This window comes from Lygodium microphyllum, chromosome 9, assembly GCF_053477565.2.
Source record: "Lygodium microphyllum isolate KBCC chromosome 9, Lygodium_microphyllum_v1.1.10, whole genome shotgun sequence".
In the NCBI taxonomy this organism is placed as follows: domain Eukaryota; kingdom Viridiplantae; phylum Streptophyta; class Polypodiopsida; order Schizaeales; family Lygodiaceae; genus Lygodium; species Lygodium microphyllum.
Genome location: NC_141143.1, coordinates 68980943 through 69053031, shown reverse-complemented (window position 1 = coordinate 69053031; position 72089 = coordinate 68980943). Strand labels below are relative to the sequence as shown.

The following is a 72089-nucleotide window of genomic DNA, read 5'->3' as shown; positions in this document are numbered from 1 at the left end:
AATCTCAATCTAGAAGCGGCTCAATTTCTAGATCTCAAAAGTGGAGCTTCTGGTTGGCATGAGAGGCCATGTCTACACATTCAGAACCACTTTGGACCTCCTTTCTAGTTTGACTTGTAGCTAAGCATTCCTTACTTCCAGCCAAGACCTTGAGAGCCCATTTTCAATCCATGATCTTTCAATGTCTTCTAGTCCATCCTGAAGACATGTCTTCTGGAAAAATTATGCAATAAGCTCTTCTATAGCTCCCTTTCTCGTTTAATGCAAGGTGATCTTGAGTATACTCAGTCCATTAGTACAAGTCATTCTAAACTTGTGTTAAGCATTTCTTCTACAACTACAGCTACTAATGTAAGCCTGAACTCAAGGCCAGCGAGGATGTCTTTTTGTCTGGAATCTGAAAACGGAAAAGTCTGATGTGCTGGCATCGCCTACATTCCGAGCAACAGTCTATCATCCAATGATGTATCTCCTCTACCTTCAAATTCGTCAATGATCCTCATAAAACCAGAGGCACAGCAATCGATTCTTTCTTCTGTGTCACGCACACACCATAAATCTCTTGTAGCAAGGTTTTAATTTTGTGATATGCTTCTTTGAATCTCTTTTTTGTGGTTTCCACAACAACTTTGAACTTCATAAACTGATCTAGTTTGCAGAAGTTGATGCGTTTGAGCTCAAAGAAGAGACTCCATCTTCAAAAGACTGGTCGAAGAAAAATTTTGAGAGGTAGGATGCGGTGATTCCATGAGTTCCATATTACCAGGGAGGTCTCCTTGAAGCTATCCAAGAAGATGCTTTTGGAGAATCCAATCAAGATACACAGTTTGTTTCTACCTCAATCCTGAGGGATCCTTTAAGTTAGATTCTTGAGACCCTTGATAGGTAGCTCTGGGGCATCAAGTAAGTCAACTATAGGGTTAGGAATTGCAAAGCAAAGCTCTAGTGAACTGCAATGTGGGATCAAAAGTTCTGCTATCTACAGGCCCACTACCCTTGAGCCCCAATTCTCCTGATTACATCTTGAAACCTCACATTGTCCAAAGAATGGAGCTGCTTGTGCTTAGTACATTGGGATGGCGGATGAGCTCTGTCAGTCCTTTTTTATACACTAATTACTTCATTCAAAGACTAGGGCTAAGCAACAGTGCTCAGTAGGTTCTCCATGCTAGGATTGAAGAAGTGATTCTCGTTCTTTCTTCCGATTGGGAAAATCAAGCGTGTCCAGTCTCACACAGGAGCACCTGTCCAGCGACGCGAAGAAGGCTGCGTAGATGCCTATGCTGAGCTAGCCTGCGACTCTCTCGAGCTTGCACACGATGCCCGATCTACCATTGTTCATGAGCACCATCTGCATGCTGCTTTCATCATGATTGTTGTGGTCAAGTTGCTGGTTGCCAAGAAGAATAGATTCTGCTTTTGGCAGCTGAAGACGACCTTGGCACGAATCTCAGCCTTGGCCAAGAGAGAAGCCTATGCAAGGCTATGGAGGCTTATGCAGCACTGAGAGAGAGGGAAGGGAGAATACGAATCAAGAAGAAGCTTTCCTTGAAAAGTAGTCGTAGTCAAAGTTCCCTCTAAGTCATATGAGCCTCCAACTTGGCCATGGTGAAATTTCCAAGAAAGGCTGTCATCTCTGTGGTCTTTCAATGTTGTACATGTCTTGATGTACCTGTGTAACTAGGGTTCTTGAACTGAAAAGAGAACTAAATCTAAAAGAATGAGAGAGAAAGGAAGGATCTAAAAACTAAGCTCTGATACCAACTGTAATGAAGGAGACCTAACTAATCTAACTAAGAGAGAGAAGAGGGAGAAAGACTGCAGAAGAAGAGGGGGAGGAGAGAGAAAGACAGGGAGAAGAGAGAGAAAGAAAGGAAAGAGAGAAAGAAGAAGAAGAAGCCATGAAAGCTTGTGAAGGTGAAAAGAGAGATTCTTGATAATTTTGTGATACCTCAAAATACCCTCTTACACCTTATATACCATCAGGGTGACTGGTATGTTCCCAAGCCATGTTTCCTGTCCCCCGCTCGTTACAATTCTCCTTTTATTTTTCTTAACTTGTGAGCTATTTATGTTTAATGTTGCCTTCAAATCCTTATTTGGGTACAAATTGCATTAACTTCTCATAGGCTTTTGGAATGGTCCTTTTGCAATTTCTTTAAGCCCATTTTAATTGGCTATTAGTAGGCATCTTATCATAGTGTAACTAGCAAACAATTGGCATTCTTAAATGTAGTTGGATAAATTCTTTTCTCCGATTATTGTACACGAATTTTATGTAATTCAAGAATGCTTGCAAATATACTCATTCTAATCATTTACTTATGATGAATTACTAGTTGTAATCAACTTTTGTTAATGCGTTGCTTAAGTATTACTTGTGCTTTTGACAAAGATTTACTTTGAACTTGGCAATCGACATACATATTTCTTTAAAAAGAACTCAAGTATTGCTAGCCATATGTTGTAGCACATACTCTAATCTTGCTAGTTAAATTTTTTAGAATTGCTAATCATATGCTATGACAAGTTGATATTTAAGATTCTATCATAGCTATCATGCTATGCTACATTTAATCCTTTTGGCCATAAGAAATTTTAAGAAATTATTCCTTTTGGTTGCATGCACTCAATATTTTCTAGTTAATGTTGTGAATATGTAATTGATTATAGTATTATTTTGAGAGTTGAGATAAAAAAGAAAGACCTACACTCGACAAGTGCTATCTTTTTGTTCACTTTCAAAAAATGGGCTGATGTAAATATATGCATGAAGTAAGAAAGTCCGATCTAGAGCCAAAAATGAGGGATAGACACCCAAGCCCAAAGTCAAAATTCTATGTATAAAAGACAAAAAATGAATGGATAAGTTCATTCTTGTGGTGTGAAATCTTGAGATCTCTTTTTTTGCTTCTTGGATTCTACTCCATCTTCTTGTGCATCATCTTGCAAATGAGGGAGAGTGAGAGTGAGGGTGAAAGCAAGGGACATGGGAATTGAAGATTTTCTCTTCACGTTCTTCTCTCTTTCCCCTTCTTGTTAGGTGAGAGGTAGAGTGGAGAAGGGGATGAATTTATTCTTCTCTTCTCTTCATTTCCTCTCAAAGTTGGGGCACACATGGATTGAATCGAAAGCTATGGAGTAGCACAGGTGGATTGAGTAGCACCATTGTGAAGCCACTTGCAAGTCTTCAAATCACCATGTCAATGTGAAGGTAAGCAGGTGAGCTCAGTGCACTCTTTTATCAATTTGCATATTCTTGCTTTCATGGAGACTGAGAAAGGAGTGAGTAGATCAAGATGTGTGAGTTAGATGATAGATAGCCATAGCTAGCATGGTTGACACACTTGAACAAATACGTATTTGGTTAAATTCTATATTGTTAATAAAACTTAGGTAAAAGTGGTGATATTTTGGTTCCGTTGTCGAGACACAACTGGATGGATTGTTTAGGTATTCATCCTCTCCACCATGTGATGGAATAGGAGCATGCTATCCAAAATAGAATAGGGGGTCACGCTCCAAAATGGAGTAGGAACACAAACTCTGAAATGGGACATGGTATAGTTTAGGAAATAATGGATTGTGAAGGGATTGCTTGGTTTTTTTTTTTCCTTATAAAATTGGATTATAAGCTAGTATGTAGGAAGAATAAATTTTTTAAAAATGCATGAAAAGCTTAAAAAAGCATGAAGTTTTTTTTTTTGAACGGTACTTGTCTTTCTCTATGTGGAAGGAATATGGAAAGTTCATAGTGGTGAATATGGAAGCCATAATTGTAAAAGACTTCGGATTTCAAACAAAGCATACCTACTTGGTGTTTTGTGATTGGGTTACCATGATGTCCTCTTGAAAGGGTTCTCACAAGGTGAAAACAAAAAAATGAGAGAATATAAAACCTCACTGGAAGGGACATATCATTGCTTTCAAAATTATGCTTGAAGGGTGGCTTGTCAACATGCAACATGTTTACATAGCCAAGGATATGCACTTGTCTCCAAATGAACGTGTTTTCCAGCAAATACATTGTAAGTCTTTATTTGATCATGTGTGTAATATTTTGTTGATTTAAGCAAGTACTAATAATGAATTCTTGGTTGTAGACATATTTCCATCAGCAAAAGTAACAAATGGCAACCTATGGAAAGCTTAAGTGGAACCTTCCATGCAATTCATAAGGTGTTCGCAGACATTATCTATGCTGATCAAACCATGGGTTCTTTTAGTGAGGGTAGGATTTTTATATATTATGCATAGTATGTGGTTCCCTCTAGAGCAAGTACATATGGACATATCAAGAATTCGTCATTGCCAAGTCTTTCATCTCTAAATTGGGAGATTCGTAGGACAAGGCAATGATGCACATCTTTAAATTCAAAATATGTTAGCATATTCAGAAGTCCATAACAGCTAGAATAATCTCAAGAAGAATACACCTATCGTGGTTTATACCCTTATATATCTTTGTGGCGTGCTTCAAAATAAAGTTAATAACAAAATCTTCAATTGCCTCTTGAAGACAAAGAATCACTGCAAGCTACCATTTCTTTTAAAGGCGAGATTCAATTGACACTCTTGATAATCTATCAGGAATATCCTTGACAAATCTGATAAAAGTTGTATTGGGAATGACATGTTATGTAGCTCTCTAGGCCTTCCTTATCTCACTAAAACACTTTTGCATATAGTAAAACCTAGACCTTCTTTTTCTCCTTGTCTTGGAAGGCTCACTTTCTTGAGCATAAGAGGGTCTAGATTAATCAATTGGCTGGTTAGGTGCTATAGGGGAGGTTAGAACCTTGGTCATTGGGGGAGAGAACTGTCTAGCAAGATCATAGGGTTAGTCATTAACCACATGGGCATTGCCTTGAGTAGGAGAAGAACACACAGTCTCTACACTTGATTGCTTTGATTGCATAGTAGGAGATTGGGGAAGATCAGGGGTAGGAGGGATCTCAGAAGCAATAACATTTAGAACCTCTAATGTCCTTGAATCTTGTCCACTATCCTTACTCTCTATATGAACTTTCCTTGCTGTCTACTTTGTCCTTACCATCAATGCCTTGAAAATGATAGGAATAGCAAACAAAAAATATTTGACTAGGGGCATAGCACTAGATGATACGACATGAGAGCAATAGTTTGGAACCTTTGTAGGAGGCCTCTTCGCGCCATCTTGTGGATGATTGGCACAAGCCAATATGGTGTGAAAGTAACCAATACAACATGAAAGCAACAGTTGGGAAGCTGTATAGGAGGCCTCTTCTCGTTGTTTCGTGGATAATTAATATGGCACATGCCAATATGACATGAGAGAAACAATTGGGAAGCTCAATAGGAGGCCTCTTCATGTCGCTTTGTGGATGAGTAATAGGGCTTAGGCCAATAACGGTGCTAGGGCACTGCATTTTGTTAACAATATGGTGTGAGGGAGATCAGTGTGTTCCTTAGAGGGCTCCCTGTCAGTCGTCCATATGGCCATCCACATAGCGAGGCACCCGATGGTGTATAGATACAAGTGGCAAGGCCCTCATATGCTTTTCTACCCAATCTTGTGCCTTAATTACTTTTATAGCTATTTTTGAGTCTTCTTTCTTCTTCTTCGTGCTTTTTTCTTTCTCTTGTTATTTGGAAGACGATACGAAGTGAGGAGAGTCATTCGTCAGGCACGCAAGTTTATTTTTGCACCATATTGACATTGCACGATACAAAGTAAGGACGCATTTTTAGTGTGGTCGACTTCTTCTCTTCGTGCCATATCATGGACCACCTTGCGATGTCTGCTCTAAAAGATATTCAAGGATCCCTAGATGTGGGCACACCAAAGAGGAAAAGAAGAAGTTTGTCTTCATAGTCAAGGGGTTTATTTTGTGCTCTTTGCTCCTGAAATTCCTTTTGCTTATTGTCCATGCTCACCAGTAAAAGTATGGGAATGCCTAAGAAATCTCTAGGAAAAGGTAAGTCACCATTGAGGGTTCTTGGATTGTCTCAAACCATAGAGGTTTCTCCCTCCAAAAGACTCCTAGACTTTCTTCTTCAAAATGGCATGGAGTTATCTTACTATGCAATTGCAAATGACATTTTCAACCTAATTGGGATATTGATCATGTGGTGAATTTTTGCAAAAAAAATTGTATGGAAGACTTTGCTGAGTTTGAAAGTCTACCATTGCTTGTGGTTAAAAAGGATACAAAGGAATATGTTCATATACCTATTGGAAACTCACCTTCAGAGAAGTCACTGTTCACAAGGAAGTGTGGAGCTTATTCTCTCAACAATTTTTGTGCACCAGATGTGTTTTATTTTGCTCGTTCTAGGAAATGTAGGCTTATGTCAAAAGTAGTTGCATTCATTGTATATACTATTGTTAAATATTCTATTAAATCTAATGAACAATAAATGGAGGCAGCAAAATCTTCTAGCTTCTGCATTTTGGATGAGGTGGAAAATGAGAAGGATACATAGGAATGTTTGGACCCTTAGCAAGAAGCATATATTGTTGACAAACTAGATTTCCCCAAATTCAAAGCTAAGACCATTATTGAAGAAAGCCATGCAAATGTAGATATTGTGTCTAACTCCCCTTCATTTTATATTGTTCCTTCTCTTCCAACTTTTCCTATTAAGAACAAGGAATACATACTACTATCAGACATCCAAAGGCTCTTTAATCTCAAGGAGGATTATTGTTTTGCAATCATTGTAGAGACTTCTGATGCTGCAAATGGCATAGTTGATGTTGAAAATGAATCCAATGAAGAGTTACCTAAACTAGACATTGAAATTGCAGATGAAAAGTTTATTGATACAAGGGAAGCCCTTTCTCTTTATTTCAACAAGGTAAAGGGGATGCTGAGAAAGAGCTGTGGATTACTGATGAGGAGTTTAACCGTCTTCAAGAGACTGACTTGGAGTTTCCAATTTTGAAAGAGAGCAATCAGAGTATGTTAAAGAATTGCAAGATACTAATGAGACATCATCATCAATTAATATATGGAATCCAAGTTAGAGCATGATGAAAACCAATTGGTACTACTATCTTCGATTTTGTAAGATACATTGATATGTTTGATTTCGACTTTCATTTTATATTCATCTTTTTTGTAGTTGAAGATTGAAGATTTAGATAACTTCTTGGAATGGGCAGAGGGTCAAGAGCTAGCGGTAGTTCATTGAAAGATCTACTTGTCCATTACTTGGCAAGATCCTCATATTTTCTTAGTATTTCATAACATCTTCTCAGAGAAAGCAACATGGCCTATACTATGTATTAAGGCACTTACAAGGCTACTTCGTTTCTCTAGGTTACATTATAATGTGCACAAGGTGATGTTTTTGAAAAAGTAATAATTAGGATTTTTTGTTACAATCCTGATTTCTTTGCTTCTAGAATAGTATACTTTTTGGCCCTCTTATCTTATGCTTTGTCTACAAATTGAACTAATATAAAATCCATAGTTGGCTACAAGAGAAGAAAATTTCTACGTTATAGATGAAAGTTCCTTGAGGAGGAAGATGTAAAGGCTCTTGAGAGCTAGCTTTGCACTTTTCTATCTTTCATTGTTATCTTTAGTATTCATTCTTTGAAGCTGTCATCGAAAAAACCAATTGAATAGCTCCTCAAGAGTATTGATTTTTGTAACTTCTCCTCCATTTCTTGTGCTTCAAAAAAAACTTGTGCTACATGCTTGATAGTGAGAGTTTTCCATGCCTTGGCTGCTATAAGTTGCTAGAGGGCCTTGCTCCTCCACAAAGTAAGGACCATGTATATGAAGGATGTGCTGCAAATACTAGAGAGTAGCAATCATTTTACACCATTGAAATTTTTATCAAATAAAATTTGGATTAAATATTTTCTCTTACCAAATAAAATGTGATATCCTTTTCTCCCCGTACCTCCTTTATTGCTTGAACAAGATTTGTAATCAAACATTTGAACTCTTCTGGATATGTGTATGTTGTCTTTTGTTGCTTGAGGAGCTTTAGACAAACATTGAGGTGTCTCCAAACCTCCATCCTTAGAAATGCAAGTGTCGTGGTGTACTTGCAACACTTTTCGTTATCCAACACAACTCTCTCCAATACTCCCAAGTAATGCTCACTTGTTTTCTTGTATGGTTTCCTAAAAAATGTCTAGCTTTTAAGTCTCCCATAGAGACATCAACCAAGATATCTCTTGTTTTTCCTGAAAGTGTTGGTTCTTAAAGTAAACTTCATCTCCATGAAAACCCATTTTGGAGATTAATGCCTCACATTTGTCAATATACTCATCTAACAAAGACAAGGGATTAATCAAGTATGCATAGTCGAGATGCAACCCAAGAAGTTTGTCAATTATTCTAATCTCTACACGCAAAGTACAAATATGAACATTTCTAAGAGGAATTAAAAGAATGGGATCCCATATGTCTCCTATGTTTTTAAATTTACTCAAATCTATAGAGTCTCTAATTGGGGCTCTTCTTGTGGAGCACAGGTTTCTCTAATCTTTAGACCCAACACTTTCCATGCAATAAATATAACGATATTTTGCATTTATCCCATTGCATATTCCAAGCATATATTTGATAGTCTCAAGAATGCTCCAACATTTTTCCAACATGTAATGAATTATATCTTTTGAGAATACTTGGACAACTTTATTGTGATCTATATTGATGACATCTTGATCCTTTCCAAGAACCAAGAGGAGCATGAGCATCATCAAAATAGTCTTTAATAAATTGCAAAAAGTGGGCTTGTATGCAAAGTTGGAAAAGTGTTCTTTCCATCAAACGAAAGTTGAGTTTTTAGGGTACATCATTTACGAGGAGGAAATTTCTATGGACCCTAAGAAGGTACAAACTATTCTAGAATAGGAGACTCCTTCATTTTAAGTCGGTGTTCATATGCCATTCCACATTAAATTACCAACCCCATCAACCACCAACATTTCTCTTTCACTTTGAGACATCATAATGTTTGGAATACCTGCATGAGTGAACAACCATTTCAATGTTTGACGATTCTTAATTGGTACTTGAGTTGCACCAACCCACCAAATCTCCATCTCTCGGATTGGAACTTATGCATTGATGCTTGACCCCTACCATTGTTGTAGTCCAATACCCTATTCATGATGCAAATGTTGACGCTTTCTATGCTTTGTCCTTTTTGAATCTGTGCTTCATCTAACTTCAAGGACAATTTCAAAGCACAATAGCATTCCTCTACTATGAGTTTATACATGTGGACCATTGCAATCTACACACTTCTTAGACCAACCCATATATTGTTAAACTCATTGTATGAATGTATTTCCAAAAAACATGTGGAATCTTACAATTCATAGCAATCCTTGTGCAATCGATACTGCAAGGGGTCGAGGCAACCCAAATGCACTTTTGTATTACATTCAATGTTTTTAAACCATAATCTAGAGATAGCACGATAACCTTTTCAACTAATACCCACAATATCACATGTCTTTAAATTTTCATTTAGTTTTACTATCCTTTAAGTCCTTTACCAATTCTTTCAGAGTTGGGCCTCTCAAATCCGCACTTTGAGGGGACTTAAGAATCCTCAAAATATGTTTTTTATTCATGCTCTCTTTTAAACGATTGATTCTCTCCTCACTCTCTTGGATATTAATGCTCGATATGTTAGAGACATATTTCTTTGCAAGATTTAGTCTTCTTTTCTTTACTCTCTCACACAAGCTAGTTATATTTTTTAATGGTCTCTTCCTCTCTCTTTGAATCCTATTGGAGTTTCCTTCAAGCATGTTAGCTTGTCTTGTAATAACTTATTATCATTTTTCAAAATGTCAATCTTATCCGTTAGCTTGAAAATTCTTGTTTATGCAATTACTAATACTTTTCTCATTTTGTGCATTTTACATGTATGTGCAAGATACATAGCATAGCCTTGTACAATAGCCAAGCATCATGCTATGACCTTCTCCAACGTATATTATGTAGTCATAAATATTGAAAAAGGGAGGAGGTTTACCTATAGAGGGTCCTTGGGATAAATATTTCCACCCACCCACAAATCTATATACTTCTTTCCTTGTATTTCCAATTTATTAGGGGCCTCCATCTCATCTATTAGTCCTCGAGGATGTCTACTTCTCCAAGATGTATAAATCAAATCTAGATAAATGGTAAGTTTGTACTTGCATGTGCTTGCATCTATATTAGTTGAAGAGTTATTGCTTAACATTTTAGCAAATCAACCACAAATGAATCTCACAATGATAAGAAAGTAAGTGCAAAGAATAGAATGGCAAAAGAGCAAAAGAGAATGGTGTGTGAAAAGAAGACACAAGAGCAAACAAATGCACTTTTGGTGCAAATCTCTCAAAAATACAAAATCTCCTAAGTTTCAAGAAAAAAATGGTTGAAATGATGACCCTGACATAAATTAAAAGATGAGGGCAATTAATGGTTGGCCCCTTCAATAAATTAAAAGATGAGGGTAATTAATGGTTGGCTCCTTCAATGAACCAAATATTCTCTCATTAATCACATCTGAGTAAACAAATGTGATGGTTTCATTCTTTCAAAATATCAACTAATTAGCAACTTAATCATTTTCTTACAATTGCCTTTTTTAAAGCTTTTTTTTTTCCTAATGTCAAACCAATAGGACTACATAATCCAAAACCCTAGATATAAATATAGAGTGTTTCTATGCTAGCTAACCGCAAGAATGGAAGAAGGGAGTTGATCAAAAATTTCCACCAAGCACATGACATCCTACATGTAAGACTTGCCTTCACCCTATACCTTAGTGGGTCTAAGGGTGGTGGTACCCAAGGAACCACCACCCATTTGAGTTATGGTCCCAAGTTATCCTCCAAAATTTATTTATCTATGTGATCTGAGATTATGTAAACCCGTCTCTAGAAGGGGTAGATTTGTCCCTAATGCTAGTAGAAAAAGCCTTAAAGCCTTGTCTTCTCAAAGTCAGTATTTCCAAATATTTGTGCAAGTAATTGGATTTGTTTCTAGGCATTATGGGCACAATTATTAGAATAAAGAATAGGTCCCACTTGAGAGAGGATAACCTTGCATGCCCACAATGAGAGCAAATTGCTACTTCTATGGATATATTTGAAGCATTTAATAATGAAGATTTTTCTTTTTATCATAAGTTTGCATAATAAATCTATTAAGAGAGCATGTGTGTGAAATATTTAGAAAATGGTTGGAGAGGGAATAAAATGTCCACTATTCAAAAAATAGATTGATTTTTCTAAGAAATAGAATTGAAGAGGAAAATTAAGATAAATGGTGTATAAAGAAGGATAAATTTGCCTAGAGAAATAGTATGTTTTAATACATTGATCAAGAGGATATCATCATAAAATCAAAAGTAAGAGAATTGTTTAAGGATGTCAAAGCATTGAATCAGTGCCAAATTTTTCCAAAACTTAAACTCAAAAAAGAATAGGTAAAGATTGCACCATAAGTGCAAGCAACCAAATTTCATGGGGATTTCTTTTGAGAACTCCTACTAGTATAATATATGTAGTTTCAATATCCAAGAGTTGAATAACAAGCACTCATTCAAGATGAAAGAGTTATGATCCTTATTACCTTGCTTTGACCAATGAGCATTTTTGTAATTGTTGTAAAGAATAATGTATTTGGAATTTTAAAGCGCAAAATCCAAAGAAATTATTTTTCCAAATAACAGCAATAAGGTCATTTTTTCCTTGATGAGGGATATTTTCGTAACATTTAGACATAACAAAACAACAACTAAAAATAATACAATGAAGATTAATGAAGGCTTCCTTAGCGGAATCAATAGGTCAATAGGATTGAATTTCACATCCAATAATTACGAAAACCTTTTAGTTAAAATTCATCACAATACTGATCATCACTTGCATACAGGAATTGAGAATGTAGGCTAATTTCAATGTATAGTCAAAGTAAAGTTAGTATACAGTATTTATAAGTTATTGAAGCTCATTGTTATGTACCTTAAATGTACCCATTAGAAAGGAGAATCGTTTTTTGGAAGAGGGAAGAGCGACATATTCACTCTTCATGTTCTTGGTGAAGCAAATACAAATCAATTTTAGCAAGCTCTAAATCTTCCCCATTAAATCTTTCTTCAACAAGCATGATTGAAAATTATTTCAATTTAAAAAATAAATTTATACCAGTGACATGCAGATCATTAAGGAGTATACTAAGATCTTGCACATAATCCTCATACACAACATGATCATAAGCAATAGACCACATGTTATTATCTAAATAACATTCAAATGGCTACAAATAAGTTTTCATGAATTTTATGAAGCCTTTAATTATGCAAAATCTTGCTTCCATCTTATAAAAAGACAAAGATAGGATAAGATTCTGTACTTTGGCAAGATGTTTTTTCGAGCAACCATCAAGGAGAATATTGAAGTTGGTAGTACTGACATGCTTATAATTCTAGTAGTAAAAAGACTTAGGGTAATTGTAGCACTTGCATGCACCATGAGAAGCAATAAAGATCTATTATGGTCTATCTATCATGAAAATAAGAAAAGGAAGAAATCCCCATCCAAATACCACTTCATTTAGTATGTGTCAAGGAAGTGGATGCCCAACCAAAAACAAGAAGTCCTTGAAGTGCTTTTTAGAAGGGAGCGTATCCAACAAACCATTACAATACGTAAGACGAATAAGATGGAAGTCGTCCTTTCTTTAACAAACCTCATGAGTCACACAAACATGTGGTTGTAGAATAGTCACCTACATTTAAAAAGTAACTTTGCTACTATAGAGATATTTGTAGATATTTAAACTTACACCTTTCCTCATGAGGTTCTTCAAAATAGATCTAGTTAAGGCTTTTGCTCTGCTAAAAACATTGAAGAATGACTATTACAAGCTTTAGGTCTATAATGCCCTTAGGGACACCTAACACCTCTATTTGGTGTGCTAGGACTCCTATTGAAAGAAGTGTTGTAACACTATGTTGCACATTTGGCTAATTAAAATATGTTTCAATCAATTTCACCCCTCCTTTCTTGCTTCCAAGAATATTAGAGCCTTTTTTAGTAATAATCTTATTGGTAACCATGACCACCATACCCCTATAATTGGAAAATGCAAGAGAGGCTTTGATTGCCTTGCACACTTCATTAGCCACCCATTTAAAAAATAGCAACATTGAATCTCGCAAAGTTTTTGCTTAAAAACAAAGTTTACATTATTTATCATGAACCAAAGTGCATAATCAAACCATAAAATTGTGTTATTTTTACACTCTTTGCAATGACCAACAATGTCGCACCTTCACTTCTTCATAAAGGGCCTAACATAGTTGAAAACTCCGTATAGAATCTAAGCAACATTTTTCCCATCATTTGTTTTACTAGACTTAGTAGGCAAGAAAACTCCATTGGGTGAGGGATATTTGTTTGGCTTAAACGATATCATACTAATAGATCAAATCCATTCAAGATGATTGTGTTAGAAAGAGATTATGTAGCTCAACACTAAGTGCATTCCTTTTAAGGAGTAGATATATTCACTTCTCAAAGAAACAATAATCACATTTTAATGGGGATTGGGGTATCTAAAGTAAAAACAACATATGCCCAAGGTTAATTATTATTAGCTTGCAAACAAATTTTCAACAATCTGTGGAATGAAAGCTTCCACATATAAACTCTAATCCTACTTTTTCACCTCCTTGGGAGTCTCCAAGTAGTATTCAAATATTTAGTGGGGCGGGCCCAAAGACTTTCTTTCAATCCTATCAATAGGGAAAGAAATATCAATATCTATGAGCCTTCCTTGGCCTTGGGTTTTCCTCTTCAAAAGTAATAAATGTGTATTAAATAAGTCCTTGGATGCATGCAACTGTTTGTTGAGATTGATCTCATCTTTTCTAACAAAGCACTCAAATTTTCCATGAGGATTTTGAGCTTAAATAGAGCAAGTTAGATATTGCTCAAGGATATGTGATAAAACTTTTAACTCAAGTTATTGCATCAAGTTGGAGTAGGAGCATGTTTTCCAATTCAAGATATCCAACTCCATTAGAACTCCATGAACTATTAGGAGGCAATATATGCTAGCAACCCTTGAATGAAGACTTGAGGATATGTGGACCCAAATACCCTTGAGCCAACAACCTATTTCAAGAGCTCTTTCAAGAGCCAAGGTATTACAGTATTTATAAAAGACACCTGCTTAGTATCCTTTCATGTAGCACCCGCTAAAAGACAAATCTGTACCGCTTAGACGTTAGCATTATAGCATGCAATGTTGTCAATCTAATGGTCATGCGTGTGCGCGCGCGCGCGTGTGTGTGTGTGTAGCACGCACATGCTCATACATGCAAAGACCAGTTTGAATATAATGTGCATTACCAAAAATGATTAGGAAGTATAAATGCTAAGGTTTATAACTTACACCCAAAGTGAACGTTCACGTGGGAAAAAACCCACCTACACAAGAGGGTAAATCTGTCCATTGATGCAACCAAGCGATACAATGCATTTATATCAAAATGTCAGTTGCATTTCACGATGCAAAGTGATACGTTATTTCATTCACCACAGATTGGTTCAACAATTTTACTTACTATGCACCAGTGAATACAGTGACATCATGTAGATTCCATTCACCATACATTGAACCACTCAAAAATCGACCACCTGTACTGATCACCATATATCATAAATCTTTGCAACAAGCACCAAGACAGCTCCGAACAGCAGAACACACTGGTACAGCAACATTATGTTGAAGAGCCTGCAGGGCCTGTGGTTGAATTGAAAAGCTGGGACCAGTGTAAGGAGTCACACACTGCTACATTTTGAGAAACTTTGGTGCACTGGATTGCACAGATTTGCAGATACATCAAATTGCAGCAGCAAATTTTGACAAGCACACACCACACACAATTACAAAGCAAGATGAAGAGAATTAATATCAGATAAGCCAGGAAATGGGCAAGGCAGCATGCACAGGGCAGCCATGGGTTACAACCACCTTCATCCTCACCCACACACGTACACACAAAAATACACTCCAGCATATATGACCATGCAACTTGTGGTTGCACTATTCAGATGTATTAATTACTAATCGTGAAAAATCTACAACACTAAGGTACAGAAGCCATAATGCAACAAAAGTAGTAATTTCACTCGAGATTCTTGGAGAAACTGAATCAATATGTCCAAGATATATTTGCATCTACTAGGTTACAGCTTATGCACAAACCAATATATTCCGACAGTCCTCATCAATTATGCTACCACCATCCACATACCAAGGCAGAGACTCTCAGACTGGATCAAAATGTTTATCAATAGACAAATATAGCCTTAGCCTATCCTTCTGATAGGACTCGCACACCATGTCCCAACCCAATGACTGGCCCCATCATAGAAAGGTCACCACAATATGAAGCTTCAATACCGACATATCTGGATTTTTATGGGCCTCTAAACCTTAAGAAACAGAAGCACCCTTGTGGCTCATCCAATGGAATCATACCACCACCCTTAGTCGTATCAATCCCCTCGAGCATATGAACCACTTCATCCATGTTTGGTCTCTTCTCTGGATTTGCATCCCAACACTTTTTCATCACTGTAGCCAGAGAATTCGGACAGCACCTTGGAATATCTGGGCGCAAATGCTAACCAGAAAAGAAACAAGGGTGTTATTTACTGTGAGCACTTCAGCCTCGTCAGAGACAGACAAGACAGAAACTGTATCTGCCAATAGCAGAGCAAGGTCGCATAAACAGACAGATTACAAATCACTACCTGTTTGACAACTGCAGAGGTCATTTCAGCAAAGCTTAGATCAGGATAAGGCATGTCACAGCAGTAAGTTTCCCAGAGACATATTGCAAAACTATAGACATCACATTTCCGATTGTAAGGCTTGCCATTGAGTACCTGTATGAAGCACCCACATACAGACATTAGAACCTCCTTGTCATCTACTTTAGAGAGGCATGACATGCAAGGTTGCACACATTTTTATCATAACAAAGAGCACAGAACAGGGCACAAGAAAATCAAAAATGAATAGAAAACCACAACCTGACTCTCCCTCAAGCACTGACCAATTGCTATCAAGGCAATGGTTGCCCCAGGGTACAGGGTGCACGGGCACAAAAAATTTAGGACGAATTGGCCTAAATCTGTTAACTTTGGCGCAGAGCTGCTCCAGATCTGTTGAAGTTAACTTTGAGATGTCGAGGAAACAGCAAAGAGTAGTCGACATGCAATAGCATCTTTCTAGTAGTTCTACCAGACATGGCCCCCATGAGGAAGAACATGCTACACCTGCGTCTTGCTCTTTGCCAACATCTTTTCACAACTATTTTGCAGTCAAGCACCTTGCCTTCATCAAGCAACCTTGCTGCCAGCACTTGCTGCCCCTAGCAACTGCTGCTGTGTCCTGTTTTATGTGTCAAAGCTGCTCTGCGAACTTGTCTTTTGTTGAGTGTTTTCAGTTGCAGCAGTTGGGTTTTGCCACAAGCATCTTGTTGGAAGCTACAGTTACCTCAGCTGAGGCATTTGCCTATTCAGGCATATAAGTAAGCAGGTTTTAGTCAAGATCATTACACAAATGATTGTTTGGTCACACTCAGGGTGAGGGTGATCGCACCAGGTGCTAAAGGAGTGGGAAATACTTTGCACTATTGCTTTTGACTCTAGTTTGATAGAGACCCACAAAGCAACTTTAGAGAGAGAACCGCACACTGACATGTACATAGTGTCTCCGTGTCCTTATCTTTCAGTATATCCATTAGTGTTACACATATCAAGAATGCTAGATTCTATTAGTTGTTCACATAAAGACCTTGGCTCCAACATACACTAGCCACATATGCTTCTTTCTATTATGCTGCCTGAAACCAAACTTTGGTGAGCCAAAGAGCTGTGAGCTTCAGCTTGCAAACACTAGAAATTCAGCAACAGATAAACAAATCAAATAGCTGAGCCAGAATTGTTAGCTTTATCCTCGTGTGTGAACACACATTATTGTGTTTAAAAGTGTGTGTCTAAGTGTGAACACCTTTTACACCACTTAGCATTAAATAAGGGTCAAAGGGTTAGCTACACAACTTAGCCTATATATTCAACACACATATCTCACCTATCATTATCAATCTATCTATTCAATTTGTGTGTACTGCAAGAACACACACACACATACACTCTCTCTCTCTCTCTCTCTCTTGTTGTGCTATGAAATGCACTTAGCCACTTAACCAACCCCAAAACATGCTTATTTTAGGCTTATTTAGCCAAAACCCTAAAATGGGGAGCAGATCCAGAGAGTTAAGTGGGAGAGGATCTAGAACCCTAATTTTCTATAAATAGGCAGCCAGCCCTCCACTCTTGTTCAATCTCGCTTTTGCAGATTTCAGGTGTTTTAGCTTGTTGCCCACGCCCCGTTTGCGGAGGACATCTCAGCCGAAGCTATCCATTGCTGTCTCCATCAGTTGGCGCTTGATTTCCAACCCTCTTCACACAGTTTGGAGCTGATTCCAATCAGGCGATTGTTGTTCCTGTGTAGACCTATTGCCGTACAGCTTGCCACGTCATCACAATCCTGCTACCTGCGTTTTTAGTATTTGTCTCACCTGCTACCTGCGTTTTTAGTCTTTCTCTCTCCTCACTACTGTCTACATCAGATCCAACTTCTCACTGTTGCGTTTGCTGGTGTTCGACATCCGGAGGCTGCCTTGCTGCGATTCAAGATCCGTTCGGAGTACGACACACTCTCCAGCTCATTACCCCTGCCCTGATCCTTGAAATACAAGAGTTCGAGGTTCAGTATTCATTCACTGCATAGTGTATTTGCTGTTTGAGCATCGTATTATTCAGTAGTTATATCACTTTAGTTATTCACTGTGTTCATTGTCTTTGAGTTACCCTAGCCCTAACTGTGTTCTTTTATCAGTCTGTGCTTTGTCGTACAGTTTCTGTTTCTATTTCTATGTTAGAGTATTTCTTTACATGGTATCAAAGATTGGTACTATCTGAGAAACCTAGGCCTTTGATCTGAAAGCTCTACACAAGAAGCAAGAACAACAATAGATTCAAATGACTTCAAACACAACAACACCGATTCAGTCTCTAGAATCAACTATGTTGAGAACCGAGTGAGAGTGTGCCAATTAGCTTGCTCCACAAAGTTCCGACATGGTGGAAGACACTTCTGATTACATGGAAGAAAAGCTAAGCACGCTAACCTCTGAAGAATACAAAGTGATCATAGCTTATCGACAAAAGAAGATTAAGGAGCTTGATTGAAGAATTGCCCTTCAAGAAAAGCTTCTAAATGAATGTATGCATGAATTTCTCTCTTCAGATGTTGTGCATAAATCTAATGATGTTGCAGGGCCATCGAGACCTCCATCAAGGACGGGACCTTCTCTTGGAGAACAAGACCTGGAGTATCTTCCTTTCTTTCATCCTCTTCCGTCCACTCCAGTGCAAGGTACTTTAGATTCATCTTTTGTTCCTTCTTATTTTACCTCTTCTGCTTTGCAATATTCTGGTAGAGATCCTGTGGAAGAAAGAGTCCAATCTATTGACTACGGAAAAGGTCCCCTTGAGGGCCAATTCTTGTATGTTAACACACGTCATGGGGATTATAAGAAAGAGCCAGGTAGCTCTTCTTCTAACCTTCCTTCTTTTCAATCTACTTCACAAAATCAAAATGAATTTTGTGTTCCTTTTTCTTCATTGCATAGTGCATCATCATCTTCACACTTTCATTTCCAATCATTAAATGTTAAAAATGAACAAAATGCATCTGCATCTCACACCCCACATTTTCAACACCCACCCATCCCACCACATTCTTCCGTTGCTTCTCCACTTCCATTCACACCATTTACATTTCCATTTCAAACACCTCATGTCGCACCACACATCACACCAAGGGGTTATGGAAACATAGGCACATTCTTTAAGACCTCATCCTTACCTCTATTTGGTGGTGTTTTACCTACTTCACACACACTTTCGGGATCATTGCAGCCTAGGTATCCCCCCCCCCAGTCTCTCCCAAATGTGGATCAGTTGACTCCACAATTTGCCTCCATGGCTTTACCTAGTGGACCTTCTAGTCATACTCCTATGCCCCAGCCTCACTTTGGACCGGGCTTCCGTGTGCGAGTGCCTCCACAGACACCGGTATCTTATGGAAACATTCATGTTCCAGTGCCTCCGCCTCAATTGGCACTCATTGGACACTCACAGCCTACTTCTGCCTACCCATCTTTTCCCCCTCCTTCTTATCAAACATATCCACCTCCACCATCTTACACTCCACAATCTTATCCCCCACATCCATCTTACCCTACCTACCCGACACCTCATGGTTCTAGCTTATCTTCTACCAAGTATGCATTCAATGACAAAACTCGTTTTAACGGGTCAAATTTTACTACTTGGTTGATCTTAATGAGACATATCATTGACTCCCAGAACCTATGGGATCTTGTGCAGGGGTTGGAACCCCAACCCAATCCCGTACTTGTTCCATACGAGGTTGTCCGCTCATGGAAAGCTAGGAATGCCTCCACTATTGTCAAACTAATGCAGGTCTTAATGCCTGAGTTTCATTCTCAGCACTAGCATTTTGACTTAGCGTCAAAGCGATGGGTATACTTGACTAACCGCCATGCGGCTCGAGATAAAACCCATCGTATTAATCTTGACCATGAGCTTCAACTTTTCAAAATCACTGACCGGGATAACTTGAAAGTCAAGTTGGCTTAGTATCGGTGTCTCCTCACTGAATTCTCCACTACGAGGACTCCTAAGTCCTCTGACAATCAGGTCACATTATTCCTAAACAAACTCCCCATGAAATACTTCAATTTTGTGGAAGGCACAGTTTCAAAACCTACCATGCCTACATTCTATGAGTATCAGCTGTTGCGTTACGCATGGTTGTTCGATCATTTTCATTTGAATTCCTCTTTAGAGAGGGCTCTTGTTGCTCATTCTCAGAAAGAGCAACAAGGGAAGGGCAAACAAAACCAAACCTCCACTCAAAATCAAAATCAAACTCAAAAGCAAAATCAATCCAGAGACTCACAAGGAACATCCCAATCCCTCAAACCTGGGTGGCAGAATATACCTAAAAAGAATAGGTATATGTCAACATTGTCAAAAGGTTGGTCATTTTGATGAGGAGTGTCAATCAAAGGCAAGAGGCACAGCACCAAAACCTAAGTCTCAGACCCCCGCCCCTCAGTCGAGCAACCCCCAGCAGGGGAAGCAAGGTGATAGCAAGGGGCAGTTTAAAGGTCAGACTCACACTGTCACCGCACAGCCATCTCAGTCGACAACGTTCTCAACTCCAGAAGGCTTGTCTGACTGGTCTACAGAGGCCCACATCGTCTCCATAGAGACATCAGATGCGAGTCTCGTCCATATCTGTGAGTTGCCTCCCGATGAGGTTACCACAAAGGCCCACTCAACACAGCCAAGCACTTCAGCTCCTGTTTGGATTGTGGACAGTGGAGCTACACATCACATGACTCCTATAGAGGACATCTTCCGTACCCAAGCCCCTACAACCAAGTGGGTCTGCGTAGGAAACAACTCCTCAGTCAAGATTCAGGCACAAGGTTGAGTTAGTTTTGCCACTGATAAGGGTCCGGATCTGGCTACGTTGGACAATGTATATCATGCCCCTTAGCTTGGGGTGAACTTGTTATCTGTTCAGCAGCTTTGCCGGTTGGAGCGAGCAGTTTTCTTTACAGTCGAGATGCTTGACTCTCTGACTAGTTTAGCGATTGCTCACGATGAGGCACAACCTAATGGCCTATACCACATGACACACTTTCTGACCGAGCCGACAACCGAGGGCTCCGTGTTCCATAGCTTCCAGGCCTTAGCCATATCTCGGGAGCCTACGAACAATGAGCGTCTTTGGCATTTTCCCTTAGGGCATCTTGGTTATGACTTACTTTATGAGTTGTCACGCCGTGAGCTGGTTGAGGGCCTTCCACGCCTAAAGCTCGCTCGAGATATCTGTAAAGCTTGTCAGCTCGGGAAGCAACACCATACCCCATTTCCTTAGCAGACCTCACACAGAGCTAAGGCACCTCTTAAATTGATTCATGTTGATGTTTGTGGGCCGACATCCACTGTTGCCTTGAATGGCGCAGTGTACTTCTTTTTTATAGTGGATGATCATTCTAGATACATATGGGTGTACTTCCTCAAGCATAAGTCCGATGCTTTCATATACTTTTTGGCTTGGGTGCTACTGGTTCATAACCAAACTGATTGTTGTGTTGATTGCATGAGGAGTGATAGCGGTGGTGAGTTATCTCCCACCAGTTCTTCGAGTTTCTACAACAGCATGGCATTTCTCGCCAACTCATCTCTACCAACTCTCCTTCTCAGAATGGAGTCGTAGAGCATAGTAACCGAACAGTCTGAAAATGGCACGCTCTATATTGTTCGCAGCAAAGCTTCCTGAGCATCTTTGGGTCGAGGCTTTTAACACTTCGGTGTACATCCTTAACCGGTGCCCGACTACGGCTCCTCCACAAAAGACCGTATGAGGCATTCTTTGGCTCTCGACTTATTATTTTCCACTTCAAAGTCTTCGGGTGTCATATGTACATACATACGCCTAATAACAAGATAGGAAAGCTCACTCCCCGAGCTGATCTCCTTATTTTTGTGGGATATTCCTCTTTGAGGCGAAAGCCTATCGTTTGTTCAATCCTCGAACAAACAAGGTGATCGTTAGACGGGATGTCGTCTTTGACGAGAGGGATATTGTGCAATTTTCTACACCGGATTCCGATCCAATTGCTTCTTCCACATCATTGGAGATAATGCTTACTGAGCCTAGTCTACTTCCCGCTCTTGACCTTCCCACAGATTCTTCAGTTCCCAAGCCCCTTTCGCGAGACCCGTTACCTTGCTGGTACCAGCAAACCATGGGGGATTCGGGGATCCTACCACCAGATTCCACTCCAAAGAGACCTAGAAGATCTACCCGGCTTGCTCCTCACACATCATTTGCGTCGCTATTTACAACTGATTACATAGAGCATTCTAAGCCAAATAGATGGCAGGAAGCTCTTCAACACCCTCAATGGCAAGCGGCCATGGAGAAGAAGCTCGTGAATATTGACCAAAATGAGACTTGGACATTGCAGGATCGTCCGAGAGACTAAGCTAAAAGCCGATGGAACTTTAGATAAGTACAAGGCTTGCCTTGTAGTGCAAGGGTTTCGACAAAAGCATGGCATTGATTATAAAGAGACCTTTGCCCCTACTGCATGGTTGACCTCCTTTTAGTTGCTACTCGCACTAGCCTCTCACCACGGTTGGCCGATACATCAAATGGATATCAAGAGTGCCTTCCTAAATGGTTTTCTCGAGGAGGAGGTCTATGTGGAGCAGCCACCAGGCTTTCCTTCTGGAAACCCGAGACATAAGGTATTCCGCTTGCATAAAGCTCTTTATGGGCTGAAGCAAGTGCCGCAGTCTTGGTTCCATAGGATGGATGAGTTCTTACAGACTCATGGATACCATTCTACCTCTTATGACCCGAACTTATATGTTCGATCTACTACAGAGAGGGTTAGCTATATCTTGTTATGCGTTGATGGCTTACTCATCACAGGTTCAGATTCTATTGCCATAGCAGAATTAAGGCTAAGCTTAAAGCTACATTTGAAATGACAAACCTTGGTTTATTGTCCTATTTTTTGGAAATGGAGATAGTTCGTTCTAGGTGCCGTATTTTTGTGTCACAATAGAAGTACGCACTTCAGCTCGTGAAACAGTACACTACAAATCAGAAACGACCAGTGGCCACACCTCTTGATCCTACTGTCCACTTGTCAAAGGATACCCTAGGACAGCCCTTCAACGACCATACCTATTCACACTAGGTCGGATTCAGCTTACTCAGTTAGCATACTCAATCAGTATTTCACAGCATCTAGGATGTCACATTGGATTTGGGTGTACTTATTCTTATGGCCTGACATATGGTTCTAGTTTATGTTTGCAAGGATACACTGATTCTGATTGGGCAAGAAATCCTGACACCCGACATTCCCATGGCGGCTACCTCTTTACCTTGGGTACGGCTCCCATTTCTTGGTCCAGCTGTAAGCAGAAGACGGTGGCGGCTTTCACGGCCGAGGCTGAGTACCTGGCTCTCTTCGATGGCACCACCAAGGCCATCTATCTGAGGAGTTTACTAGCAGCACTTCATTTCTCTCCCACAGTTGTCTACTGCGACAACCAAAGTGTCATTGCCCTTGCAGACAATCTGATCATCACACCACGGACGCGGCATGTGAGAGTCCATTTTCACTTTTCCAAAGAGCAAGTTGAGCTAGGCACTATTCGCCTAGAGTTTATGCCTTCATCAGATAATTTTGCAGGCATTTTGACCAAAGCGATCAACCGGCCGATTCTTCATCAGTACCTACTACCCAGGATTGGCATGGGTACACCCTCCCCTACTTCTTCCGCTTGACAGGGAGAGGGTACTTTCCTCTTGCTTTTCCTTCCAATTCGAGAGGGAGCAGCTTCTACTCTTGATAGTGATACTGATGATGCTTACACTTTTTAAACATTACATTCATTTATTCTTTTATATTGTATTATGGACATTTGTAACTTCATCCGCACTGTCAAGATGACATAATTGTAAAAGGGCACTTGGACAAGTGAATAATTTCCCTGCGAGGGCATTGTCCAAGTGGCACCGTTACATAACATATTGCATGAGCATGACATCTTGCATCTCTCTTTTGCATCACCCCATGCATTGGAATTCTATTCATGTAAACATGCATCTGTACGCATTTATTCGTGGCATAATACATGGCAATTATCCTACAGTCAGTTTTCCTACTCTTGCTTGCTTGCTTGCTTTTTTGCCTCTCCACATATTCACCACATGATTGACACACACACACACACTTTTATCATCCTTAGGCACTTATCCTAGTCAGTATGAGGGATTGGCTCACTAGTTTTGTGAATGACTTGGGTTTAAAACTCCCTTTATCTTTTCCTATCTATCACTTAATCAGGCGTTGTCTCTATATTACTTATGTATTTTCAAAACACTTTTCAAACAAAAAAAAACAAAACAAAACAAAACAAAACAAACAAGTCCATTGTTGTCTCCATCCACCTTTGTAGGACTTGGTAGACCCTTGGGTAGCCGATGAGCACCCTTGGTCCAATGCCCTAGCCTCTCTAGGATAATCACTTGGGCTCCCTTGGTAAGATAACAATCGCCTATGTAGTCTTGGTAGGCCATTGGGCAGCCGATGTGTACCCTTTGTCCGATGCCCTGGCTACTTTGGGGTGGAATGCCTTGGGGCAAATCAAATTTCGGTTGGCCTACTTTTCTAGCCCTATTTTGGGCCAGAGAAGGGGTGTTGTGCTAAGAAATGCACTTAGCCACTTAAACAGTCCCAAAATATGCTTATTATAGGCTTATTTTAGCCAAAACCCTAAAATGGGGAGCGGATCCAGAGAGTTAAGTGAAAGAGGATCTAGAACCCTAATTTTCTATAAATAGGCAGCCAGCCCTCCACTCTTGTTCAATCTCGTTTTTGCAGATTTCAGGTGTTTCAGCTTGCTGCCCACACCTCATTCGCAGAGGACATCTCAACGGAAGCTGTCCATTGCTGTCTCTATCAGTTGTTGGCGCCTGATTTTCAGCCCTCTTCACACAATTTGGAGCTGATTCCAGTCAGGCAACTGCTGTTCCTGTGCAAACCTGCTGCCATACAACCTGCCACGTCATCACAGTCCTGCTGCCTACGTTTTTAGTCTTTCTCTCTCCTCACTGCTGTCTGCATCAGATCCAACTTCTCACTATTGCGTTTGCTGATGTTCGACATCTGGAGGCTGCCTTGCTGCGATTCCGAATCCATTCGGAGTACGACACACTCTCCAGCTCATTACCCTTGCCCTGATCCTTGAGATACAGGAGTTCAAGGTTCAGTATTCATTCACTACATAGTGTGTTTGCTGTTTGAGCATCGTATTATTCAATAGTTATATCACTTCATTTATTCACTGTGTTCATTGTCTCTAAGTTACCCTAACCCTAACTGTGTTTTTTTATCAGTCTATGCTTTGTCATACAGTTTCTATTTCTGTTTCTGTTAAGGTATTTCTTTACATCTCTCTCTCTCTCTCTCTCTCTCTCTCTCTCTCTCTCTCCATAGGATTCCATCCTCCATACCCTGCTGGTCACACACAAGCTCCATACTGAACAGTGGTATCAGAGCAGGTTCGATTGAATTATGCTACCATCGCCATCTCCATATTCTGTGCATGTCATTGCTGCAGCTCCTTTGATGCTGACAAGGAACGTGTTGTCATCTACCTGTTTGCCTGAAGTCTAGTGTCACCACCCTTCAATGCCAGCAGCGTGACAGCTGCATGCACTGCCAATACTGTTGTTTACACACCAGCAGCAATAATAGAAGAAGAAGAAGAAGAAAGAGGAGGAAGAGGTGTATGCCCTGTCCAGCACAACCATCTGCTCATACAGACCATCACCCAATCGTTGCACCATCAACTTGACATTTGCTTGGCTTGTGCACCGTGCAGCCCGTCCAGCACTGTGACAGCCTGGTCACCTGTATGCCCTGACACACCAGCAGCCCTGTTGAATCTGTCGCCACGCCAGCTGTCTCCACCTGCTCATGCAGACCATCACCCAATCGTTCCACCATCAACTTGACATTTGCTTGGCTTGTGCACCGTGCAGCCCATCCAGCACTGTGACAACCTGGCCACCTGTATGCCCTGACACACCAGCAGCCCTGTTGAATCTGTCGCCACGCCAGCTGTCTCCACGAGCTGCCTCAAAATCGCATTGACCTGCCCTATCATGTTTGCCAAGTGCCACATCATAAAGGCCTTCATCAGTCACGCCTTATTTTCCAGCTCTCAACCTATCAAGATAAGGTTTTTATTTATTAAACCTTAGCTAATAAAAACTATTTTTGTCATAAAAGGAGGCAGTTCACACACACTTTCGGGATTTTTAATTCCAATCAAAAATTCTCAAAATGTCATTGCTGAACTTTGGGCATTCTAATTTAATTCAAAATTTCTTCCCCAAAATTTGGGGCTTTTCATGCTAGAGTCCTTTGCCATTGAGTTGAGGCCTTCAACAACACATTAACGGCTATTCAAGCACTCGCCTTATACATTGTGTGAAAAATGGCCCGCCACAAGTGGCGAGTGCTTGGCAACGCCACCACAAGCAATCAACATCCATTGCATCGCCCTCAACATCAACATTGAGGGGGGGATTTTATCCCTACAAAATTTTTAAAAAGTAAAAATAATCTTTAAACATTTATATATTTATATAGGTGAGTGAAATTAGACAATAGCCATGTACATGCATGCACTAAAACCTTTCCATCACTTATTAAATAATTGTGTGGGGTTCTCTACCTGGATTTTAATCCAAAATGAGTTGTATTTTTTTTATTTTTCTTCTTTCTGACTCACAAAGGAGCTATATTTCAAGGGGGATTGTAACCACTTCCCACATGACCTCTGACTTGATTCCAAAAGCTATACCCATGTATTTGGCCTCTGATCATCTACCCAATGCCTCTAAGCCACATTGGTTTTTTATCAGCCTTTGAGCCATGCATGTGCACCTCTACACCATGCCTTACCTTGGGTCCTTGAGCTTCTCAATAGACCATGTCATCCTCACATTGCACCTCTCTCACTTATGTATCTCCTTTTCCAAAATTATTGTATGGGAGATAAGACCTCTCTTTTTCTTTTTCATATGTTTCGTATTACAAGTTCAATCACCCATGACCCCAAGGGGGGTTGTTCGCTTTATCCTTATGTGTGAACACACATTATTATGTATTAAAGTGTGTTCAAGTGTGACCACCGTTTATACCACTTAGCATTAAATAAGGGTCAAAGGGTTAGCTACACAGATTAGCCTATATATTCATGCCCTATCACTTGTACTTCCTACACGCATATCTCACCTATCATTATCAATCTATCTATTCAATTTGTGTGCACTTGCAAGAGCGCTCTCTCTCTCTCTCTCTCTCTCTCTCTCTCTCTCTCTCTCTCTCATGGAGTTCTATCCACCATAGCCTACTACTCACACATGAGCTCCATACCCAACAAGAATATTCCTAGACTTGGATGCAAAGAAAGATTGGCCTCACAATCTAGTATCCCTTGTGGTATTTCTTTATTAATATTGAATTGCCAATGCAATGTTACTATTGGAAAAAATTTGATCTTTGGCTTTCCAAACTCAGCCCTCAACATGTCAAGCTCAAAACGGCCCAAAACAGCATGGCTTAGTCTCTGACCACTCCACCCTAACTAACACACCCATTGCCCAACTCTAAGAAGCCATCACCAAGCTTCACACTACTTCGCCCCGTCTCTAGACAACTTCATTATACTCTAAACAACTCCGCCAACTTAAAAGCTACCACGTCTTGCTTTCCAATGAAGACAAAAGCCCACGTCTACGAGGGCAGCAAATTAAAAATCAAGCTAAAAACCTAAAATTAGAAAACGTCAAAAAAGACAAGGATGCTTTCTTGCTTGCTTAAGAGGGATCATGTCAACAAGAATTGCAAGTTTGTTAATTAATTTGGCATCTATCTAAAGCTTTTATTTTTTCAGAAAATATTATTTTAAAGACCCCATGTTGATCTAGTTTTTAACAGCATAGAACGTATCATGAGAGAGGTGAAGGGAGGCTGGTTGCTTTGTTATACATGCGTGAATGGGGAGACAGCTCTGCCCTCTCTAAAGCAGCACGACCAGTAGAGGAAGATCAACCCACAATCAACAACAGCAGGTGATGTTCTTTTCTTGGCAGCTGAAACCTAACCAAATAAAGGCCTCCAAAATGAAGGAAAGTTGTATTTCACACCTTTTTATGGTGTTTTCCAGCTTTTACCTATGTTTAATCAACTTTTCACATGCATTATTTATTTATTTATTAAATTTAAGTGATTTACTAGGAAACTTTGGCATGTGCCAAAGTTTAAATTAAATGGAACTTTCATTAATGTTCATTCAAATTAAATCAACTAATGTGCACACAAACTTAATGAATTATTGATCTGGTGCTTTTACTCATAGAACATTAATTATCGAACAAATTAAGCTAATTAATGCATGCACAAACTCACAAACTCATTAATTTTGGTTTTTACTAACGAACCTACCCATGTCCCCCAACCAGCTCATGCAACATCTTGGGCCTAGCAAGAGAGTTACTAAAGATAAATCATGTGCCCCATGACATATACCCACCCACATACCACGGTGTGCACCCACCCCCCCCGGGCCAAAACACCCCCGCCGCGCGGGGAAAATGGCAAGAGGCCTCAATTGCATCCAAGTGTAATTAAAACATGGTAGCATATACTGCCAATACATATGATGTCACCGAGTGGTGATACTTTTTGCAATTGCTTTCCTTATTTACTTATATAAATATTTTATTTTTCTTTTCTTTAGTTGCTCTTGCTTTTTACCCCTTGAGTTCTCTTGGATTAAGCTGGGATCTTTGCATGGCCAGAAGAGGCAACCATTGGGACAAATTGAACTAATGGTTTGTCTGAGCCTTGGGACCGGATTGAATGGGAACTAAAGAATAGAATGCAAGTGGTTTGGGACTGTGTGCTTAGCCGCTGGGGATGGTGCAGGACAATGAACCTGGCCAAGACAGAAGAATGTGAGAATGCCCATGGAATAAAAGTCACGATAACTGAGCCACATTACACTTTTTGATGTGGTTGTAATGATAAAAGTGCTCAGAACAACTCGAGGAATGCAAGGGTCACCATCCCTAAAATTTAGGGAGTTACTATTTTTGAACCCCAAAATCTGTTTGCGTCACTATCTTCGTTTTTGCACGAGGATTAATTCTCTGGTCTGTGCCGAGGTCAAATTTTGTAGAATTTTAGACCGGAAGGTTTAAATGGAAAATTTATTATGTGTATGCCATGTGTCATAATTTGAGCACAAATTCCCAAAAAAGAGAGCAACAATTTTTTTTAATTAAAAAAAACGTTGAATGCAAGGGGGCAAATCTGAGCGTGAAATTTTTTTGGGCTGAGGGCAGATTGCTACAAGTTCATCAGCTATGCAAAGTACTTCTTCTTCTCTAACTCATGTACGGAGATAGAGCTTCCTCCCTATGGTCAACTCTCTCTCTATTCTCAGAGGAAATGCTTTGCATGATGGGCTGATTCAATCAAATGTACAGTTCTGTGTTTTCTTTGCTCTTCTGCTGAGGCAAGAGCCTCACTATCTAAGTTCAGGAGTAGTTGATTGCTCTCTAATGCAGGAACTAAAGAAAGTGATGACCACGCCACACAAAAACAGGGTTTTTAGCTCTGATTTAGTGTTGTTTGTGGGACTGTTTTACTATTGGAATGATGCTAGGGTCAAAGGGTTTGTAGTCCACAACTGGTATGGAACGGGTCTGAAATGGAATAAGGCTGAGAACAGGTCAAGAAATAGGTGAAAAACAGTAAATATAGAGTTTTGCAAATTGCAATTCTACACTTGAATTATTGAGTTATGGTCATAGAAAATGTTGTCCTACTTGGGATGTTGTTCTGGATATGTTGTACTGTCCTTATGCAGCTGAAATTTACTCAGAAAAGATGAAAGCCAATTATTCACAGGCTTTGTACTTTGGAACATTTCTTTTTTTTTTGTAACTTTCCATCTTTTAATTGATAACGAAATACCAAAAGGGATGCCGGACTTCGGGACCAATCTGGTGTTGAGCGAGGGAGTGAGGTCTCTGTTTGTGTGTATGTGAAAAGACCAAGTATTAATTGAAGGGACTATCGCTTTATGTGAGTCATAGACCGGTTTCATATGACTAAGTGTTCCACGCAACAATTGCGACTATTACCACCATTATTAGTTAATCCATGTATATCAATAACAAAAACAAGCTTTTTTTAACAAACAAGTATGAATATTGTACTCATAGCTGCAGTAGGTATCCATATAAATCCTTATAATTGGAGTGTCATGACCGCTCATTATATAGGTCCCAAAGCAGATATACTGCCAACCAGTGATACCTTGAATGTGCATATAGCATCACCGAGTAACTCCTAGATATCAAAGGCACTTTGCTTATGAGGAAGTAAAGTGCTAGTCCCCCTCCTAAGCACCAGGCAATGCCCTAGACCTACGCTCTGTTGTACTCGTCTCAATCCCAAGCAAAGTGGATTTCAATCATAGATATGGGAAATAGAAAACAGAATGAGAAACACAAACAACAACAAAAATGTAAATGAGAAAAAGTTTGGAGTTTCAAGGAGTTCCTAGTAACTATAGTGATCAGAAAGACAAAAGCAAAAAGAAACAAAACCGAAAATGGAAATGTTGAAACAACAAGAAATTGGAGTTTCGAGGCATTTCTAGTAACTATGGTTCCAATTGAAATATCTCTAGATAAAGTTGCAACAACTAAAGTGAATCTACTAAGTCATCCTCTACCTTGAATGTGTATATAGCATCACCAAGTAACTCCCGGATATCGAAGGCACTTTGCTTATGCGGAAGTAAAGTGCTAGCCCCCTCTTGAGCACTAGGCAATGCCCTAGACCTACGCTCTGTTGTACTTGTCTAAATCCCAAGCAAAGTGGATTTCAATCATAGATATGGGAAATACCGAATGAGAAACACAAATAACAACAAAAATGTAAATGAGAAAAGTTTGGAGTTTCAAGGAGTTCCTAGTAACTATAGTGATTAGAAAGGCAAAAACGAAAAGAAACAAAAATAAAAATGGAAATGTTTAAACAACAAAAAAGTGGAGTTTCGAGGCATTTCCAGTAACTATGGTTCCAATTGAAATATCTCTAGGTAAAGTTGCAACAAATAAGGTGAATCTACTAAGTCATCCTCTTCCATCCACTTCACATTCATCAATCAATAATTCTGAAACTTCACCAAACAAGGACATCAAACTTTTCCTCAATCTTTCTTTCCTTATGTGCCAACATCTATTCAAGAACCAAGATCTCATCAAGTTCCTCAACCGCTGGCTGAATCTCATTAGGTATATCCTCTAGCACATCTCCATAAATAAAATGCATTATGAATCTTCCAATGATCTTGTAGCTTCAACCTCTAAGACACATCATTGATCTTTTTTGTCACTTGAAAAGGCCCGTAATATCCCATCTCAATGCTTTCATTTGCATCAATACCTCAATGCCGTGCATACAATGGAGCATGACTTTCAATCATTTATTTTGACCTCAACAACTTTGTTACACATAGGCGACCATGCATCATAAGAAAACCATCCCTGAATTTTGACCTCAACAACTTTGTTACACATAGGCGACCATGCATCATAAGAAAACCATCCCTGAGAGTATAATGCTCATGATGCTGACCATCAATCAACTGATCATAGATCCTTTTAAAATTTTCAATATTCGTCCTACACGCATATTATGCCTTCCTCTCATCCAAATCATGATGATAAGCAATAGACATTAATGAAAACCTTTGGTTCAGGCCTATCCAAATCTCCCTCTTTGTATGTTTGCACTCTTGATTGAGATTAAATTTGGGAGGAAAGGGATATAAATCCAGCAGGAGTAAAGAAAATAGACCTTTTCAATATAAACAATGATTAATTTGAAACTTTCAACCTATGTTTTCATACTATTTCATGAAATCGTGTATATTAATCTGTAATCAAATAACTTTGATAATGTCCTTGAACAGGTGGTTACTTTAGAAGGAAATTTCTGGAAGCTAAATACATCAAGTTTAACATGGATAAGCATCAGTTGGTTGGAAATTCAAAGTGTGTGCACAAGAGTTTCCTTAGAACGTTGCTCATTTTTGCCTTGGATTAGATTTTGGGGGACTATTTCTTTAACTACAAATAGCAATTTTAGCATGCCATTTGTGCATTCTATGCTAAATGTCCATGACCAAAATACATTACCATGTACACATTTTGCTTTCAAACTAATCTCATTCAGCTTTAGCTAACATTTTCCTCTAAGATGTCAAGAGGCTCACTATGGACCCAATAGCCATGGCTTTTTTAATCACTTGTGAGGAGATGAGATCTTTCCCGAACAAATTCCATGCTCTAGAGAGCTTTTGATTTTCCTTCTCTAGTAACTCCATTAACGTGCAAGCCCAACAGATATCAGAAATCCAGCATTTTGCCAGAAGCTTCACTCTTGCAGCATCTCCTATTACATCTTGTACTAGCAATTGTAGGCCCCCTTTCTTCTTTGATATTTCACAATACACATCAATATTGGATGGCTATCGTGAAAAGCTTCATTTGTATGAGTTATACAAGCAATACATAACTGATCCATAATGTCTCAAACACTCTTTCTGTTAGCATTTCTTGTATTCATACTAGCCATCTCCTGGTTGTGAGGTTCATTAGAGTCTGAACGGTGACAAAGGAGCTCTAGCAGCCATCTGTGAATGTCCATTTCAGTTTCCAGCTTAGTCGGTCAGTTTCCAGCTCTGTTCACACTGTACAGGCTGGGTGCATTGCATTTTTGCTACGTGACAGGCTGGTCAGCACTGTACAGGCTGGGTGCATTGCATTTTTGCTACGTGACAGGCTGGTCAGCAGCAGCGCAAGGCAGCAGCATTTATGGCAGGTTGGCCAATTTCCTTGCCATTTTAGGCAGCTGGTCAGCCAATTTCAGCTCCTATCAGCTATTTATAGCTGGTCGCCCCCACCTACCACACTCATACAGTTTATGTTAGCACTCTCTCTTTCAGATTGTTGTACACACACTATCTACCTATTCCGCCTCCTCCACTTACACATACTAGCTGCATGTAGGTGTTAATCCGGCCAGCCTTATATCCAGCATTCTTTTGCAGATCAATTCAATCCCATTCCTTCATTCTTGCATTCTTTTCAGTTTCTCTCTTCCTTTCTCTCTCTAGGTTTGTCATTCTCTTTCATTGCACATTCTCACATGGTATTATCGCCAAAAAAGAAGAGCCAAAGATGCCCTGAAGAGGAGACAACACCAAGTTGCTGATTTTTGTGCAAATTTGCTGAATTCACAGCACCTTACAAGCAGGGCAATGTCAAAACACAGCATCATATGCAACAACATCAACTGTTTCGGCTCCACAACACTTCTACAGCCTGCTGCCATCAAAGCACAGCCTATGTAGCAGTTGCCTTCACCTTCCGGAGCAGCCCGACATCAAAATGCAGCAGTTTTCTTGTTGCCTTTGCATTCTTTTGCATGTTTTATTGAAGGACAGATGGCAAAGCAGTACAATTGGCAAGACAGGGTGGATCATCACTTAGATGATGACCCTGAGGACAGAGGAAACCAGAATCATGACTGTGAAGACTGGCAAGAACATTGGGATGATCATCACAAAGACCGTCACGATTGAGAAGATCCCAAGGATCATCGCAAAGACAAAAGAGATCAAAAACCTAAAAGAGATCGCCAATCTAAAAGAGATCAAGATCCAAATAAGATTGAAGATCAAAGCGTCTTTCAGACTGCGATCAAGCACCATCACCACTCCCCACCGCCCCCCCCCCCCCCCCTCCCCCCACACTTCATGTATCTACCCACAGAGCCATTGAGGGACCTCACTTGGCTATCGTGGCACCATCTATGCACATGCTTGTGCTTCCTACTATGCTAAGAAAGAGCATTTGGATGGTTCAAACTAATCCCTTCGGTCATGCAAAGCTAAATATGTTTGACTAATGGGACTTCATCACCACCCCCATCCACCATCTTTGGGGGACCCCCAAATTGGTTCTATCGATCAAGCAACCCTTTGGAAGGCTCTATTCTCAACCATGTTCCTTTCTCTTCCTAAGTTACCATGATTCAGTCCTTGTGCATGTGATAAGAATCTACTCCACCGTGGAGGTGTGGATTCTTTACCAAGTCCATACCTTTGCACAGTTCATTCAGTTTTGATTCGGGAATGGTAGGGAATAACAATGATGTTCTTGGCATTCTCACTAGTGAGGACAAATTGAATGGTGCGAATTACTGCCTCTTGAGCTTCACAATTCAAAACCTCCTTGTGGACAAGAATCTATGGTATTATGCCACGGGTGATCAAGTTCAACCTGCAATGATTGCTTCTAGCACACCTCCTCCCATGCAAGGGAGCACTAGAGGACAGTCTACTCATGCCCCCGTTGTAATATTTGACCAAAAGAGATGGGATTCTAGACACACAGCAAATGTTTGCAGCCAGGAATGAGGCCCGCATCTCTTTCTTACATAGAGAGTTGACCAAGACACGCATGAATGAAGATGATGCACACCTCCCATGCAAGGGAGCGATAGAGGACAGTCTACTCCTGCCCCCGTTGTTGTTATATTTGACTAAAAGAGATGGGATTCTAGAGACACAGCAAATGTTTGCAGCCAGGAATGAGGCCCGCATCTCTTTCTTACATAGAGAGTTGGCCAAGGCACACATGAATGAAGATGATTCTATGATAGATCACACCACATACATTTGTTATTCAAAAAGGCACTCTTGACATCCATTTGATAGAGCAATCAACCATGATGAGCAGCCATTGCAATTAGCAAGCGGAATGATGTCAACCACACAATTGGAACAAAGGTCTCTTCATAATCAATGCCCTACTTCTATCGAAACCCTTGCACCACAAGGCGAGCCTTGTGGTTATCCAAGGTTCCATTAGCTTTCATTTTGGTGAAACAAATCCACTTAGTCCCAATGACTTTCTTATGGCCTCAACAATCCACCAAGGTCAAAGTTCCATTCCAATCCATGCTCTCAAGCTCCTTTTCCATGGCCTCTCACCATTGGGGATACTTTAGAGCATCCTACCAACTCTCCGACTCAAAGTGAGCTATATAATCTACCGTGAAGACAGATGTGAATGTAGTGATGCAAGCCGGGCAAATCTTCTAGGTCCCTCCAAGATGGAATCCAATGGAAGAATCCTGAAGAAGAAGAGGAAGAGGAGGAAGAGGAAGAGGAGGAAGAGGAAGAGGAGGAGGAGGAGGAGGTGGCGGGAGCTAGAGTGCCCCGAAACGGACCGCAGGATGCCGAAATGTTGGTCTGTCGTTTCCGTTTGGTCCGAAACGGCCGGTCCGTTTTGGCAGCCCTGAAACGTCGTTTCAAGGTACTAAGGGAGGAAGGCTGTGTTTTAGGCCTTCCACTGCAGATTTTACCTTTTCATCGCCTGCGGCGGCTGAAGAAGGTTTGGGAAGCGAAAGAACGAGCCCTGACAAGCTGCATTTACACAGTCAGAGGAGGTTGATTTTGCCTTTGTGCAGGCATTGCAGGTGAACATGTCTACAGAGACTGATTTGGAGTTCCAGGCGATCATGGACAAGAAGGTGCCTGTCCTACTAGATCTTCCATTAGATCAAAAGCTTGATGGTGAGAATTACCGCATTTGGCGGGTGATGATATTGGCCATTCTAGAGTCTTATGATTTGGCGGAGCTTGTGATGGAGGAGATTAACGGGCCCTCGGTAAGAGATGAGTCCAAACTCTCTTCCAATGCTCATGCGGAGTCGACCAAGGCCCAGTCTCATTGGGACAAACTGAATGCCAGGATTCGTTATTTCCTTTTTTTGTCTTGTACTACAGCCATGATAGCTCACATTGAGCACTTGACGGTGGCTCGAGAGATATGGCTGGAGCTCGACCAGATGTTTAACTGGATGATCCTGATGAAGAGGGTTTCTTTGGAGGTGCAGATGCGGACTTTGTCCGTGAATAAGTCTTCTTCGCTTCAGGAACACATCAACAAGCTTTGGCAGCTTCAGATGCAGGTTTAAAATGCAGGGAAGCCTATTTTCTCCAAAGACATGGCGATCACTTTATTGTCCTAGTTGCCGCCACGATTCGGTACCTTTTATTCTGCTCTTATTGCATCAAGCGGGAGTCGACTCTTCGGTGGGAAGAGTTGGTTCCTATGGTCTTAGACCAAGAGGAACAATTGAAGGGACAGAATGCTTCCAAATCGGAGGCATTGTTGGTCAAGCCTCTCAAAAGAAGGGGAAGGACCAAAAGAAGAAAAAGAAGGACAACAAATCCAAGAAGGACAAGGAGAAGAAATCAACTTGCCATATTTGTGGTAAGGCCAGTCATTGGAAGAAGGATTGCCCCGACAAAGACAAGAAGGACAACAACAAGAAGGACCCGAAGGATTCTGGAGCGGTGGCGCACCCTCATCAGCTGCTTTTCTACACTTAGCGTCATTAAGGATCCTACACTAAAGACTTCTAATGCTGCGATGACAGCTCCCCATGCTCGAGAGTGGATCGTGGACTTCTAATGCTGCAATGACAGCTCCCCATGCTCGAGAGTGGATCGTGGACAGTGGTGCCATTAGATAAAGATATACCTACTCCAATTCGAAGAAAAAGGAAGGGATGGAATACTTGCAAGTTTTTCTTTCAGCTTCTTACCTAGTTTTGAGTTTATAAAGAAATACATGTCTTCCTCATTACTCAGAAACCAAAACACAAAACCAATCATACAACAAAGCACAAACTAACAAACAAAAAACACAACTAGAACTAGGGTTACTGTAGCTCAAAGACAGAGAACAAAATGAATGATGAAGTGAATGACTACTAAATATGCAATGCTCATGCTGCAAACACACGATGCACTGAATACTGAACCTTGAACTCTCATATCTCTAGGATCAAGGCAAAGGTTATGAGCTAGAGAGTGTGTTGTACTCCGAACGAATCCTAAAATGCAACAAGGCAACCTCCGTGTGTCGAACACCAACAAATGTAGCCATAGAGACAGGATCTAAGACAGTATAGGAGAGAGAAAAACCAAAAACGCACGTACCTGAGAAAGAAAACTGGCAATTGTGCAAAACAAGTAAACACAAACTGACTGTGTTGGGCGACAGATGTGGACGAATGGTGGCAGTGCAGATGCTCATGGCGACAACTAGAGGAGAGAGATTGACTGCAAACACAAGCAAGATGATGATGATGATGACTATGTAGATGATGGTGACTAGCCTTGGCGGTAGCAAACACAAATTCCCTGATGCTGGCAGCAACTCCAGGAGATAGGCAACTTAAACAGCCCCAACATACTTAATTAATGAAGAAAACTTCTTCTTTCAAAAAGAAATGGATCCTAGAGAGTTACTATGTCCCACATGCACAACTCTAATTTGGGTGTTCCAAACTTTCTATAAATAGGCATGCATCCCACCACTCTCCCTCAATCTTGTTTTAACAAGTTTCAAGAGCCGTATCTCTGTTGCCCACACCTTGTTCGCGGAGGATATCGAGGTTAGAGCGTTCCATCGCATTTTGCTATCATCTGGCGCCTATTTCGAGTCTCTATACCCGTCACCCACCTCCTAGAGCTATCACCAACATCAGGGAATTTGTGTTTGCTACTACCAAGGCCAATCGCCATCAGTAGGAGTTGTCTCATCATCATCCTACTTGCATTTGTAGTCAATCTCTTTCCTCCAACTCTCACCATCAACATTTGCATTGTCGCCATCAATCTACACATGTTTCCTAGCACAGTCAACTTGCCTTTACCTATTCTGCACAATCACTGCTTTTCTCTCTCCTCAGGTACCTGCGTTTTTGGTTTTTCTCTCTCCTACACTACTCGTCTGCATCAAATTCTACATCTCTAACAGCATTTGCTAGTGTTCGACACATGGATACTGGCTTGCTGCGTTTCAGGATCCGTTCAGCATATGACACTCTCCAGCTCATAACCTCTGTCTTGATCCCAGAGATACAAGAGTTCGAGGTTCAATATTTCACTGCATAGTGTTTTTTGCTACATGAGAGCAAAATATTCAACAGTCATTCACCTCATTATTCATTGTGTTCTCTATCTCTGAGTTATCCTAACCCTAACCCTAACTATATTCTGTGTCAGGCAATTAGTTTTGTGTTTTCTACATTTAGAGCATTTCTTCACAAGCCCCACTCTTAGGATACACTAGGCTACTACATCCTTAGACTACACTAGCATTACACTACTCTTACCTACCTAGGGTACTTCGTGTCAGGCTCAGGAGCTACTTTTTACACAATTACTTGCTCATTTTTATCTTGTTTTGCATTTAGTCACTGACTCTTTTAGCTTAGCTTTGGTTTTCTTCGCTTAGCACCAAAGCATCTCATAGGCTACTTTTTACACAATTACTTGCCCATTTTTATCTTGTTTTGCATTTACTCACTCACTCTTTTAGCTTAGCTTTGGTTTTCTTCGCTTGGCACCAAAGCATCTCAATATGAACCACTAGATGCAGGTTTTGGTCTCTTTTAGTACTTACATGTTGGGTTTTGTATTTTAGTTAAGAACTAACATTACAAGTATGCACCAGTCATGAGAGGCCTAGAGAGAGTTTGTTGGCCGTTCCATGGTGGCTCCAAACTCTCTTGTTAAGCCTTTGACCCTTCGACTGGCATGGAGGCTTCCCCTTCTGAGGCTAATCTTCAAACGCTACTTAATGCTACCATGGTGGCTGCTTCTCTGACACAGCTCTTCCAACTAGCCTGCTTCTACATCAACTTCATCAAGTCCTCAACACCACATAGCCAACATCAACTTCTCCTTCAGCATTGACATTTATGGTTTTAGAGGGCTTCTTTGACGTCAGCATCTCTTCACTCATTATATCTCCCTTTGCATTGCATCAATCACTACATTTCATTACATCATTATCATCATTGTGAAAACGCACTTGGACATCATTATCATTGCATTTCATTACATCATTATCATCATTGTAAAAACGCACTTGGACAAGTGACCAATTCCCCCATGAGAGCATCGTCCAAGTTTGCACGAGAATGCACCTTTGCATTTGTATCGTGTTCATATATAGCCCTTGGATGGGATGACGACTTACGAGAGTAAGCATCTCTCGAAGGTGAAAACCCACGCATTGTGTAGCATGATTTCCTTCTATCTCATCAATTGGTGCATTCTCAAGCACTCTTATCACTCACCCAAGATCTTGAGCAGCTACTGCACTACATCTACTAATCTTTTATCTGTTCACACTTCTACACCAGCATCCTTGATTGTGGTTGTATTATTGGGTCTTACTTTTGTATGAACTATAGAGACAACTCAAAACAAACTTTTGCTTTTTTTTTAAACTATGCCCCATTCACTTGGGTGACTCCAAAGAAGATACTTATCACCCCTATAATCCTGGTAGGTCCTTGGGTATGCCAAAGTGACACCCTTGGCCCAATACCTTGATTTTTCTGGGCGGGACCTTTGGAGTCAGGGCTGTGACATCACTTCACTCTCTTCAATTTTGCCCTTTTTGCTACCTGCCGTAGCTTCACTAAAACCACCAACAAAGGTCAAAGAAAATGAAGAATAAGAATGTCTAATAGAAACATAATGCATGTAGATTCTGGACATAAAGGAAGTAAAATATAAGTGGATATTTATACAAGAGAGGATATTAAATGTTGTACAGACTTGTGAGATCTGCCTAAACTGACAAAAACACTTTTTTTCAAACATAAAAACTCATTTTCTGTTTGTCCAGTACATCCCTAGCCCTAACCCCTATACTGGTGCTGTAAAACTTCCAAAACTTGATACACTAAAGGTGTGATTCTACGCTACCCTGCTTTTGCTAAGTTTGAAAATTTTACACTGAATTGTTCAGTCCATTCACATTGCTTAGATTGCATGGATTTTTCTTGCAAAAGATCTAACTTCAAGGGCCCCATGTGTCAAAAACTTTGGTGTCATATGAAAATGCCAAATTTGTAAAATTTATTCAGATGTGTCGTAATTTTCACATAATTGCAGAATGCACAAATATTAGAGGACATTTAAATTCAGGCTGCTCTACATAATTGTTTAACTCAAATGTTGTTGCCTATCACTAAAGACTGGTAAGGCAGGGAGGAAACGTACGCTATGGTCAGGAACAAGTTATTAGTTACTGTTTCGACTGAACTAGTGGTATTGCACATTCTGGAAGAGTAGTGAACCACCTGACTCACATTCAGAAAAGCATGACAAACACCTTGCAGAAGATTGACCACAGGAAAAAACAACGAGTACATCACTTATACCAATGCCATGCTATATTGAACTTCACTTCAATCACACATTTTACCTCAGGTGCCATGTACCCAAGGGTCCCAGTTTCGCCAGTCATGTCTTTGGGGTTTTGAGCCTCTACTCGCGCAACCCCAAAGTCTGCTATCTTTAACCGCCCCTTCTTGTCTAAGAGCATGTTCTCTGATTTCACATCTCTGTGAACAATTGACTGCGAATGAAGGTAGCTAAGTCTGTAACATCAGAACACATTTTACAAACTCCAATTGAGCACTTCAATAAATTTATTCCTATTGTTGAATGCTTTGTTGCTATCATAATGTTTTCTGAGTACAACTTACCCCCTGGAAAGATCAAGTGCAAGCTGCATAACAGTTTCAAATGTCAGCTTTTTCCGGCGATTCCGGATGAGAAAATTTTTCAATGTTCCCCCAGCAAGGTATTCCACAACTACACAGCATATATTTGATGCAACTTGGACAAAGCCGTCTGCTCCACGTTCCTGTGAAGGTATTTTCAACTCGCCATTGCCCATTGAAGCACCTATAAACTACCAAGTGATAAAAAGGAACTTATAAACAGTAGTGCAGTTGAATCCTGTATTGCAGAGTTACATTTTTAACATCTAAAAGAAAGAAACAGATGAACAATTGACCATTGTTGCACCTTTGTAACATTTGGATGGTCCAGTTTGTGCCAAACAGCCACTTCTTGCCTAAAGGCAGCTCTAACAGTCTCACTGTCACTGGCATCTTCCCCCCAATCCAACAGCTTGACTGATCCAAAGAAAGTCAGCTCTCTCTCTCTCTCTCTCTCTCTCTCTCTCTCTCTCTCTCTCTCTACCCTCCCCCCCCAAGTGTGTCAATTTCAGGCAATCTTACCAAGCTTCATGCTCAATTCACAATGTTACTGAAGTCCAAAGAAATAATTCTGTTTCTAACTAGCAACCAAGCAGAAAACAAAAAGAGGAGATGCAATCTCCATACATATACTAAGAAGAATGGCCACTAGCAATCTTGCTTTGCACAAAATTTCACCAAGCAAGGAGTGTTGAGAAACCCTTCACCCGCAATTTGCGTTTTTGTGTTTCTGCGTTTTGCGTTTAGGGTTTGTAGCCCCAAAAAGGGGCGCCATCCTAGACTGAATGTGCCTATTTATAGGCCACTCTCTCATTCATTCCTCACGGCTGATTCATTCAGTCCGTCACCTCTTCTCTCCAGCCTCTCCACTACCCTCACACCCTTTTAGGAGGACATTGTGGTTCGTGGTTCGTGGTTCGTGGTTCATGGCTGTCTTCATCATCTTCCTTGTGCTACGGCACCCTTGTTCCCTTGTATCACTTTCACTCCATGATTCAGAACTTCATCATTCCATTCATCAGAGTTTCTTCTCTCCTCTTATGTTCTCCATGTTTGCCGAGCTCACTCCGTGTTCCTCCCCGCAAACCCTACTGTCTCGCTAGTACGTCATCTTTTGACATAGTATCAGAGCTGGATCTGCTCAAACAGCGGCAAAGATCCTCCACTCCAACGAAGGCAAAGACCGGCGGCGGGTTTGGCGTCCGCTTCTTTTCTTCTTCTGCTGCATCAAAATCTCGTTTTTGCAGATTTCAGGTATTTCAGCTTGCTGCCCACACCCCATTCGCAAAGGACATCTCAGCCGAAGCTGTCCATTGCTGTCTCCATCAAGTTGGCACTTGATTTCTAGTCCTCTTCACGCAGTTTGGAGCTGATTCCAGCCAGGCGACTGCTATTCCTGTGGAGACCTGCTGCCGTACAACCTGCCACGTCATCACAGTTTTGTTGCCTGCGTTTTTAGTCTTTCTCTCCTACAGGCTGCGTTTTTAATCTTTCTCTCTCTTACTAGCTGTCCTGCCTACGATTTTCGTCTCTCTCACCTGCTACCTGCGTTTTTAGCCTCTCTCTCCTCACTTACATTTTTTCTACTGGTTGCAACCTCTTATTGCTGGTCGCATCCTCCTCCCACTGGCAGCTTACTTCCAGCCCTTCCACTACTCTCCCACCCCTTGAGGCAGACATTGCGGTTTGTGCTTCACACTGCCCTCATACCCCTTGAGGCAGACATTGCGGTTCGTGGTTCATGGCTTAGTATCCCGAAACGGCGTTTCGGGGCTGCCAAAACGGACCGGCCGTTTCGGACCGAAACGGAAACGGCAGACCGGCATTTCGGCATTCTACGGTCCATTTTGGGGCACTCCAGCTCCAGCCGCCGCCGCCGCCGCCACTACCGCTGCCACCTCCTCCTCCTCCTCTTCTTCTTCTTCCCCCCATTAGCCTTTACTTCTTACTCTTCTTCCTCTTCCTCCTCTTCTTCGCCTTCCTCTTCCTCTTCCTCTTCTTCTTCCTCTTCCTCTTATTCCCCCCATTAGCCTTTACTTCTTTCTCTTCCTCCTCCTCTTCTTCTTCTTCCTTTTCTTCCTCTTCCTCTTCCTCTTCCTCTTCTTCTTCTTCTTCTTTCCCCATTACCTAAAGGCTAATCAGGGCGTTAGATCCATATTGAAGACATATCATTCCAATCAAGGGATACGAGGGCTTCAGCGGATCAAAGAAGTGGCGGTGCAACTATTGTGGATTGGAGAATTCAGGGAGCGTAACACGCATGAAAGACAACTTGGCATGTGTTCCCAACAAAGACATCGGGCCTTGTTGTCCAGACTACAGTTGCCAATCATTCATTCATGTTGATACTTATTACTCAGTAGTTACTAGAGTCTAGAGACTAATACATAGTGCTCAGTGCTCACTGGACTTTGGAGTTTAAACTGATTATTCACATGACATAGTTACATGTATCATTATATCTTGATTTCACTTATTATGGTCTTGATTCTTGTTTCATTGTTCTTGATAGCAATCTCCACTGTTCTTGATGTTAGTCTTCACTGCTCTTTAGATCATAGATGATTTAGGAGTCATAAATTATAATTCATTTGTTGCCTTTAGTTTTAAAAATTGAGTCTTAATTGTATTAAGCTGTCTTAAGTTTCAACCATTGAGTCTTAATGTCACAGGGACGTGAAATTTTGAGATGATTTAATCTTGCTAGTAACATTTGATTAAGTTATTAATCAAATGTGCAAGGTTCTTTAGCACAGATGCACATGGCAGTTATTTCATGGGAACGGGCCAAGGACCCCTAAGGATGCAGTGGATGTTAAAGGTAAAAGTTGTGTTTGTTATGCCAACTGGGTTTTAGTGGTCAGTTGGTGCCAGATTGGACCCTAGGACAATTGTTTGGCCATTAAGTGTCAGTGGTGACACTAGGGACTAGCTAGTCTAAGGGTCAACAGAGGTTGGGAACCACTCCAAGTTGCAAATGGCCTAGCCAATTTCATTACAAATAGGCACCTTTAATTTTGGGCAAGGTCAAAAGGGCTGAAATTAATTTTCAGAATATTCTGAAAAATTAATTTAATGGCTGAAAATGCATTAGGAAGGCTGCCACTTGGCAAAACTTTCCCGTGCAACTAGGGAGAAGGCTGTTGGAGGGTGGTGGAAGCTGAATTGCAGCCATTCAGAGCTTGGTAGAGGGAGAGGAGGTGATCAGATTTGGCTCTGAGAGGCAACGACGACTGATCGCGCGCCGCGACAAGACAGGGGGCAACAGGATTTCTCTTCCACCTCAAGAGAGGCGGCGGTAGAAGAGGAGGACTCGCCAGCCGAGCTTTTGTTTTACCCCCCTTTTGAAGCTGTTAGTGCCATCAGATTTGTCATCAAAGCTACGAATCAAAAGATACATTTCAGCTAATTTTCTCTCTCTCTATAGCATTCTCTCATCTCCTCCAGTCTATGCTCAGGCATTCTCAGTAATTCTCAGCCATTGGTAGAAGAGTACAGCCAAATTTGGTGGACAGCTAAGAGTTTACTGCTGTAAACCCTAAATTACAGTAGTAATTAGGGTTTAGCAGCCACCTTGGGACCCGTGCCATCAGTCAAAGGCATTGTACACTGAAATCAGCACCGGAAATTCATGGAATTGTGAGGATTTCAGATGCCAGCCCATCTATTGTGAACTTGGAGCAGCATTTGACCAGTTGGGGTTCCATTAGAGCAAGTCGTGGGTGAAAAAATTACAGTAGTAATTAGGGTTTAGCAGCCACCTTGGGACCCGTGCCATCAGTCAAAGGCATTATACACTGAAATCAGCACCGGAAATTCATGGAATTGTGAGGATTTCAGATGCCAGCCCATCTATTGTGAACTTGGAGCAGCATTTGACCAGTTGGGGTTCCATTAGAGCAAGTCGTGGGTGAAAATCAAGGGGCAATTTGCCAAATGCTTTGCTGATTATTGGAACAGCAAGGGGCTTTTGAATCAGCCAAGGAGATCGTGAAATTTCGGCTTGTAATTTATCCATTAGCAATTGAAATTAAAGAAATGCCGAAAGGGGCGCCAGTTTTGGGGCCAATAGGGTGTCCACTGTCCAAGTTTATGAAGGTAAAGTGAGCATTTCAGTTTATGTACATTTGCTAATTGTTGTAATTAAGTGCTTAATCAAGTTAAACTACCCTATCCTAGAAGGAAGGCTGGTTTCACTTAACTCTTCAATCTTCACTCGTGAGTCGTGACATGTGTAATGAATCATGATTTCAATCATATAACATGGACTCAAAAGTTTTGTATGAAAATTGGGTATATGTTATTGTAGGCATTGATATATTTACATACCCACATAATACTGTATTTATTTTAGTGTACAATCTGAAACGCCGTTTCCCCGTTTCCAAAATTTGGCTGAAACTCCGAAACTCCAGTTTTTCCCGTTTTCATTTCCCCCGTTTCCGAAACTCCCCCCTACTATGGTTCATAGTGGCTGACCTCTTCCTTCTTCAGCAAGGCATACTGGTATCCATGGCTTCTTACCAAGAGATGACCAGACTACTGGGTGCTCCTACTGTGGCATCACCGAACACACCACCGATGCTGACTTCGACCTTTGCTTCCCACCCCCCCGGAGTATATGCGTCTTCCACCAAGCACTCCTTGTGCCACCTCTCCTTTCTTGGCCACAGAGATTGTTCTGCATCAGCTATCAGAGTACTATGCTCAAGGCAATAAGGCGCATCCGATGCGCACTAAGTCCTTTCGAGCACATGGAGGATCGATTGGCACTACGACCTCCTGGAGATCGTCGCAATGCTAGTGGCAGTCTTCTCCCACTTATTTTCGGGTACAATGGCTACCACGGCCCGCAGTTCTACAGTCCACTCCATCGAGAGACAGTGATTGTTTGATACCGTCTCCTCGTCAATCCGCTCCTTCGAGAGACAGTGGCTGCTCGACTTCTTCCTCTTCTTCGGCTACCCGGTCTGCTCCACTAAGAGACAGCAACTGTTGCCCACCTCTTGCTCATTCTGAGCCCACCCTTCCCCACCCTCAACTACTCAAGTTCGAGAGGCTACCTCTGGGAGCTCTTTGGCACCCCAAATACCTTCTTCGGCACGACCGGCGGTACTTCCTTCGTCATCAGACATTTTGGAGTCCGTGATCCATGAGTTTTTGGATTCCCTATCTACTTCAACGGGGGATTCAGAGAGGGATGTTATTTCTTTGCCCTCAGAGGGGGCATCTACTTCTTCTTTAACTTCAACGGGGACCCCTCCACCTCCCACCTCAGAAAGGGAACCTACTCCACATGAAGTTTTTCACCCATTCTCTACTTTCTTGGGGTGGCTGTCTTCAACCAGTCATCTCTTCTACTAATACCTAGGATCTTCAAGTACCACCTAGATCAGGACCTCGGAGGTTCAACCGCGACTTGGTGACAAGGCCTTTGTATTCCTTCCAGCATGGATACACGGAGCTAGTGGCTTCTCTCCCAAGGTTGAGTTTCGGATTCTCCAATTCACTCTATCTACTATTTTTTAATACATGTTCCCTTTGCGGTGGAAATCTTGGATCTTAGGGGTCCTCTTCTCTTCTTGCCTTGGTCACTTGGTTAGCATGGACCCACCTCCTGGGATCAAGTACGGGCATATCCTTATGGTTCTCGGCACCACACAAAGTCCGACATTCCTCCTATGCATTGCATGTTTTAATCATCTTTGTACTAGGGCGCTTGGAAAAGTGAACAATTTCCCCACAAGGGACACTGTCCAAGTAGCACCTGTTGCATGAGTATTCTTCAGCATGTAGCATTGCATCTCCACCTCACTCTTCTCTTATTCCCCTTTTTGGGCCTGAGAGGGGGTGTTGAGAAACCCTTCACCCGTAATTTGCGTTTTGCGTTTAGGATTTGCAGCCCCAAAAAGGGGCGCCATCCTAGACTGATTGTGCCTATTTATAGGCCACTCTCTCATTCATTCCTCACGGCTTATTTATTCAATCCGTCAACTCTTTTCTCCAACCTCTCCACTACCCTCATACCCCTTTAGGAGGACATTGTGGTTTATGGTTCGTGGCTGTCTTCATCATCTTTCTTGTGCTACGGCACCCTTGTTCCCTTGTATCACATTCACTCCATGATTCAGAACTTCATCATTCCATTCATCAGAGTTTCTTCTCTCTTCTCTTCTCTTCTCCATGTTTGTCGAGTTCACTCCGTGTTCCTCCCCGCAAACCCTATTGTCTCGATGATACGTCATCTTTTGACAGGGAGACCTCCAATAAGAACACTTCACACAAAGACCTTACCCTGATACAACATAGCGTACTTGCAGAACTACAACAATCAACACAACCAAGACCTTATTAGCGTTCTTTTGTGACCCATTTGTTGAAAAGCTGCTAAAAATCGACAGGATTGATGGAAGCCCCAATCTCTCCAAGGCACAATCCTTTGACTCAACAAGAAGCACAATATACTGTTCAATTTTCTACCCCATCCTAGAGCACATTGCAACCGGTCGATGACTCACATAAAGCTGTAGTCCTTCAATTAACACCTGGACTTTACATACACACACATCAATAGAGACCTCTCTCCCTCGCTCAACACCAGATTGGCCCCGAAGACCGACGCCCCTCTGGGTATGCAACTCTAAAATGGAGGATACTTTGCATACCCACATCCGAGAGATTGAATCAGCCACAATGTTATCTTTGTCTTGAGTGTGAGAAATGTCAAAATCATAGTTTTGCAATGTCGCCATCCATCACCTTTGCTTAGGAGTCGAAGTGAACTGAGTCAAGAAGTACTGGAGGACTCGATGGTCATTCTTTACTTAAAAAAAGCGACTGCCATACAAACAATGGTGCCATTTCTTAATAGCATGGAAGATGGCCAACATCTCCTGGTCATACACATTCATTTGCATCTCCTTGTCATCAAGCTTGTGGCTCTTAAAAGTAATCACACCACGCTCTTGCAGCAAGACCGCACCAATACCCCTCCCACTGGCATCACACTAAATGGTAAACGTCTTGGAGGAATCAGGGCATATGAGGATAGGGACTAAAGTGAGCATTTTCTTCAACTGTTTGAAGCTATAATCAACAGTGGCATCCCAAAAGAAATATTCCTTATTTAACAAATCAGTCAAAGGTGCTGCAATGGTGACATAATGCTTAATGAAGCGTCTATAAAATGAGGAGAGACCAAAGAAACCACATAATGAAGTAGTGGTGAATGGAGTGAGCCAATCCTTAACACATTGCACATTCTTGGGGTCAACCTATACGCTATTTTTACTAACAATGTGTCCCAAGTACTCCACAAATGTCTGTATGAAGATACACTTACTTTCCTTAGCAAAGAGTCAATGCTCTCTCAACATATCAAACACCCTTCTGACATGTGTCAAGTGCTCTTCTTGTGACTTGCTGTAAATGAGAATGTCGTCAAAGAAAATGAGCACAAACTTGAATAGGAAGGAGTGAAGAATTTTAATCATGAGGCTCTAAAATGTGGTGGGGGGGTTAATCAATCTAAAAGGCATCACTAGAAAATAATGAAGCCCAAAATCTGTCCTAAAAGCTGTTTTAATCTCATTACCTTCTCTCATACGAATCTGATGGTAGCCAGAGTGCAAATCAATATCAGTGAAAAAGCATACCTCTTTCAACTCATCCAACAAGTCATCAATCCGTGGGACAGGATAGCGGTTTTTCATTGTGATTTTGTTCAAGTCTCTATAGTCTATGCACATGCGGAAAGAGCCATCTTTCTTTTTTACTAATAGGACAAGGGATGCATAAGGGAAAAGAACTTGGTTCAATGAAACCCATCTCGAGCAAATCCTTGATTTGCTTTGCAACCTCTTCACGTTCATACTTGGACAGTCTATAAGGTGGCTTGTTCACTGGCTTGGAATGGAGCTCTAAATCAAATAGGTAGTCCACTTACCTCTTAGGGGAAAGGGTTGTAGGCATCTGAAATAAATCACTATACTCCTCAAGTAGAGCAGCCTGCAAGGCTAAATCTTGAGATACTTTGTCTAGTAGTTCAAGAGATAAGCCTTTTGAAGAAACTCACATAAAATGTTTGAAACAAGTGGAGGGAGAACCCTAGATGAAAAAACAAAAACAAAAGACCTTACATGTACAAGTGGCTTGCCTAATATAGATAATAGTATGACAAATCCAACTTGATTCAACCAGCTGTTCAACCTACCCAACCTATGGGCACCACAAATAGAGATGGACATAAACCTCAACAAATACATCATTCATGAAAGGGCTTTTTGTTTTGATTTGCTATCACCACAAACCCTAAACTTGCTAAATCATCACCAAAAAATCCCAATCTTGGCACATTCACACCAGCTGCAGATTGATGGTTTATATTTCTTATTGTTCTAAATTGACACAAGGAAATCTTTATTAGCAACCTTAAGGTTCAAGCTTTATGACTACAATAATAGATCTATTCAGACATGTAGCATGCTGTGCAATCATATGCTATCATGACTGCCAAGGCCATCCTCAACATTTACACAATGTTCTGTGACAAGACTTGAACAAATTACAGCAAATATCACACTAGTCACATAGTTGCTACTAGAAAGAGGGACTTCACAACGTTCACATAGTCCTTGGCCAAATGTTGTTAGACAATGTAGCAAGGTAATTATTAACCAAATCGTTTAATTCGTACCATAAATCTCCTTAGATGTAAAAAAAAGTACCTGCGACCTCTTGGTTATTGAAAAGGCCCTTGTATACAGTTCCGTAAGTACCCCTGGCTATAATGCTCTTCAGGACAAGTTTGCTAAGGTCAATTTCCCAGTCTTCTTTCTTGCCGCGCTTGTTCTCTGGAGTGCGGGTCCGATTAAGATGCCGTTCAAGGGCTGCATCTATTTCAGCAAGGTTGATCTTATCCGCCCGCAGGTAATTGCTGCTCTTCTTCTTGTCAACTGTTTCAGCTTTACTGGTTCCCACCTGCTCATGAGCGGCATTCTCATGGCTGTGGGTCGAGTCAGTGTCAGTGTGTCCGGAAATTTCGACCTGTTTTGCAGCCGGCGGCTCCGGTCTATCCTCGAGAACCTTCCCTTGGCTCTCCATTGAAAGGGGAATCAAATTCTTGCTAGAGAATTCGGCTCAGCGGCATGTAACTTTGGCGAATGATAACAAATCTGGACGAAGTAGTGTCTGTTTCTGGAGTCCAAAAATATGGCAAGGGCTTGTCCTTTTCATGTGATGGCAATCAGGTTTCCTGCAAGGACGGGGGAATTTTGCGTCTATGGCGTCTTATTTGATCTTGTGATTATATTGTGCAGCACAGAGGCGGAGAACCAGACAGAGAGGAGAGATGCGGAGATGAAGACGACGATGGAAGGACTTACCAATGAGAGCGCAGAAGGCCGGCCCTGCTCGATCGCCAGTGTCCGAGTCAAAAATGCCAGCAGAGAAAAAGAAAGGCTTTCCAAAATAGCTTTTTTGTCAGCTAAAACCAGCATTGTTTACATGCGTAAATGCATGAGTACTGAGTGGTAAGCCTAGGTGATGGGTGTCACAACATGTTTGATTGTAAATTATGGCCAACACGGATCGCCCAAGTGACAAGGAACGTTCTAAGACACTATGCATCTACCTAATAGAATTTGCTTAAGAGCTTCTTTGCACAAGATGTCACAAAGATGAGTGGCATTTGTATCACTTTACCTTATTGCGGTGGTTGCACAAAATGCCATGGATTAGCGTTTCAAAGGCAAGAGGGAGAAAATTGTGTTCATCGAAAAGAGCCGCCAAAAGGTCTGTCTGAGTCAAAAATGCCAATAGAGAAAAGGAAAGGCTTTCCAAAATAGCTTTTTTGTTAGCTAAAACCAGCATTGTTCACATGCATAAATGCATGAGTACTGAGGTGATGGGTGTACAACATGTTTGATTGTAAATTATGGCCAACATGGATCACCCAAGTGATAAGGAACATTCTAAGACACTATTCATCTACCTAATAGTTTTTTCTTAAGAGCTTCTTTGCACAAGATGTCACACAAACAAGTGGCATTTGTATCACTTTACCTTATTGTGGTGGTTGCACGAAATACCATGGATTAACGTTTCAAAGGCAAGAGGGAGAAAACATTAACCCTATCAAAATCGTTCACATGATTAGCTTGTGAATCCTACAAATTTTGGCTACACCAATCATACACATTAGCTCCTTAAGACCAAGATAGCATGTTGATTTTTGCCAAGGCTAATGGGAGATTCTGAGGATTAAAGAAAAACCCCTCTCCTTGTAGTCAATATGTGGTAGTGGGAGGACCCCTTCCCTTTGTACCACCACATGCAACAAAGGCATTAATATGATTGTTGTCCCTTTTAGCACTATGTATTGATGGGAATAACAAGGAAGGACTGTGGTAACAAAAGGCCATTCCATCTATGGTTGAAATGGTTTCCCGAGCATAATAATGCACTTTCTCACTAAGTTGGTTATTTGTAGAGTGACCATTTGTACTATATTGAAATCATTTAATTTGCATGTTGTCACATGAGCGATGAAAAGGACGAACCTCACCCACAACCCAAAGATAAAATGACAAGTAGTGCCAGTTAGGATGTATGACTTTGCCTTGGTGCTAAACTTGACTAGAAATTCTAATAACACATGACCAAATACCAACAATCCCAATCAAAAGTTCTGATATTTAAACGTTACACACAAGTCAGGATGAAATGTTGTAGCCTTCCTAGTTGTCTTTTTTTTTTAAAGGTACAAAGAAACTAATTCTATCACACTTCATAAATCATCAATACACAAATATAATCCCCAATAAAATTTTAAAATATTAATGGCAAAGGACGCAAAAATCTCATACCTCAAATCTCAATAGTCGAGATAGATTAGACATCAAGCTATTTGCACCATTCTTGTAGAAGTTCCAAACTATCAATGACTCTTCTCGCCAACTATGGCCTTGAGCCACTTTTCTCTGTCTTAACTTTTAGGTGTGACCTTCCTCTCTTCTTCACACTAGTGACTGGAGCAAAACAAGAGAAGGAGGGCCCTACTCCCCATTCTTCTCCCTTTATATAGTTTTCTCCCAACTACATACATTCAAAAGTCTAAAAGCTTTTTGAGCTTTTCAAAAAGTTTACAAAAGTAATGCTTTTGATTTTTTATTGATTGTGAGTCGCCACCTTCACTCAACTCACATAGCATGCTAGTAATCAAAGGTTGCTTGCTTCTCCAATTAAGTCTCCTCTTCTCAATGGCATAGTCTCCTTCAATACACATTTGCTCTTCAACATGACTGGCTCAGCACTACTACCACCTTCGAATGCTCATTGATGAGGATAACCACGGTCCATAAGAGCCCAAAAAATACAACCATCCCTTGACGGCATTATGCTAGCTCTAGCTACAACACAAAGCCCACGGCCCTTATCAGTACTCCCACTGTTTATGTAAGCAACATCCTTGCATACTTGTAGATAGGCCCTCTCGATAACATTGCTGCATACTCTATAGCAAACCTAAAACTTCATCAACCTTCTTATACATCTCTATAGGATACGATGCCTTTTGAGAATGACAACCTCTAGACATAACATCAACTTGCTTCCGAGCATGTAAAACCTGAACAATGCTCTTGTTATTGTTAACGACTTTCAATTCCCACTGTCCATGACTACTTTAAGTCAGGGAGATGGTTTTCTATATGACATGACGACACAAACATTTTGTGACTAGCCTTTGAGAAACCCCATCTTTATACATAGGAGGCTATAGCCTATATGATATCACATATGCCCAGATTTACCACATTCTTTTTGCAAAATATGTTTATATAGCATCGTGCCTTTTGCTGTTAGCATTAGCTAATGGTAGACACTAGCTCTCTATAGTATATCACGGCCTAATGCAATGGTCTATACTATGTTGACCATCTCCAAAAAATTCACACCTGCCAGTTCTCTCATAGAAATCTCTCAACCCCCAAATTTGTGCTGCAATCCCAAGAAGCATGCATGTCAGCCTCATCTTTTATTTATGAATATCCACTAGCTTCCAAAGTTTTTTGCGCTTAAATGTAAACCATGAAATCCCAAACCTACTCAAGAAACTTCAAGCTAACTCACCTTCTCCCCACAGCTTGAGAAATGGTTACATCCTTCGCTTGTTTTGCTTCAGAAAGTAGACCTTCAAAATATTGTCTTTGGTTATCCATGGAGTATCATTATATATGAGATCCTTTGCTAAAGCTAAGATCACATTGGCACTTGACACCAAATGAGCAATTGTTGAATATACGAAATTCACAAGAATGGTAGCTTCCAAGTCTCCTTTTTTCGAATAAAACTTTTTTTCCATATGTACCTATTTTGATACCATGCAATGTGTCCTAGCAAAAACATGCTTTGAAAATGAACTCTGTGCTCAATCACACATGACTTTGAAGAAGTGCAAAGCTTAAATCCATACCATGCAATCACTCAATCGATGTAATACACGGAAAAAATTTAATGCACTAAAGGAATAGTGCCTAGCCTAGCTAGAATTGCCCGTGCGTCATGCAAGATGCAAACTCTGTTTCTTGATTAGTTTAAATCCTTAACCTCACCTCTCAGCTCTCAATGAAAGAAAAAAATGTTTCACTCCACTGTACCCACCCAAATCTCACAAACACTCATGAAACAATAGTCCTCATGATGTTGACCAAATAAACAACCCATCTCACAACTGAAGAAGTCCTTCGCAACCCTCAAAGTCTCCCAACTACCTTTCCCACTCATCCTAAGGTTCCTAATTCCATGATGCATATCCCAACTCTCATGCATACAAAGAATAGTGCATGCATAATGAGGGTGCTCTCTCAAGTGCATGTGCATGTAAGTTTTACTACCTAATATGGCTGCAATGGGCATCATGGTGTGCTAGTGCTCAATGATGGTGCAATAAGTGCATCAACCCAACCCATGGCATGGAAAATTCAAGAGACGACCATCGAGTGAAGTGCATTTAACAAGTGCAACGTGAAGTGCTCGTGAACCCTTAATCCCTATGATGTGCAAAGCACTTGGCAAGACATTATACTTGATTCAATATGTCTAGTGGCTACTCACTAAGTCCAACTCTAATCTGTCCATCTCGACCAAGACAATCAAGTTCTCAAGCACAATAAAATCAAACATAATGACAAAAACAAATCCTACTCTAGACAAATGTACAAAATTCAGCTAAAAAACAACAAGTCAACCATTCATGAAAACAACTAAGCACAAAAATTCCTACCTATCTATACATGTAAACATGTGACAACCTTAAATCTATAACAAAAAATTCTATGGTTCCTCTTTTTGTAGGGCTTTGATTTACTCATAACTATTTCATAGGTATAAGCCTAGCTATGGGATAGAGTATTCTGATATATAAAGAAAGATTTGTTTTTGTGCCTCTGACCAATCATTAGAAATAATGAGGTCTAATAACTGAGAAAAGGTAACTATCTTCTATCATTCCTATCCTCGAAAAAGAAATGATAAAATATTCTAGTTTTCTAAGGAATCATTATAGGATCTATATCAAAAGCTAACGAACATCCATCTTTCATCCAAAGGTGAGGCACCCAATTGTTGGTTTTTTGAACCTTTGGTCTCCCATAACTCACACATGCTCCCAACCTAATATTGATATAATGAGAGAGAGAGAGAGAGAGAGAGAGAGAGAGAGAGAGAGAGAGAGAGAGAGAGAGAGAGAGAGAGAGAGAGAGAGAGAGAGAGAGAGTGTGTGTGTGTGTGTGTGTGTGTGTGTGTGCATGTGCGCGCGTGCATGCACGTGCATGCGTGCACATGCCTTGTTTGCCCCTACTTATGGTGTTGGCTTTTGTAGAACAAACTCCTCGATTAGTTTTGTTTTCACTCAAATTGGCGTCAACCATACTAACAAGACTTTAGGTGGCAGTATGCTTAATGAATGAACATATGCTTTAAGTGTGGTCCATGCTTTCATTAGAAAGCCACATGTATTGCCTTCATGTCCCAAGTTGATTGCTAGGATTCCCTTGTGAATTGGACCTCAATCACATCGCAAAATGATGGCATAGGTGTCGATGGTGTTATGTTTCTTATCGGTTTCTTACATTTTCCTTAGTGGCATATCATGACTTTTTGTGATGATCAATAGGTGTCTCTATTTGGATTGATCGTGATGGTTCCTCAAAATCAAGTTGTTTGACTCCCTTTCTTCAAGGATGGTTTTGCGCTACATACTCAGGCATATGAGAGACACTGGCTTCCTTTGTACTCACAAGCATCACTCTTGTGTTTGCCTGCCACTATTGTTGTCACCTTAAGAATATGGATCTAAACACTATTGAGTTCCACATGTAACCTCCTCAATCATCCTTGCCACAACTATTGGTGTTGGAATGTTTCCTTGATGCATTTGCTTTGCAAGATTCTCCACACTAAACCCCACAACATGGAACTTTCCCTCAATAAAACATTCCATTTTGTACTTTGTCATAATCCATTCACTAGATCACTAATGTATCCATTGTTGGAGATGATGGTGTCTTTGAAGCCTTTGGCTACTAGCTAACTAGGATGTATCAAATGTGCCAAGTTTCTAGTTGGTACATTAGACATGTCCTCTACCACCCATAGAAAAGCAAAGTAAACATGCATTATATTGAGACAAGTATAATGACATACAAGACAATTAGGGATAGAGTATAATTTACCTCAACAAAATATTTTCATTGGTGTGGATATTGAACATGCCACCAACTAAGCCAACAATCTTATGGGGATACTATAATTTCTAACTTTTTAGTTTACCCACCATGCCCAAACGAACTTGTACTAAGTTGTCATTGCATCTTCAATTGATGCACACCTCCAAAAATGGCATAGATGCTTGTGCTTTTCTTTGAAGTTCCTATGCACATTTTGGGAGGTGTGTATATTGTAGGCTTTGCTCCCAATGAAATAGGCAAGGTCACTCCCTACCCTCCATGGCATTCTCTACTACATTATTGAACCCAATGCAAACAACCCTCCAATTGGCACTAGCCTTGTTCACCATAAATCTTCAAGCTTTGGCTTTAGGATATGCACACTTCTCCATCGTACCATTGAGCTTTAACCAGAACTGAAATAATTTTTGTAGCAGGGCTTCCTTCTCCTTGCTAGGGGTGAGTGGCAGAGTTTTTTTGATGAGTTGTGGTTGTTCTTTAGTCAATTCCCCTATGCTAAAGGTGGAGATCACCTTTTTTCTTAGAAGTGTCAAGTGAATGAATTTTTTGACATAGTAGATATTGCATTATGCTTGATATTTGATTAGCTAGCCTAGTATAATCTTGTGGGGCCAATGTCTTCTCTGCTTGATAGGATGTATAAGATCGCAAGGATGCTTTTGATCTCTATCAACATCACGAGTTTGCATTTTCCTAGCATGTAGTAGGCCTTGCCTTCATAGGGATAGAAGTGATAGTTGCCCTAATTGATCCTAATATCAATAGGACAAGGTGTTAAAGTTAGAGTCTTCATTGTAAGAGTGTCAACTTTGACTTCCTTAATAGTCATGAGTCTGATTCTAAGGTAGGTATGTTGAATAATTTGCTCTTCATATATGTCAAGATTGTTGCTAGTCGTTTCCCTTACTTTAAAGCTCCATGGTTCTATTGGGTGATCATTGCATGGGTGTAGAGACTCTATTGTCATGGTGATCTCATTCAAAACTTTCATTACCCTTAAGGGGATATTTATGCTTTTGGTGTTCCAAGGGGTAGTATTTCTTAACATGGTTTCCATCAAAATGCCCAATTTCACGAGAGTTCACCCTAGCATTTGACCTTCCTCTCATAATGAGTGCACTAGAATTCTTTGAACTTACATCGTTTCCTTCTATTCACCTCTTGGTGAGCAAATAGTTCTCAACATTAGCACTCATAAGTGTGGGAGCTTTTGCTCAACCACCAAGACCCACGGACCACTTATCGTTTCAAGCGTTCCAAGCAAGCTCTAATGGCTATCTCTCACCTAGCTGACGCGCCGTCGATCCTACGAGTGTAATGAGCTTACCTTGATGCTCGATCGAGTACCCTCCTCTCTCTTGCACTCCGATAGCTCCACGATTCTTGATGCTAGCTCAAGCATCCTCAAGTCTCCTCCATCTCCAAGCTCCATCCTCCATAGCCGCGCGCGCAAGAGAAGAGAAGAGAAGAAGAGAAGAGGAGATGGTGAAGAGCTTCACTCTCTTGATCCCTCACTCCCACACACACTCACTCCCTCACACTCTCACACTCCCTCTCTCAAGAGCACACACAAGCAAGAAGGAGAGAAGAAGAGAGGAAGAAGAAGACTCTTTTTGCCACACACCAAAGAATGAGCTTCTCATTCACTTTTCAACTTTATATACAAAGCCCTAAATCCTTTTTGGGTGGTCATCCCCTTTTCCCTCTTTTACATGGCCGGCCGTAGCCTAGGCCCTTTTTCCCATTTCCCACCATTCTAATTTATCCTATTCCCAACTAATGCGTACACTTTGCACAGGAGCGAGCCTGGAACTCTTTTACAAAGATTCGGGGGTGCTCCCACATTTTAATGGTGCGCCCTTTTACTCTTTTGTTGTCTCGGGGTGACACCGAGGTTTCCCACCATTCTAATTTATCCTATTCCCAACTAATGCGTACACTTTGCACAGGAGCGAGCCTGGAACTCTTTTACAAAGATTCGGGGGTGCTCCCACATTTTAATGGTGCGCCCTTTTACTCTTTTGTTGTCTCGGGGTGACACCGAGGCTTTTTGAGGGTTGTGCTCGAACATTTAAATTTTCGGGGTCTGGTTACCGGTCAAGGTGCCTTTTTCTGCTTTTATCCTATGCCTTTTTTGCTATTTCCTTTTCTTTTTCCGTTTTTCGCTCCTCTGTGCTGCAGGAAACACGGTAACATTACCCCCCTCCTAGCCAAGTGCCAGTCCCATGGCACTGCGGTGGGACATAACAGCTAGTTAGGTCGCCTGCTAGGCGGAATAGGTAGGTGGATGACAATGCTTCCAAGGTGGTTGGGTGAATGATAGGTGATGGAGTTTAAGAACGATGACCAAGAAAGATTCCGGCGTGCTTTAGGCTCCATGAAGATACTCGGCATCTTTCACACTGTTGTGGCGCCCCTTATGTAGCCGGTCATCCTTTGAGTATCAGAAATGCTTGAAGCAATAAGCAATCCCTTAGGAGGATGGTATTGGAGGGATTTATTCTAGAGAAACCCCCCGAACGCTTTTTACCTTGAAAATTTGTGGCTTTGATTGAAGATCCTTGTCTTTGAGTTGAAGGTCTTCAGGCTTGTGGAATCAATAAGCGATCCATGGATCTTGAGGCGTTGGACATGCATCTTTGGAAGATGAGGTTCCAAGATCTATGCCAATGGCAAATCTATCCTGGCTTGGTTTAATCCTGGTAGCCATCAGCAGGCAGATGGCTGGACACTGGTACGGGAAAAAAGTTTTGGTTATTAAAGGGCGTCGTGGATGATCCTCTTTAGCAGAGTAGCCATTTCTTGAGACTTGATCATAACCTGCAAGAAAAGTTGTGCACTCCTTAGGGGGTGTGTCTGCCTTGCCATGGAGTGCATGGTGTCCGTGGCAGTGGAACTGCGAGATGGGTCTAACCTTGGGCAAGCCCTTGGTAATGTCCCACACTTGAGGACCCAGTTCATGCATTGTTGGAGGTGCGGTGCAAGTCTTAGGGTGACAGGTTTGAAAGTCCTGCCCTTGATGTGCCCTAAGTGTGAAGTGGGGAGGGGGCTAGGGAGAACCCTAGGTGCAGTGAACTGTGGTGCTTTTTTTTTTCTTTTTTTTTCAATGATAAATAGGCCTAATTGTCTTCATCGGAACGAGGAGGAGAAGGGGGTCGGATAGATTTGCTCAAAAACTGACAAGTTTGCATGTAATCTTTCAGATTCATGTGGACATCAAGGGAAGTGGTGGAGAGGAAGGGGTGGTTGCACCTAGTGAATTGGCTATCGTTCATGTCTTCTAGGAGGGCTAGGCAAAAAGAGGGAAGGAGACTAGCCCTCATCATGAGACGAGCCATGGCACAATTGTCTATAGCATTAGGGTCAAAGAATAAGGGAGGTAGGTCGCGCTCTTGTGGAGTCGGGTCCTGCTTAAGAAGTAGCCTAAGTAACCTAAGATAATTACAAGTTGTTACAAAAGCGGGGTCAGGACATGAGGAGAAATCCGCAAGAAAGCGCATCATAGACTCATCTAGGCTTTCAGCGGTAAAAAGAAGGGCATGCTCAAAGGATACTACAGTGGAGTTATAAATAATGGGAAAGTCATATCTCCCGTGGAGGGTGGCATCAAAATCTACCCCTACCCTTCGAGGGTACGCCATGTAGGTAGGGTTGTTCCTCTCGAATGGCAGGGTGTTACAACACGCCATCTAGGTGAGCATGTTGATGTTGCATACTCGCCTCCTCCACAGGGGTTGGCTTTTCTAGTTCTGTACAGTGTGTGGGATTTCAAAAACCTTATCTTGCCAGTAGTCGGCCGCTTCTGTGCCCCAAGAGGTCAGGGTCTTTTCCCGCTCTTCCAGTCATTTTTGCCCCAATCGGCCACCGATCGCGATTACCTCGTCCATCACCTTGAGTGGAAGGACCCTCTGTAGACTATTGGGTAGGAGGAAACTAAAGGGGAATGGATCCTTTCCTAGTTCATGTATCTCTCACAACACCAGTTCTGCGTGGAATACTGCAGGAAGATCATCAGGGCACGGTGGGAGAGGTGCGGACGGTAGCACGGCTGGCTTGGCTCTCAGTTTTTTTCTGGCTTCCTCCACCAGCTTTTTGCGTCTTTCCCTAGAGATGGCTTTTCTTTCCATTGATGGGTCCTCTCGTGTGGCAGCTCTTGAGACTACGGCGAGGAGGGTTGTGGGACTACATCCTCCCTAAATCGATTCATATCCATTTCTAGTTCTGCTTCTTCCCCCTGCCGTTCTTCATGTGCTGCTTCTTCCTCGAATCCGAGGGCGTCGATCTCCTGGGGGGTTAGGCCGGCCACCATTAGGTATTTTCGCTGTTCATCCAAGCTCAGCCTAACCTCCGCAGGCAATGATGGCATTTGCAGTCTAGCATGTAGGGCTCTTCGTGCCATGCCGAGCTTTCTTTGCATCACCTCCAATGGCTCTCCTTGTGTTGCGTGGGTGGTGTCTAGGATGGTGTCAAGGAAGGCTTTCTGTTGAGTGTTGAAGGCCACTTGGGCTGCCTCTGCCTTGCTCTCTGCGATGATTTTCTCTTTTTCTGCCAGAGTAAGGCGTCGCGCCAGTGTCTTCACCCTCTTTTCGTTGTGCGCAGCCCACTCCTCTGCTCTTTTGTTCATCACTTCCAAGCCCTCTCCCTGTCTTAGGGTTAGCATCATAAGTTTCTGCTCATAATCTTCCAATTCCCTGACTAGCCTCTCTTGTTCTTCTCTTTCAGAGGTCAGCTGGTTTGTCAGGCGCTCGAGTTTCTCCTCCTGTTCCTCCATGCCTCATTTTCTTTCTTCGTCCCTGGCATTCAGCTCCGCTACGAGTGCATCAATCTGAGCAAATTTCGCAACAAGCTCCTGGTATTGCACTATTAGGAGCTTGTGCTCTCTTTGCATTTTTACTAACTCCCGCATCTCGCTTTCGAGCAGCTGCCTCCAGTGTTCCTCCCTCTCATCCCTAGCCTTCAGTTCTTGTCTGAGATTTGCAATCTCCCGCTGCTGCAAGGCTATCATTCTTGTTTTATCCAGCTAGAAGGCAGCCACTGATTCCTTCTCGGCTGCCAACTCAGCCACATCTATCTTGTGTTCCTCCTTAGCTTTCTCCATTGGCGACGTATTCGTCGTAATTAGCCGATGGCATCATCGTTGTGTGGATGGGCGAGGTTGAGGCTTCGACTTTTTGCTTTTTGGGCTCTTGCATGGACTCCGCATCTGTGGCTAGCCTCTTCTGTCCTGTGGCCGTAGTCTCTGTGCTCTGCCCCTGGCCCATCTCCTTGTTGATGAAATACTACATCCACGCCACGAAGTTTGACACATCTACACTGGTCGGGATGCTGGGGGTGATGGTGGTGAGTTCAGCGGAAGGCACCAGGAGGGTAGGGATCGGATGGAGCGGGGCCTTGCCCTTGCCTTTAGGGACTGGAGGTGGCACAAACTCTGGCACCTGTGTGCTAGACCCTGGCCCCTCTTCTCTACGCGGGCTCAGGCTCCTCAATTCATCTGCTCGGCTTTGTTGTTTGATGGACCAGCGGGTGGCTTCCGTTAGGTCCTCTTCCTCCTTTCTTCGTAGCTCTTCCTCTTCCTCATCCGCTTTTCTCTTCCTTTCCTCCTCCGCTTTTCTCTGCTCTTCCTTCTTTTTCCCTTTCTGTTCTTTTTCCCTCCTTTTCTTCTCTTCTGCTTCTTGTTTCGACGCCTCCTTTGCTTTCCGTAACTCCTCTTTTTCCCTCTCCTCCTCCTGTCTCTTTGTCATCTCTCTCTCCTTTGCTTCTTTCGGGGATTCTTTCTTCGCCCTTTCCAAGTCTTCTCTCTCCTTCTTCCTGCCTTCGTCATTCTTCTTCTTCCTTTGCGTCGTCTTCTTCTTGGTTTTCCTGATTGTCTTTTTACTCGTCTGTCCCTCCCCTTCTTCTTCTGTTTCAGTTCTGTTGGTGGACCTGTCTTTGTCCTGGTGAGGAGGCGACCTCTCTGGCATTTCTCCTTCTCCCTCTTCCGCCTCCTGTGCTTCCTTTACTGCCTCCTGGATGAGTGCAGTCAAGACTCCTCCATACCCAATGAAGGAGGCTTTGGAGGAGGCTTTCTTCCTTTCCATAACTTTAGAAGCCGGAGATTCTCCTCCTGTTGTTGGTGCACTTCCTAGGGCTAGCGCTTTGGCTGCTTGATCAATCGTTTTCCGCATGTACCCATTCCAATCTACTTCGTCTAGGGTGTGGGCTGCTACATTCTCCAGCACTGGCACGCTAATTCGATGCATTAAGGAATTGTAACGCTGGCTGGAGAAGAGCACATGCACCAACTTGGCCTGCAACCTGGCTTCTGTGTTAGGGATGTCCTGGATGCTTATGCTGTCATTCGTGAGCACCTCTTCCTTCTTCATTTTCAGGATGGCATAAACATCCCTTTTTTGTTTCCTTTCTGTCCTTGGTACCAATCCCAAAGCCTTCTCCACCAAGGCTGGATCCAACTGGACTTGTACCTGCTTTGCACCCTCTCCTCGGCCCACTGTTACAATGCCACCTTCTTGGTTTGGGTTGTATGTTTTGAGGAATTCTACGCACTTTAGGTGATCCGGCTCCTACGAGAATTTTTCAATATACTTTGTGAGGTTGCATTGTTTCACCACCCTCCTGGCTGCTTCCTCCTTGGCCACCATGACTTCTATGTTGTGGATGGTTCGGAATTTGAGCTGGCCGAAGGCGCGATTCTCTAGATGGATGCGATACTACTCCCTTTCCTCGTCTGTGAACGGGAGTCGATGGGCGCGGTCTTGCTGTGACATTTTATGCTCCTGCCATAATTCGTAACTTTCGTTAGCATTTTCCACATATCACTTCGCTAGTTACGTGAGAATAAAAACTCTTGAATGAATTTCTTAGGAAGCCATTTTTTTCATACTATATGCTTATGCTTTTCACTACTTTTACTTTACTGTATCCCTTTTGATTCATTTCCAATCTGATTCCTTTCACCTTCACCACATATCCCCTCCCCTTCCATCTTAGAAAAGAATCCTTCCTAGGATTGGGGGTCAAAAGGTTAGGGGCTTTGGGCCTGTTGGGGTAGGAGTTACTTGTGAAGGAGCCAAGTGTAGAAATTTGGATTGTATTCCAGTTGAGCGGCGCAGTCCAGATCAAAGGGTGGAATTCCTACATGTGTGACGTATGTGAGGACATCTGTGAGGAAGTCACCAGAGGTGACTCGACTTGCGATGTGGAGCTCTTCCTCTGTTAAGAGACAGTCAAGATAGGGATGCGCCTTGATATGCTCAGCCCCGAAGAGTGGTTAACACTCTATAAAAGGTAGGCCCGACGTAGGTGGGATCATACTTTGCCGTTTTGATGGCTCGGTGTTGCTCGGCGTTGGTCATTATGCGACATCCGTCAACCTCCCATTGCAACCTAAGAGCGTACCACTGTCTCAAGAAGGGTGATCCAGTATCAACAAGGTGGGATAACCTTGCGATCTCTTGGTTTGTGATAGCAGAAGTGGTCCGTGGATCGTATGACGTGATGAGACGTTGCTTAATGGCTTGCTCTTTGGAGACCTCGCTACCGACCAACTCAGCAGGCAAAGCGAGAAGCCTGTGCAAAGGCGAATTCAAAAGTCTCCCAAGAGCAAGGCATATTGCGCACTTCCCTTGCAAAGGGTTCCACTAATAGACCCAAGTCCAAGCGATCATAGCTGAGGGCTAGCGAGACGAAGGTGGCATCGAGCCGTTTGATGCAGTCCACCACATCATCTCCGTTGTCCTCCGCAAGGTCAGCGGCTAGCGCTAGAAATGACTTCCGTTCATAGGAGGGCGTAAGGCCGACGGGCGGTTGAGGTTTGCTACAACTAGAGGCTTTGATAGTACATAGTTGCGGTTGGGAGTTTCCTTGAGCCTGCAACCGGGCTGTTTGTAAGATGGGCGGGTTAGGGTCAGTCACAGCGGCGGCTGGGCTGCTGCAGTTAGCTTTGCTGCGGAGGGTTGGATTGACTTGGTCGAATGATGCCACCTGTGATGGTGGTTGTTGCTTGGGCCGATAGGTTTGTGTGACTCTCTTGGGCCGAAGTGTAGATGAGTCAGATGGCTGGGGCTCTGGAGAGCACTGCAACCTATGGTCTTGAGGTGTTGGGGGACGTGGGCTGATCAAGCTTGAGGGTGGTGTATGACTAGTGCCTTTGGTCGTGGGGGCCTTAGGGATCCACAGTGAGGCATTTCCCTCATAGTAGCCTTGCGCATGCAAGAGGGCTTTAGGGACCCATCTTTGCTTAATCACGCTGCTCTTCCTGTGTTTGTGTCTTGGCCTCCTAGGTTTAGAGTTCTGGGTCTTATGCGGACAGGCGCGTCTAGTCCTAGGCGGTTCTCAAGGCTGTTTAGGCACCCATTGAAAGCGAGGTTGTTGGGCCCTTGCTTTGGTTTGCTACGGTCTGCAGTTTATGGAAGTTAGGGAGCGGCAGACACGCACTACCCCCTCCTTAATCTTGCCTATGGATGTTTCTATCGGTGGCCCTGTGGACGGTGATGGTGTCGCGCAGCCCTTGTTGAAAGGTATGATAATGCGCACATTGCCGATTGCTAGGTGGATGCGCTGCGACTCATAATCAACATCGCAGTGAGTCTGCTTTTTGAAGGTTCGCTTGAGCAGTGACTCCATGCCTGCGTCTGTAGCACTAGGCAACATGTAAAACATCATTGAAACAGTCTCAGACTCGATAGAAACAGCGACTCGGTACTTGCCGAGAAGTGCATAAGATTGAGCCCCATATGGGCTTAATTTGGCAGTTGTGGGTTGAAGTAGTGGTTTGCCAAGTTGGATCCAATGCTTGTGCGTTAAGACATTGAAGTCTGCCCCCTCATCGATCAAGGCGTTGAAAGTGCATGTTTGCTTGGCACTGACCGTGACACAGAGGTAAGCGGGCTTTACAGCTTCCTCATCATCATCGTTGATTTCAGTCATTGTGGCTGCTCGGCGGTTCTAGCATTGGTGGCTCATGCAAAGGATGAGTGGGAGGGAAGTACTTCTTGACACGACTGCCATTGAAGAAGCCTAGTCCTTCACCGTCGAGGGTCTCGAGCTCAACATTGCCGATTCGGTTGATTGCCCGAACTTTGAAGGGTCCGAGACCTCTGAATTTTATCTTTTGCTTATGTCCTTTAACTGAGTAGAGGAGCACTAAGTCACCCTGCTCAAACTCGCATTGCTTGACATGCTTATCAAACCAACTCTTGTGTCGGGCTTTCTCGCAGATAAGCGCGTGGGTGGCTAGAAGATGAGTCTCTGATAGGCGTTCCAGATCGACCAAGCGTTGCGTCCATGCTTCCTTCCCTTCCCATCGTTCTTGGAGTGCTATTCTCAGGCTAGGGACGAAGAATTCTAATGGTAGAGTTGCTTCAGTCCCATAGGTCAGCCTAAAGGGGGTTTGGCCAACAGCCGTTTTATAAGCTATGCGGTAGGCCCACAAGGCAACCATCAACTTGTTGTCCCAGTCGCTTCGTGAGGCTGAGACTACTTTAGTCAGGACATTGATAAGAATTTTGTTAGTTGATTCTGCCTGGCCATTAGCCTAAGGATAGTACGGAGAGGATTTGCGATGGATGATGAGAAAGGTGGATAGGAGATATGCTATCACTTCATTGATGAAGTGAGCGCCTTGGTTGCTAACCAGTTCGATGGGGCAACCGAAGCGCGAGATCACTTGCTTCCATAAGAACTTGGTGGTTGTCCTAGTATCATTTTTTCGTGTGGCTTTTGCCTCTGCCCATTTCGTGAGGTAATCTGTGGCCACTACGATGTACTTGGCTTGTGAGTACTGCGCCGCAGGACTGATGGGTCCTATGAAGTCAATTTCCTATTTTTCGAAGGGTTGGCGAGCAATGATTGGGGTCAACTCCATTTGTTCTTTACGAATTGGGACTTTTGTCCATTGGCACTCGTCACAATGCTTGACGAATCGCGTGGCGTCGCGAAAAAGCATGGGCCACCATAGTTGAGACTGCAGCACCTTCCGTGCTATTGTGTCTCCGCTAAAGTGTCCTCCCGCGATGCCGTTGTGCGCCTCTGAGAGCACATCGTGCATCTCATGCTCACACACGCACCTACGCAGCAATCCGTCTTGCCCCAGCCTATAGAGTTGGCCTGCAATCAGTTGGTAGGGCTGGATCTTCAGGATCAAGAGCTTAAGTCGTGCCTTTTCTATTGGTCGCTCAGGTAGTCCGTGCTCAAGCACTTGGACTATGTCGTCTGCCCAGTATGGCATTAGATCAGCCTTAAATAGATCTCTCTCGCTGGACAGGTGGAATAAGTGGGCGTCAGGTAACTCGTCAATGATGCCTTGTCCAGCGGCTTCATATGTGGGTATGCGGGACATGTGATCAGCCATGTAATGCTGTTTTCCCTTTCGTACCACCACGGAGAAATCGAACTCTAGGAGTAGGAGGAGCCATCGAGCTATGCGCCCTGTAGCACAAGGTTTGTTCACTAAATAGAGCAGAGCTTGATGGTCCACAAAGAAGATGAAAGGTATGGCCAATAGATAATGCCGAAATTTCTTCACGCGAACACCATGGCTAATCCCTCCCTTTCAGTTGTCGAGTAATTCATCTCTGTCTCAGTGAGTTGTCTGCTAGCAAAGCTCACTGGGTAATCAAAGTTATGCTCACCAGGTTGGCACAACACTGCCCCCACCGCAAACTTAGAAGCATCGATGTGCACGTGGAAGGTAATGGTCCAATCTGGGGCTTATAGAATTGGTGCTATTGTTAGAGCCTTTTTCAATTCTTCGTATGCCCGTTGGCATGCCTCATTCCACTCGAAGACAATCAGCAGCTTGTACAATGGTCTGGCGATCAGTGCATAATTCAGTACAAATCGCCGATAGTATCCTATATGGCCTAAAAAGCATTGAACTCCCTTGTAATTAATTGGGGGTGGGAGGTCAACAATAACCCTGATCTTCAAGAAATCAGTGGCAATGCCATTCTTCGACACCATGTGTCCTAAGATGCATCCGTGTTTTACCCAAAACTGACATTTCAAGGGGTTCAAGGAGAGACGATATAAGTGGCACTGTTCAAAGACTATGCGGAGTTTGTCTAAGTGTTCGATCCAGGTCAAATCTCGACCACACCCAGAATCCGGCCGTCGGCCAAGCACCGTTTGGCCCGTCCAAATTACCCTGTCCGAACTCGCCATTCGGCCCATCCGAATCAAAATCGTCCGAGTCAAATCTGAAAATTCGGCCCTTGACCGCGTGCCTCGGCCCGTCCAAGTGACCTATTCGGACCCTGCAATTCAGACCAATTGGTCCGAGTGCAACTTTTTGTCAAATCTGTTAGAATTTTGACCCGACCCGGCAAATACGCATCAGGGCAAACTGTCATGATCACGATGTTGGACATGATATATATGCCCATAGTCCATTTTGAGATGATATACTAAAGATAGATATAAACCTAATCAGTTTGTGCCCTCCATGTACTATGTTATGGGGACATATTCTAGTGAGGCCCTTACACATGAGGAGGCCATGCGTGAAGATAATAGTCACTCTTAGGAGAGAGAGAGAGAGAGAGAGAGAGAGAGAGAGAGAGAGAGAGAGAGTTTAGTGATACAATGAATGGTATAGGGTTTGGCTAAGTGGGCCGAGTGACAAAGATCGAGGGCCGATTCTAGGACTCGGCCCAAGAGAGGCCACTCGGACGGGACGAATGTGGCGCACGTAACCCGTGCGAATGCAATTTCGATCGTTTCACCTAATGTAGGCCAGCGCCATGGTCATGCACTTTCAGATCCTATCTAGGGAAGTAGAGGGAGAGGTTTGTATACCTGAAGGAGCCGATAAGTGCGTCGGTGATGGGATCGAATCAACACGGGATGGAGCTCTCTATCTCTCTTTCTCTCTCTCTCTCTCTCTCACTAAAATGGCACAAATGAGCTCTCTTTTGGCTTCCTGGCTCTTATATGCCTTCCCAAATGTGGCATTGATGCCCCCAATCACTCACTTGCCGATCTTAGGCCTCATTAGCGAGCATTTTGCACATTTTGCACATTTTTTCCCCTGTTTTGCCTTGTTTTGAAACAGTAAATCCTACCCTTTTTCGATTCGATTTCCTAACTCTAACCTACGCTAAATGCATCAAAGATCGAAGGCAAAAAACTAAAATAGATTCTCCATGGTTTCCAATCATCAAACAACCAAAATATCCCAAAATACTTACTTGTTTTGAAGATTAAAAACACCGAAACTTCCTACCTATCTCAAGCTCCATTTCAGGGATGAGTACCCTACTTTGATACTCGATATGAGGCATGCAAGTGCTCAAGCTTGAATCCGTTGGTCCCGGCAACGGAACCAAAATGTGGGAGCTTTCGCTCAACCGCCAAGACCCGCGGACTGCTTATCGTTTCAAGCGTTCCAAGTGAGCTCTAATGGCTATCTCTCACCTAGCCGACGCGCCGTCGATCCTATGAGTGTAGTGAGCTTACCTTGATGCTCGATTGAGTACCCTCCTCTCTCTTGCACTCCGGTAGCTCCACGATTCTTGATGCTAGCTCAAGCATCCTCAAGCCTCCTCCATCTCCAAGCTCCATCCTCCATAGCTGCGCGCATAAGAGAAGAGAAGAGAAGAGAAGAGAAGAGAAGAGAAGAGAAGAAGAGAAGAGGAGATGGTGAAGAGCTTCATCCTCTTGATCCCTCACTCCCACACACACTCACTCCCTCACACTCTCACACTCCCTCTCTCAAGAGCACACACAAGCAAGAAGGAGAGAAGAAGAGAGGAAGAAGAAGACTCTTTTTGCCACACACCAAAGAATGAGCTTCTCATTCACTTTTCAACTTTATATACAAAGCCCTAAATCCTTTTTGGGCGGTGATCCCCTTTTCCCTCTTTTACATGGCCGGCCATAGCCTAGGCCCTTTTTTCCATTTCCCACCATTCTAATTTATCCTATTCCCAACTAATGCGTACACTTTGCACAGGAGCAAGCCTGGCACTCTTTTACAAAGATTTGGGGGTGCTCCCACATTTTAATGGTGTGCCCTTTTACTCTTTTGTTGTCTCGGGGCGACACCGAGGCTTTCTGAGGGTCGTGCCCGAACATTTAAATTTTTCGGGGTCTGGTTACCGGTCAAGGTGCCTTTTTCTGCTTTTATCCTGCGCCTTTTTTGCTATTTCCTTTTTTTTTCCTGTTTTCCACTCCTCTATGCTGCGGGAAACACGGTAACAATAAGAATACCTATAGGTGTAGAATTGCCAATGATTATCCTAAAAGTGTTGCAACTCTTAAGACAAGAATATAACCTTAAGCAAATCACAAAAAATCATTTTTTGTGCTATCAATTGATTGAAAATGGAATAAAACTCATGGAGATGGTTGGGCATAGAAGTGCTCTCCTTCATGTGGAGGTCAATGAGTTTCTTCAACCAAGATACCTATGAAGCACTTTCTTTCTTGTACAAGTCACATAGCTTTTTTCATACACCAAACACACTACCTGCCATGTCTTTTACATTAAAATAAATGGAATATGAGAGTGTCAACATGATAGTGGAACATGTTAACACATTATTGCAATATGTTTTGCACACCAAAACACCAAAATATGTCTAATTGCAAGCTTAAAAGAGGCCCATTGACTGCTATATGAGTGCCCCACAAAGGTAAACAATGGTTAAAGCAATTCAAACTAGCCTAAAATTGATGCTATAGCACTTCCAAAGGCTTCAAAATTTCTTGCAACTCTTTCATATTTTTTTGAGTACTTTTCAAGCATAAAATGGCCACCCGAAACCAAATGCATATAGGCCAACTTTATATTTTCAATGTTAGCAACATAATTACTTATGTATGAGCATCATATAGCAAAAAAATTTCTCAAAGATGACAAATTTATGGATGCTAAGTCTTAACCTTAACTATTAAGCCAAGGGGTAAAGTCCATTATCTTTGGAAAAGTAGTTGAGAGCCTAAAGCATGAAAATTGGTCCAAGTGTCAAGTTAAACATGCTCCACTACCTTGTGAAGGAAGTCCAAGATCTTCAAGCTATCAAACAAGCCATCTCATTGAAGATTTTCCCTCTCTTCTTTTTCTGTCTCTAAATGGAAGACCCCCTACTTAAAGGCCCTACTTGATCCTCATACTTACCCCCAACTTAAGTAGGCCCTAGGCTTACAAATGCCAATTTGGCCCCCTGAGCTTAAGTAGCCCATGTGCTTGCATACATTGGATGACTAAAACCTCTTCCCAAGCATTCCAAAATCAAGTTGTTTTGCTTTGAATCCAACCACTATTAGTTGCCCAAATACATCCAAATTAGACTATCATAGCCCTTGAATTAAGGCTCAATGTCTCCTCAAGTCAACACCTATCTTGACTTAAATGGAGAGCTCAATAATGAGATTAGTGCCTCTTTCTAATCCTACAGACAACAAATATGAATGTCAAAAAAGAAGTTTGAATCCTCAATCTCATGATGAAGTCGAGTCCTTGCGGTTCTCGCTCCAAACACAAGCTCCTTGAACACACCTCTCGTACTAGTTAATAGGGAAGCAATGTTGTGATGCGAGGTCTTCTTTAGATCCTTGTCTTGGTTTATCTCAAAGTCCATAGGGTTGACATACTCTGTAGTGGGTGGCATGATCTTAGGTGGTTTCTTAGTTATTGATGTTCCTTCTATTGATGACAATAGCAAATTGCTCGGTTTTAAAGACTTTGGAGTGCAAAGTCCCATTTCCCTTAATTTCTAATCATTGTACACTTTATGGCACATATGATTTATCAACCTCTCCCTTATAAGCTCATAGATAAAAGTCTTGAATTCCATGCCAAAATCAAGTTTCTCAATGACAAAGATGGCACGGCCTAATTCCACCTTCACGTCTTCCATGTCATGTGTTCTACTTATAGAAGTTGTCATGCATACTTCCTTGTTTCACTCCTCAAGCTGGGCTTGAAGACTTGGAGCTTCTAAGTTGATTATGTTGGAAGCACCCTTGACTCATCTAGTAATTGATTCGCAAAACACTTGTAACCATAGATTATTCAAGTTTTGTTTAGCTATCCCACTCATCAAAATATTTTCCATGAGGCCTTTGGGAATCCTCACTATAGAAGAAGTCATCATCAAGTGAGTAAACATATGGTGAAAGACTTGTGCAATGACTAATAGGTCCTTTTTTTGGGATGGTTGTGAACAATAGTCCATCTTGATTGACTTTAGGCTTGTCATCCCATCTCTATGTTACATTAAGGTTCTTGCTACCTTTTGATATTTCCCAATCCCTTGCTTTTCACGTAAGTCATGATATACTAGCTATTGTGTGAGTGTAACTTGACTCATTTTGTGCTCATTTTTAATCCAAAACCTAAGCAGACTTGATTTGATGTTAGGATTATAGTTCCAAATAAAGTTTGCATAAGTGGATATGTAGAAAGGTATGTGAATCACCTTTAACATAGGTGGTATGGCCTCTCAAGTCCATAACTCAAACACCAAAAACACCATTTTGCGTGAAACAACACTATTACTGCATATGACTTCTTGAATCGATTTATAGATATATTAAATACTTACTTTTTAGGATTGATGTACGAGAATTAAATACACATTATATTTATTCTCAGAATGCTATTCTCTAGAAAAATACCGATCCGATTACTATCATCATAGCCATTCTTGAATAAATAACTTGATACAAACATCATTAGTTTTCAAGAGACAAAGATAGATTGGTAGAATTAGACATAAGTGACCTTGTTTAGACACTATCCTAAATATTTTTGTATTTTCAATGATCAAGCATATGAAAAGATACAATTAATATTGCTTAGGACAAGCGCCATCCTTTCAAGTAAGATCACATGTCATCCAAGGTCCCTTTACATATGTTGATCCCATGAACCCACATGCATACAAGTACTAAAGTAGAAAGTACTAGGTGAATGATGCAATTTGAGCCCTAACAATAGGTACTAAGTTTGTGCTAGTCCACCACCTTCTCCATTGTGTCATATTTTTCTATAGTCTTCATAAAGTTGGTTAGAATAATCAGAATTTGAATTCCTAATGCCCCATATAAAGGGCTAAAGATCCAATTCTATGCATTGTGGGATCACGAATACATTCTTATCCTCATTAGGGAGTCTCTGATGGAAACTGGTACTTGTGGAACTTGAGAACCTACCATCTATACATAAACAAAGGGATCTTTCATGAGAATTTCCAAGACATGAAAGGAAAAACAAAACAATTGTGGTCACCTATTATCCTCCAAAAAATGTTTCCATATATTCCTCTGCCCTTCAAAAGAGATTTACTGTTTGAGTGAAGGCCAGTGGCTTATAGTTAGGTGCAGATCCTTTGCATATAGAAGTGAAGATAACAAAGAATAAGGGTACCGGTTCATTTGTATCCATATAAATTTCTTGCATTTTCTCTTTCCCTCTCAACTCTCTTGTACTCCATAGCTTCTACCTTGCATCCCACCACTATTTTCCTCTCAACTAATATCAAAGCAGTGTTCAGTATTCATGGGAGCTTGTGCTTGGAGTGAGGCATGTGAGGAGTGAAGCTTTATTGTGAAGGTTAAGGATTCAAGTTTCTTCTTTGACATTGGTACTTGCTATTTACATCTTGATAGAGGTAATATCCTCATCATCAAGCTCTATATCTAAGGCAAACATGTGCTTTAGCTTGAGGAGCCATTGCGGCTTGATTTCAGGGCTTTCATGGCCCAATTTGGTTGCATTTAGGTAGACATTTGTGGTTGGAATTAATGCAATATAGTTTTCCTTTAGATGCTTGAAAAGATGTTTTGGATACTCAAAGAGATTGAGTACCATTGAAGTTTTCCAAAAAAAGAGGAATCAATATTCTCTTCTAT

At 41.8% G+C, this 72089-nt stretch overlaps 1 protein-coding gene across 2 annotated transcripts; it reads right to left on the bottom strand.

Annotated features, from left to right (window-relative positions):
* Nucleotides 1-15119: 15119 nt before the first annotated feature.
* LOC148031147 (serine/threonine-protein kinase 52-like) lies at nt 15120-50025 on the bottom strand. Of its 2 annotated transcripts, none has more exons than XM_087684685.1 (7): nt 49872-50025; nt 49215-49741; nt 40796-40905; nt 40471-40679; nt 40188-40362; nt 15782-15916; nt 15120-15651 (listed from the first exon to the last, which is right to left on the bottom strand). In XM_087684685.1, exons 2-7 carry the CDS (start codon nt 49588-49590, stop codon nt 15445-15447), a joined length of 1212 nt encoding a protein of 403 aa, XP_087540811.1. In that variant the 5' UTR covers nt 49591-49741; nt 49872-50025; the 3' UTR covers nt 15120-15444. The 2 variants fall into 2 exon arrangements, with proteins under 2 accessions (XP_087540811.1, XP_087540812.1); XM_087684686.1 differs by having other exon boundaries at nt 49215-49766; nt 49872-49979.
* Nucleotides 50026-72089: the final 22064 nt, after the last annotated feature.

Coding starts and splice junctions, on each gene's coding strand:
- LOC148031147 (XM_087684685.1), bottom strand. CDS start 49,590: ATGGAGAGCCAAGGGAAGGTTCTCGAGGATAGACCGGAGCCGCCGGCT. Junction 40,680..40,795: donor ACCATCCAAATGTTACAAAG/GTGCAACAATGG, acceptor ATCACTTGGTAG/TTTATAGGTGCTTCAATGGG. Junction 15,652..15,781: donor CCTCTGCAGTTGTCAAACAG/GTAGTGATTTGT, acceptor TTTTCTGGTTAG/CATTTGCGCCCAGATATTCC.